Source organism: Falco peregrinus, chromosome 9 (assembly GCF_023634155.1).
Source record: "Falco peregrinus isolate bFalPer1 chromosome 9, bFalPer1.pri, whole genome shotgun sequence".
In the NCBI taxonomy this organism is placed as follows: Eukaryota; Metazoa; Chordata; class Aves; order Falconiformes; family Falconidae; genus Falco; species Falco peregrinus.
The window spans coordinates 13,286,416-13,357,321 of record NC_073729.1 but is presented as its reverse complement, the minus strand read 5'-3'; the positions used below and the strand labels follow the sequence as shown (position 1 = coordinate 13,357,321).

Here is a 70,906-nt window from a genome sequence, read left to right as displayed (position 1 = left end):
CCTTGCTGTGTTCAAAAGTGAGCCAGTAATTAACCAAGTAAAGCCTCAGTTTTACATTCGTTTTCACCTTACTTTACGAAAGCTAAATGGTAATGTCATGTCTTTTGTACATCTCCAGCGTAAAAGATCCTCAGAGGGAGAGCTGAAATATTTTTGTCGTAGCTGAAAAATAAACTCTATTATGCAAGGACTGTGTGCTTGTGGACAACCGTGTAACCTGTGTCTCAGTCTCCTCATCTGTAAACTGGATGTAATGTTCCTAAAACTCACGAGGGGTGGCAAGGTTTAGTTAGCATATATGATTGCCTTATACAAATGCAACTACTATCACTGCGTGTTGTTATTAACTATCAGTAGAATATGAAGAAGAAAAATTGAGCAGAGTAATGCTGCAACCAGGGAGAGCCCACTCCATCTTTTGATCATCACATTTATTTTCAGACTCTGCCACAAAGTATGTGTGTTTGAAATAAACCTATACTGACGTTGTAATGCCATGGAAATCAAAGGATTTGATTTAGGGGCTGACATACAGGCAAAACACTTGTTTTTAAAGGAGAAATGCCCATAGATGTAATTAAATACCTTGTGCAAATTTGGATTTTGTTTAGAAAATTTTCATAAGGAAAAAATCTATTCCAATTTACAGAATCTATTGAAAATATACAAAACTGTTTCCAGGTCAGCCTAAAAGAGTGTCTGGGAAGTGTTTTATTTGTCAGTAAATAAAGTCACTGATCAGTCAGGAAAAAGATGGCATTTGGAAACATGCTATGGAAAATAAATTCTCCTGCAATTATTCTTTCTTTTTCTCCCTGTTTTTTTCCCCTCTCCCTTTCTTCTCTCTCTCTCTCCATCTCTGTCTCCCTCTCCCTCCTGAAAATCTCCTGCCACAGCGACTGCATTTGCCTCCAGACTTGTCAGACACAGTGAGCCGCGCAAGCAAACAGGATCTGGCAGAATCCGCCAAACTGCTGAGCTCAGGATGTGGTGCTATGGCCATCGGCAAGAAGCACCTGGACTTCTAGTGATTTCTACTTAGCAGTTTCACTCAGATTTATATGACACACTAATTATGAGTGTTAATTACTTATATAAATATTTTTCTTAATGATTTGACCCAGCAGTCTTTAAAATACATGTTATCATATGGTGCCTTCTTTTTGTTTTGTTTTGGTTTTGTTCTGGTTTCTTTCTATTAATTTGGGGCTTGTTTGAATTTTGCTTTTTGTTAAAGCTTCTGTTATGTTGGGTCCTGCCATTGTTCTGCTTGACTGGAAACATACAGGATTTTGTTCCTTTCCTTAAAATATGAAAATTACTCTTTCATTTCTAGATGGTTTTTTTTTACAGTAAACAAAAAGGGATATTTTTCCCAATGGAATTTTTATATACTTACATTTAATATTTTGTATGAATAGTAAGTCAAGTTGGATGGTTTATTGAAATAAAGGAATGAAACTAAGCAAATCATTGTCACGTGTTATTCCAAAAGCCAACTAGACAGTTATGGTTTTAAAAACATTATTTGTCGTAATAGAAATACCATTCTTAAATCTGAGCAAATATTTATATTGGTTTATTAAATATGTAATAATACACTTTAAATATATAAGAGAGTTTTTATTCTAATATGCCAGTAATTAATGGTTGTTTTTTACATCAGAATATATTATAGATAATTGCCTTATGGCTTCCTACATACATTAAAATGCACTTGGATGGAGTTTACTAACCATAGAGAAAAGAACTGATTTCCTTATGTAGTTCAAAACAGTAATCCTAAACAATTGAAGTCAGCACTATGAAATTATGTCAACAGATATAATTCTAGATTGAAATTCAAACCGACAGCTACATTAATGCTAGAAAACCAGAAGAGTGCATTTGAGCTCGGGGAAGAGTATCACAGCATGCTGGTCTAAAACAGGGCAGAATATACAAGTAATTCAGGCTTCTGTAGCCTCAGATACACAATTTGTGAACTTCCAGCTATTTTGTATGTAACTGTGTGTATATCTCGTCAAACAAAAGAACAGTAAAACAAAGCTGACCTGTAAATTAAAGTGGTTTGCATTCTTTCTTCTGAGGCTGCCTTCCATTTTGAAAGGTAATATCTTCTTCTCCGCAGAACTTCCAAGCCACCCAGCTGTAAGATTGCATTACAGTTTCAAAATTTAGTCTTTATAATAGTGTATTACATGGCTGGAGTGAAACTGACTCTTCAAAGAACGTGTTAATAGGATGCAATAACGGTAACTTATTTTGATGGGTTTGGAACCAGGAGTTGGTTAAGTGGTTTGCTTTTTTTTCTGCAATCCAGGTTCTACTTTATTTTTTCTTGACAACACTGTGTAAAACAAAGACATAGCTTTTAAAACTGTCTAACTAATATGATGAATGTCAATCACTTAAAAAACTCCACTGTAGCATAAACACATACTGTATACAGCTTTTATTCTGAATTAGAATAATTGAATCAATGACAGTGATTTGCCAGGATGTCAAATCTATCCATCATATCCTGTCACTACCAGTTTATTTTTTGTGATCAAAATCAAAAAGACTACTATTTTGTCATCAGCTATTTCATTAGTAGTAACAATCAGTTTTTCTCTTCTATATTTTTTAGATATGCCTGTTATATTTTTTGTTTCTAAAGACACAAATCCTTTTTAAATCTTTTCAAAATAAAGTTTCAGAACTGAACTGTCAGTTTAATAAAGCAAAAAGACATCTACTTTCTTATGCCAATATATTTAAAATATTATCATTGATGTCTCAAACATTTTTTCTCTTTTTGTATTACGTGTAACATTGAATAGAAGTTTTCATTAGATACTTAATTGTGCCTCTTGAAAGCATTAAATAATTTAAATACTTAGGATAAAGTGATTTTTAACAAAGGTGAAGTTTTACTTAGTACGTCTTTTTAATGTAAATAACACAAAACAGTATTTCTTTGCAAAATACAAAGTCAAGACACATAAATTGGTGCGAACGTACTTAAATAGGTCATTGGCTTAACATACAGGGGAGAAAATATCATGAAAGTCAGTCAATTTCTAGTTAACACATTAACCAAAAATTGTTAGCAAGTAGCGTGTGTATTCCAGATATGTCTGTGTATGTGTGTGACCTATGCATTTATAAGACTTCAATTTCAAAAAATTTTGGTAGGTTAGTGTTAAAGCCAACAAATATTTTGAACAAGAAAGGGAGCTCCTGCAATTCTGGATTATTATTTTTTTTCTGAGTCACTAAACATGCTTTGTAAAATAAGTGTTAGAGTATACAGATGTACAGGGTTGTTCACCTAAGGCAAAAACATGGAGCAAAATTTCTCTTCTTTTCTTCCAAAAGAGCATATCAGTTACAACAACATATGACAGTGACTTGGCTAATCCAGTGAAACAGTAAGTGAAATAATGCTACATACATGCTACCGCATAGTATGTACATACATAGTAGATACAGTGTAGATTCCATTTGTTGCACCGAAAGCGATTTTGACTTGAAAAGCAGGAGGAGCATTTACATGGTGATTTGCTGGGACTTCATAACCACTCTGTGGCTGTCCAGCTCCTGCGCACAAACCATCCTTCGGTTCCTTCTCTTGATTGAAGACAAATGTGTAACTAAGGGGTGCAGACCAGGTGATCAAAGAATGGGTGCAGCCTCTTTTGACGGGCTGCCAGCTTCTTTCTGCATCTTCAGAGCCCCCTTGTTAGCTTGGATGGAAAATCTGTGCGATCCTTACTTGTGCTCAGAGGGCTGTTTTCTGCAGAGACTGTGGTACGAGGGGGGTTTTGTTTGTTGTGATTTTTTAAGCAGAACTTCCTACTTTTTTGCAGGCTACAAACTGAAACCACCAAACTCTGCGGGGAAATAATAGATCTATCCCAGTAAAGATGTTCCCAATTCAGCATGAGAACCTGATCTTGACACACAGTCAAGAAAGCAGTAATGAAATTTAAAACGTTTTGTCTTTAATATGTCAAATAAGAATTCTTTATAGAATTTCTGTTGTGTTGAGGTTTTCAAAATATAAGTATTTGGAACATGAGAAGAATATTATGATAGATTAAAGCTTTTTCTATGTTTGTAAAGAAGTTTCAAAAGCAATTTCAAGAATGCAGCTGAATTCAATTTTCTGTAACAGTAGCTACAAGCATCTGAAAATGGGCATTCAGCTACTTCAGATTTGATACATGTGGTGGTACACCACTGGTTTCATCTTTAAATTTAATATAAAATAGTGATGTTCTACCAAACACAGCTTTCGGAAAAGTGCAAAAGTCTGACTTAGAAAAATCCTTTACTATGCCAATATTGGAAAGCGAGCTATTAATCAAGTTTTTCTGAAACCACAAGGATGTAACACATCCCTTTAAAAATGTATGTGTATTACAAGTATTACACACACACACATGTTAAACCAGTATTTCTCCAGGATCATATATTAGAAATTAATAAAGTGTTCTTTTGCCTGCGCTGGAGAAATGTCATCCGTAAATACAGAGCACAACAGAAATAGGAAAGAAGGTGCTTTTATGCCTTTAAGAGGTGGTGGAAGCAAGTACTATCCCCCCATGACATCTCCTGAGGTTTTTATTTTCTCTTGTGAGCTACCTGAGTGCAAGGCCTACATTTCTTTTTTTAATCGCACCGAGCACATGATGATGCTTATTCAATAATAAATGTACCTGCATAGAAAAAAGAATGAAAGTGAATCCTCTTCATCTTAAGAAAAAAGGCAGCTCTAATGGAGGGAAAAAAAGAAAGCAAAAGCTCCACCACAATTTTTTTTTTTTTTAGTTTCTAGTCTAATATAAGCAAATGTTAGGCTTTTTAAAAAAAAAAAAAAAAACGCAGATCATTAAGGTACTGGATGCCTACATCTGTATTTCAGCAACTGAATAGATAGGCAGATTTTTCAGGAGTGTGGAGCATCAAGCATCCCAGAGCATCTGCTGAAAACTTGGCTGCTCCACCTTTAAACAATTTTGAAAGTTATTAGGCACATCGAATTAATTTACAGAAGCTCTGTTCATGTCAAAATGAAGACATCTTTTGTGCTTTCTACGTTTTATTGCATGTGGATTTTCTGGTGCTGTAGAGCTTAATCTAAAAAAATCTTCCAGAGAAGTCAGTGATGACTCAGACCTGGAGCAAGCTGGGAGGATTAGGTCCAGTGGATCTTTTTTAAAAATATTAGCAGATCCGGAGAATCCTATTCCTCTATTTAAAAAATGTGGTTTAGGAGCTGCCTATTCCTCTATTTTAAAAATGTATTTTAATGTCTTATGGCATTGAAGGTAAATGTTAAATCCAAAATGGAGCAAAAATAAAAATAAAAGTCTTCACTCCATGCTGGCAGAGTTTGAGCCTGAATGTTCGTGCCCTCAGAATGCTCTCAGCACTTACGACATCAAAAGTCTTGAAATGTGTGAATTTGGGTGTACTTTCTGATACTTTTTTTGGAGTCAGGTTGTGGCAAACACACTAAAGAAAGCTCTTGCTGAAATTTCATGGGGCTAGACTCACTGAAGAACAGCAATGAGCTCTGGGTTGGGTTTAGATATGAAATCAAGGAGTTTTCAGTGCCAATATTTTGGAAAAGTATATTGTGTGGAGAAAAAGCTGTAAACTTGCTTAAAATGTTGCTTGAGTGAGACTTTTCTGCATTTCTTAATATTGTCAAAGTACCTCAGAGCTACTACTCATGGAGCAGGACTGCTTTGTGCAGGGCATCGTTCTTGGCCTGGGACTTGCACCACTGCAAAACAAATTTGCCTTCCTGATGTATATTAAATCAATAGGACAGGGATCGTTCTAGAAGGACTTGATGCCAGTTCTAGCCCCATCATCTTCAGCTAGCAGCCGTAGCATGGGAACAGCAGCTCTGGCACTTGATTCCTAACCAGGGAAGTTTTAGTGGGTTCATTTCCTCTCCAGGCACATTCAACATCTGTATGGATCCAGCCGATGAAGTGGTCAGACGACAGATGTGCATCTGCTATCCGTTGTGTGTAACGGAGCTCCTGCCACCAGCGTGGCTTTGCACTTGGGAAAGCTGAACTAATGAATGAAACGGAGCTCAGCCAAGACCAGATAGTGATAGACAGAGGAAAGCATTTGGAAGAATTCTCCAGCATGGTGAAATTTCCATTTATGGTCCTTCCCAGCCTTCTTCCAGCATGGCTCAGCGATTTTGGAAAATTACTTGAGTGAGGAGTTTGCCAGTATGCTCTTGGAGACACTGGAGTAGCAAGTCCATCTGTGTGAGAAACAGAGCCTTCCCAGGAGCCCCCTCAAAACTGGGGGGTTCCTCCCAGCTAGCAAAGGGCGCTAGGTACAGAGCTTCAAACGTACCCCATCAGTGTGCCGGCTTCAGACAAGCAAATAAAACTTCATCAGAACAAAACACTGGGAAGGAGGATGGGAGCACGAGGGCATGGTAGGCAGGCACAACTACTTCACACCTGACGGAGAGTACAGCAGGTAGACACAGTAAAAGAATGTATGCAAGGGAGCAGAACGGGGGGGTCATTTTGCAGTCCGTGCCTATAGAAGGCTAAACAACGTTTTAAATATGCCCCTGCCCAAAGAGCTGTAAATCAGCAACAGTTCATGCAGAGCAACTGACTCAGAAAATCATCAGACCCAACAGAAGTTTAAGAATCGAAGGGTTCGAATGCATATTTTGCAAAGTAACAGTGGTGACTTGAATTCAGAGAAATCAAAGTGGACAACTTGCTTCTTTAAAAGCAAAAAATTATAAAATTTAAATGACCAGATTTTTCTTTAATCCAGGCTGACAGAAGGACTTTTAAAAATAAATCAATCCTCCCCTGCAGTATTTGAAACACAAAGCTGCAGATGCTGAATATGAATCCACCTTTGTAGAGAGAAATGTAAAGGGTAAAACATAAATAGTTACAGGCAGAAATATACTTTTTGTTGTTGTTGTTGTGGTAAATTAACATCTGTATTGCAACAACCTCAAGGTGTTTATCTGCTGTATGCAATTCCATATAAATCAGAGTCCTTTTGTTGCCCTATATGTAACTTCTGTGGAATAACTGTCCATAAACTTCTCAAAATCCATTGGCGTAGGCCTGACCTGAAGGAGGTTATCTGTGAATCTACAAACTCCTCTGGTGCAGCTGGAAAAGCTCGTATGTCCCAGGAGAGGAAGAACTGCAATTCGCAGCCCTCACCGATTTTAGCTGCTGGAGTGTACGTGAGGTCTGTCAGGTGCCTGGAGGCAATTGCAACCTCTGCTGGAGGATTTCATGCAACTTACAGCTCCTGTCAGGCACCTGAAGGTAACAGGGATCCTCCTGGGTCACTCACAAAACCTCTGCTCCCACCTGACCCAGCTGCAATTCGACTTAGGAGGTCAGGCTCCAGCACCCGAGAAACCATAGACCTCTACCAGCCCAGCAAGAACAGTATCGTTGTCCTTTGTGGGGGCAAAGCAGCTCTGGCACACAGCCTGCCAGCATCAGACATGCATTTTCACCCCCTCCAAAAGTACAGTCGTCTCCCCAGGGATGTTACCTGGTGGGATATTACCTAGGGAGAGGGAGGGACCAGTACGGAAGGCCCTGGAATTCTCAGTGCGCTGAAACATGGTCATCGGAGGTTCACAATTAAACTTAAGGGAAAGCAGGTTTCATAGAGACTTTTCTCTAAAGGGCCATCTTCAAAAGAAACAACAGGGATTCTGGCAGCTGGAGGTTTGATGAAACTCTGTCACACGTGTCAGCTGTACATGTTAAGAGACTGATCAAATGGTTTCATTCCTTTGAGGTTTCATTTCTGCAGTCCCTGTGAAAACACCTTCATCTTCCACACGGTAGCTACTGAAAACTATCTTAGGCTAGTGAACTATCCTAAATAACTGTCTGCTGAGACATTAGGTTTTTCTTTCTTTACTTCTAGGAAAATATTAGGGGAGGAATTAATTTAAAATACGTTCTAAAGCAAGGAACCTACCAACCTGGCTGCTATCCAAACTGTACTATCTTTACTACCACACGTCTCATGCAGATTGCTCCATCCTCTGCTATTTCTCTAAGAACTAGTAAACAGATAACATATGCGAGGGACTTGCCTAACGTCATTCTCCAGCAGAAATCCAAAGGGAGCTATATATCATGCTTTGTTTTCTACCTAAAGAGGAGGGACATTTCTTCTGCCTCTGCCACGCTGGGCAGGGCAGGGGCTTCAGGGGTCCCCACACGCTTCAGCCAGAGACGTGCTCCTGCGGCTGCCCCCTCTGCACAGCAAGACACGGAAATATTCACCATCTGAACAAGGCCAACAGCCATCACAGACTCTACTCTCACATCTGTAATACATACGCCTATTTCTAAAGGGGGGAGACACGTATTTCAGTATTTGCAGGTGCCACTCACACTTGTGATTAGAAACAGGGCTGCAGGAACTCGTTAAGCAAGCAGGTGTCTTGTCAAAGAAGAGTTATTTAAAAAGAAGATTCTACACCATTCCCAGAGCAAAGAGCTTGATCAGCTGCACGTGGAGCAGCAATAAGAGCAAATGGAAATGAACTGGGGAAAAAAAAAGAAGAATGATACATTTTCGGTTTTCCTAGTGCTGTTTATACCATGGAAATGCAGAACAAATTTAAACCTAGCATCACTTTAAAACTGCACATATTACCCAGAGGAAAGGAGATAACAGAGAAAATGGGTTAATATATTTTTGTCAGTAGTACCAGAAAAATCAATTAAAAATGCACACACACATGAAAGAAAAAAAAAAAAAAAAGAAAAGAAAAAAAAAGGCCAGACACCTTTGGCCATGGAAAGTGGATGAAACAAAACTACCAATGGCTGGAAATCCTGGGGGAGGTGGTGTGTGTGATCAGTCCCAGGTTGTTCTTTGTAGCAATAATCTTGCCCCCAAAGATAAATTCCACGTTAGGCTGCCTGAAGTAAACCAGCCTACAGGGGCATTTTGCTCACTTTATAAATAAAAACCTAGCTAAAAAGAAGCAGTGAAATCCCCTGCCTAGGTTGCAGCCTGGGTGAGAAAGCAGCTCTGGCTGCCTCCCGGAGCAGGGCACATGCTGCCGCATGCTTACCTTTTGAAAGCAATTAAAACCAGTATCTGCCCAGTGCGAGGCAATTCCAACATGTATGTCACCATATGCATGTCTGCTTCACCATCAGCATGTATGGCTCGTCATCTGTCTGCTCTGAACAATAACTGGTAGGTTAGCAGCCTTTTCACTTGTAAATGTAAATATTGTATGTAGAACACAATATTTGAAATACAAAATACAGTGTTATTAAGACAGCGCTCACACATCAATTCTTGTGTGACTATAATTTGTGAAATGCCTTAGGAGAGGCTTATAAATAAAGTAGAAGGTGTTATTATGAAATACATTTTAACCAAATGCACAGAAATGTCTCATTCCTATTGAAATCAATAGCAAAACTCCCACTAATTTCAGTGGTAAAAGGAGGAGACCCTTGGAAATTGCTGTTATGCTGAGCAATACATGACAACAGATTTCAGTCTTCGTAATACAGCTCGAGAAGTAGAAAGGGGATGAAAATGGGTAACGGAGGCCGCTGAGAGCACGCTGAAGGTTTCCATTTCCCATCTGTGCGGCTGGTAGCGGTGCCTGGCCAGGCGGCACGTCCCCACGCAGCCGCACGCAGCCCATTTGCAGCGGTGCCCCAAGGCGGGCTGAGCACTGGGCTGCTCCAGGGCCTTGCCTGGCCCCCAGCAAGCAACCAGGAGCTGGCACCAGTGCTCAGGCATGGGAGCCCAGCACGCCAGGCCCCGCACCCCAGCCACCCTGGGGAAAAGGCTCTCGACAGGGCTGCAGCCGCACGGCGCAGTGCGAGGCTGCCCGTGGCCCGCAGAGCCCCGGGCACGCACGGCAGCAGCTCTTCCAGGCAAGCAACGCTCTGGGGACCACACGCCCTGACTTCTTCCCGATGTGCAGCCAGCCAGGGACGTCTTCCTGCCGACCTCCTTCCATAGGGCACAGTAATGAGCCAGTGAGCCAGAAATGTCTCCTCTCCACCGCGGCTAGCTAGCCTGTCACCAAAATAAGCTCAAGGTTCATCTGCACATGCAACCGCTCCGTAGCGCGGCTGCGACTGCAGCAGCGTGGGCTGCAGGAGGCTGCAGCCCCACAGAAGGCTTCAGAGGGGCTGGGGATGGCTCGATGGAGGCCACCAGCGGCTGGGCTGCAGGTGGTGGAGCTGCAAGGCTGGGAAAAGCCAGGAAGGGCAGGGAAGAGCCATGGGGAGCTGCCTCTGCTGGCATATCGGCACCTGCAGAAATGGCAACCACGGCACAAAAGCTCTCGGGGGAGGAAGGGATGGGAAGCTCATTTCCATTCCTGGTTGAGCAGAAGTTGGCATTTAGATAACAAACTACATTAGTAGGTATAAACACACTAAGTGGCTGTATAAATGCTGCTTTTGTACCTGTAATTAATTGTTCCCAGAATCGATTTAACTATGCGAGAAGGGACCTGCCTATTGTGGTGTTTAATACGATCTATCTGTATCTTACAAACTTCGAATGTCCCTGTGCATGTCTGATAAAAATATCTATAAATTAAAAAAAAAAAATAATCCATGCTTCATTAACATTTGCTAATCGATGGCTTCCAGGTAATTAAAACTACTTAATGCTGGTATAACAAATATACTTACAACTGACCAGTATCAATTAAAAAGGAAGATTTTAATCTAATCTTTTTTGCACATTTTTGCTTGGTTTGGGCTCTTGATTTTGTTATCTGTTTGTCTCGTGCTTTGAGCAAAGCTGCTCTTTGTCCCTAAAGGATTCAGAGTTTACGTGCATTTAATCTCATCTGCAGCGTTGCAGCTACCTCAGCACCGCAACTCTGCTACTCCAAGTTTACAGTGAAGCGTTATCTGTGGTGACAAATATGCCAAAAGGGAAACATACCCAGCCTAGATAGTATCTTTGCTTTACAAAGGCTGCTTGTGATGCCTGTGCTTTGACTCAAAACTCCCCGTGCATTGGCTTTTTAATCATGAGATCCCTTTTTCAGCACAGCATCACAAGTAACAACTGCACCACAATGAGCCAGCTTCATAGATATGGGAATGTTTAGATTTCCCTGCCAGTGACTAAAGGCCTTTAGCTTTCACTAGCCAGTCCCAGCTCGCATTGTTGTTGCCTGTTGATTTGTCTTCTCTCATTATTCCTTGACATGCAGCTCTCCACCCACGCCCACACTAACAACCCTCACACAAAGCGCATTGAGGTATTAACCAGGTTACAAGTTCAATGGAAAATTACACTAAGATTATGCTGTGTGGCAATATAAAGGGATGGTATTCACTCTCCCCAAAGAGCTTGTTAAAAACACAGCTGGTTTGTGGGGTTTTTTTTTCTTTTTAAGCATCCTAACAAAACAATTTTTAGCAGTCAGACATGTATATTTGTGTGTATATGTGTCTATACCTACTTTATGTATAATTACAACAGATAGACACGGGCATGCATCGCGTCTCCACCACGGACTGGCACTATGCAAACTCCCCGCTGGAAATTCTGCTGGATTCTGGAGTTCATTTAGAGCGTCCCCAGAAACCCAAGCTAAATAAACAACCTCCTCCTGCTCTCAGCTGCAATTAGATACATGAACCTATCTTCTTTTTGTTAGCCCAAATTACAGGCTAGTGGAAGGGCTGAAAGTCTATAAAAACTTAAGAATCCCTCCTGATTGAAAACTCAAAATAAATTCAAAATAAAACTTAATGAGATTAACCTAACACAGTAACAAAATTTGCAACACCACACTATAAGGTTAAAAAGAAAATAGTATAATAAAGGAAATACAAAGGCTTTGGCATGGTTTTTACAATCAACAATGGTTAATTTTGATATGTAGTTGTGAACAACTTCAAAACACTTAAGTTTAAAACTCTTGCAAGCACTTTTAATTGATTAGGAATGAATTCTAGATGCACAAAAATGATTGGACTGTGAACAGTAGTACAACTATATCTAAGAACAATTAACTCTTTCCGACCAAAAAGAAACGTATGATGCATGAAAATGTGTATAAAACATCTATAGAATATTCTTGTCAAATATAAATGAAATTAACTTTATTATAGAAATCATTCTGGGAGATTTCTAGGGAAGACAAATACTTACATTTCGACATAAAACAAATCGGATTATATCGAAGACACAATCTACCTTTTATCTATCAAACTCTTTTCTTCATCGAAGTTCTCTCTTTACCCCTGTTTGCACATAGCTTCAGCCGTTAACAACCTTTGGAAATACCAACAGATATTTTTCTTACATAAATCTAGTGCGTATTGTTCCAGGTTTAATTATATGCAATGGAATGATACAAACTTGGAACAGCAATCCATAATCTATGAACAGATTGGTAGAAGTATTCGATATATCTTGATAAAACTCTTAAATTCGTGGCAAAGCTTGTTGATCATGGCTTCTTTTTTTTTCCTTTTCTTTTTTTTTTTTTTAAACAACTTCATGACCAACACAGATCAAACATCCATCCAGTCTACATTGTTCTTTTTTTTTTTCATTATAACATACAAATGCCCATTTACAAATAATACACCAAAATGAATAAAAGTTTGGATACCAAAATGAAGATTTGTTCCAACTGATATAATGCCTTCAGTGTACAAAGGTCCGTGTGAAAGTCTTTTCCATGTGTTATAGCATAGGGCACAGTTGCAGTACAGAAGTACTCTGAGAGCCATTCTTCCTTTATAAAATACTGCTGAACATCCAACTGTTGTCCATATAGTCATTTACAGAATTAACACATGTTTTACTGTAATCTTGGCCAGTATTGAGACATATCAGGTTCACTGCCAGGAACTTGAACTGGAACTGACACTCCAGGGGAAATGAGACCTGAAAATTGAGGGGGAAAATGGATATTTTAGTTTTTCTATACATAGCACAATTTTTTGCTTTATAGTTTCATATATTTGTGCTTGTGTTCTGGTATTAAAGCTTGCCATCTACCAGCCTGCAGAGTCAGGTGGTGAGGTGGGTATATTTTAAAAAACTGTGCACATCTCACTGATTTGTTGTTATAAATAAACTGTCATGCTTTGAGATAAATGCCAGAGCTTCGGCTCGTTTGTATCAGTTGGGAATTCAGCCCAAAATACACTAAGCATTTCTATTCTTTTAAAATGTGTCTGGCTTGCTCCTGCTTACACTGACACTTACCCTTTTATACGCTGTTTTGCCTTCTTATGCATAGGATAATATTTCTACAGGTTACCTGCCTTCTCAAGAACTTCAAATCGTTAGCAAAAAATAGCCTCTGACAACAGACACGGTAAAAACACCCCCAGTCCTGCAAACACTTTCACGTACACTGAACGTGATGGGTGTGGGTATCGCTGCTGAAATCTGACAGTGAAATAAATGCTGCTTTAGAAATCAAGTATACAGAGAAGATTTAGCAGGATGGGGGCCTCACTGAAGAGCTTTCCACTGTAGCGCTATTCAAGCGACACCTCTGTTAATCAGCTGTCTTTCATCTACCCCTCCAGTGGCAGCTTAAAAATCAGACTTTCTGCTCTAGCCCGCAAGGTTACACATTTTCATCTTCCGCCTGATTCAGCAGCTACTAAACCCGACAGAGACCTCTCCCAGCATTGGGGAGAATTCTCCCGGCAAATACATGGGAAAAACCTGATGGCTGGAGCAAGGAAGCCACGCTGGCAGAAGGGCAGGGGGAGTACGAGGCCACTCACCTGTGGAAGTGGTGCCAGAGGTGCCCATCGGCTGGCTGTTCATGTGTGTCTGCATGTGAGGAGGGGTGTATGTATCATAGCTCCGTCCATTCACCGATGGACTGGTGGGCAGCATGCAAGAGTAGGAGGAGGTCTGGCTGGGTACCGGGGGCTATGGGAGCAGAGGATGAAAGAGCGTTAAGTATCGGCCAAGGTAAACACAGCGTTATGCTCTTCTGGACGGATGTGCCAGCCCTCAGAAGCAGCGTGTGCAAGCCAAAACCAGCTTCGGTTTCAAATTCTGGGACCTAGATGTAAAGCCCTATGTAGGAGCTCAACCAAGAAGCCTCTTCCCAGAGGTTTTTTGGTCCACAGAAACAGCGTGGACAGTCCCCGGCACCTTTTCAAACACACTTGGTGAGCAGATCCCTACATCTAACGATGGTGTTACCTACCTAAGCCAAGGAACCAAAGCCTGAATGCTGCCCTTGTTTGTACCTGGGCAGAAGAAAGATGTCTCATGCCATTTGCAGCCAGAGACAGGGCTGGCATCTCACCTCACATTTGGTGGTGTAACTAAAAACTGTTAGGGGTGTAACTAGAAATTACTCCGCTGAGGCACACGGACTGGTCCTGCATCTGCAGGCATGTTGTACGTGCACATGTAAGTGTGGGTTTGGGGTGACCCAGGTTCTGAAGGGGGACCAACGCGCACATGTGCGCGTTGATCCCCCTTCAGAACCTGGGTCACCCCAACCCCACACATACATGTGTGGCAATCCCCTGTCAGAGCCACAGTCACAGCAAACCCCTGCCAGCAGCATCCCAGGAGATCAGACATTTGCCTAAACTCCAGTCCCTAAAACCCTATCTGCTGGGGGGGAGAGCAGCTGGAGGCAGAGGGTGCCAGGGAGGCACCAAGCAGGAGCATCTCCCACTCCAGGGTGCTGGTGCGGCCCCAACACAGGGAGGCAACAGGGGAGCGGGAACCGGGATGAGTAATTCCCACTCCAAGTGCATGAGCCTCAACGAGTCCACACGTGTTTCCTCTGTCAGCACTTCCCCGACAGACACCGTCTCGAAAAATGCAAACAGCCTCGCTTACTGAGCACACACGCTGTGCTCTAGGAGAACCAGCAACGCGCCGTGCATCCACAGGGAGATGCCAACTGTTCGGCTGCCAGATCTCCCACTCTGACATCGCGTGGCCATCCTCCCGTGGTGGCCACATAGGCAGGACTTTCCAGAGCGGCTCACACATGCCAGGTCCCTGGCCCAGGTGCCCGGCAGCAGTGGATCAGGGGCCTCCTGCTTTCCCAAGGGTCCCCCTCCCACGTCAGCCTTTTGATCTTTTGTCATCTGCTACCGGGAACGGCGCCGCCAGCCTCCAACGTCACGAAATAGCGACCTAGCCACGTCATTTCTTTCTGCGAACTTGCGAGACTCTAACTTTATTTGGTTAATTTTGGTTCAGCAATTAGTAACATCGTAATTGCCACGGCGGAGGAGTCAGGCTCTCTAATCTGCTCGCCTGTCTCTAGCAGTGGTCAATGCTGTGTGCCTCAGACAAAGCTGTAAAACTCCCGTAATTGGCCAGCACCTTCCTAGGCCAACCCCACCATTAAAAAAGGAGGAATTTTGCATCTGAAAGGTCTATAGAAACAGACCCCAAAGGAATAGATTTCTTCCTAACCCAGCTGGTGATCAGCTAATGCTTTCAGGCATGAGGATTGACAGCTCTTGCAATTCTGGCTTAGCTGGCATAACCACTGATGCTAATCACATCCTTCCCTCTCTCAGGTGTTCCTGATGTGCCGCCACCACATTACCTACACGGGGAAGGATGGATCCCTCTGGCAGCTTATTCAGGCAGCAATTTCCACAATACCGCATCAGTGAGTTCCATAGGTTAACCATGGGGTTGGTTGTTTTTTTTCCTGAAAAGAGTTTTTTCATCCCAGAACTGCTGCCTTGTAAATTTGAGGACCTTTGTCTTTTAAAATTCGGAAAAAGCACTTGTTGAGCACCAGGTCTTACAGCACCCTTCCCCTTGTGACCCTCTCACATAGGGCATCTTTTCAGATGCCAGGGAAGCCTTTGGTGCCAGGTTCCCTGCAGCGTGGTGTGGGTCTGTAACCCCCTGTCCCACAGAGAAAGGGCCCCCACCCATGCTGCTGCACCCCCCAGGGGCCACTGGGTCGCGAGAGAGCATCATGCCGTGGTGGCAGCGCCAGACTTACTTGCATAGGCAGGTTGTTGGCCATGGTGAAGCTAGGCATGGGCGGCAGCGCGCTGTACGTGTTTGTGAGCGCTGTGTCCGTTCTGCCCAACATGGAACCTGATGTGAAAGAGGAAACTATAATAGAATAGACAGATAGATGAACACATTAGTTTAACCGCAGTTACAATGGGCGATACAGTCTCAGAGTCTCATTTTTTCCCCAAGAGGATGGATGAATGTGAGTGGGTTGGTGGCATTACCGGGGGTCGTTGGTTGCGGGATCGGCTGGTAAACACTTGTGCTGAAACTACTACTGATGGGAATGTGGCTGGGAGTGTTGCTGGCTTGTCTTCGCTGGTTCCTCAGCTTCTCTTCCCTTCTCCACTTGGCCCTTCTATTAGAAAACCACACCTGGAAACAGAGTGTTTGACAGATGTGAGTGACCCTACAAGGACTAGAGGTGTGGGGCTCCCCCCCGCCACCCCAGGCAGTGCTGATAGAAAGCTGGCTCACAGCACGGCAAAGCAGCATGCAAAAGCAAACCCCAGCTGTTGTAATTTTCCTGAAGGGGGAGATGGACAAATACCCGATCATAAATAGGGGCTGCCCTGTGCTCCAAGAAGCCAGGAATAGTAACCGTAAAAATAAGAACAGTTATAATTGCACAGCAATTCAGTACCTGTATTCTTGCCTCAGGCAGGTCTATTTTAGCAGCTAGTCTCTCTCTCGCAAACACATCGGGATAGTGGGTCCTCTCAAATTCTGCAGAAAGAAATATTGTTGCATTAGTTGCATGGAGTTAATGTGGCTGACCGTAAAATGCAAGTTGCTTCTGCACTGCCTATGCTCTGACTGCTCTTAACAAACATTGCTGTAAAGGCAAAGCTGAGCTGTGTGTGTGTGGTGTGTTGGGAAGGAGGACGCCTTGCCTGCTGGGGAGTATCGCTAAGGGGGCAGGCAGGCTTGGGTGCAACGCTGCATCTTTCAAGCAGCAGTGAGGGCTTCTGCCTCCACTGAGGGGGTCCCCAAGGCAGCTCTGACCCTGTCACCAAGAAGCAAAATGGCACGTCCCTAAATAACAGCAGAAAATAAGAACAAAGATCTGCAGCGGGTCAGAGGCGAGGTGCGCCCAGGCCGGTCAGGGAAAAGGGCACCTGCTCCCAGCCCGGGGCTGCAGCAGCGCTGGGGATGGGCAGTGAGCGTGGGGGCAGGCACGGGGGGCTGTGCCAGCCCCAGCTGCCTGCCCTCGCATGGCGACATGGCACAGGTGGCAGGAGGAGGTTTATCTCCCCGAGAGGAGCCCAGGGTGTAACATTGATGTTTCGGTATGATCTGTGCCTTGAGTATGTTCCCTTTGAAAACCTTTTAACAGCTTCTCGGTGGATGCCACAGCCATCGATGAATATTTGGAGCTCAGTGAATAAAAGAGGACGGAGAGAGCCACGAACTTAAAATAACATACATATATATACAGGGCACATGAATACCGTGCTTCCGCTCAGCTCTTAATATAGCCAGGGCACATTTTGCTTTCCTCTCCTGCTTCACCCGTAGGAAAATGTCATTCACCTTTCTCCAGGGCTTCGATTTGCTCTTGGGTAAAGGATGTCCTATTTCTCTGCAGCTTCCTTTTCAGCTGGAGTCTCATTTGGGCCTCGTCTGAATCTTCTCCATTAGAGCTGATGGAGTTAGTGTTTTCCCCTCCTCCCTCCTGTTGCGGACAGCCATCTGTGGAACCGAGAGTGGAAAAGTGAAACGCAGGTACCCTTGTTTTAAGATCCCTATCAGAGAAATAAGGCAACTAGGGACAAGTTCAGCCATGTTTGCTGATACCCTCCCTTAAAAACCTCTCGGGTATCGAAGCGACACCACGCTAACGACACGGGTATCACAGAAACATTTCGGTTTCCAGTGTTATGATAAACATTGGAGATGAGGAATTCCGATCACCTGGTCTTAATTTCATTTTGTTTTCCCTCTGGAATAAAACCTGCATAAAAATACTTTTCCCCTGAAAGTGATTCTTTCCATGAATCGCTGCTGAAGTGCCATGGCAGTCTCCTCTGCCTGCTGCATTTATTTACCTATTGCTATATTTAAAATAGCAATGTTCAGTATTTCAGATTATCTATAATCATTAATTCCTATCTAATCAATTAGATGTTGATAGGTTTGCAGAAAATGCTATTAAGAAACCAAACCAAGCTTGTAATCTTTTTTAAAAAATATTTATCCAGTTTTTATTTGAATTCTGCACAGTCAATTTCATTTTAAAGGTTGTGAATTTAGAAGTGCCTGCATTGTTCTGCAGTTTTATTCAACTATTGTATGAGTGTGCATTGCCTTGACACCTATTACTGAGCACAGCTGTAATTATATCATCACCAAGAACAGGCTATAATTGCTGAAAATGGAATTTTATATTTAGATAAAAGGACTGTCCATTCTTTGTAATGTGTTGCACCAGAGAAAAGTAAGATTTCTTTTAAAATTTTAACATGTAATTTTAAAAGAAATAGTAGCGAGTTCGCTAACTAGCTAAATATGCTATTCTGCAGCTGAACGTTTGGCATATCATTGAAGTGGTACGTTTTTAATTAGGGCATTTCCACCACTTTTAATGTAATTTCTGTCATTAAACAGGGGAAAGTTTCATTGTGCCCCGCTTGCAGGCGGCGGCGGGGAGGCAGCCCGGGCCCGGCGGGGCTGGACGGGGACCCCCGGGCGCCGCGGCCCGAGGGCACGGGCGCTGCCGCCGAGGCGGAGAAGTCCTTGTCCCCGACATTAGCTCTCCCTCTCCTTTCAAAGCATATTTTTCCAGGCGTTTTGATGTCGCATAAAGGGGGAGACGGGATGGGGGAACGCATGGGCTGCTTATGCTAATTCTCTTGAAAAGTTACGGCAAAAATAAATAGCGACACTCCCGCTACATCCTTTAAATATTGTGGGAAATCAACTTTAAAGTAATATCATTTATAATCGGCGAACAATGGCCCCGGCCTTCAAAGCTCGGGGGGAATTGTGACAGGATCTGGTGGGACCCTTTCAACCACTTTGAAATGTTTTAAAACCCGAACTTTCTCCCCCATTTAAACACGGGGATTCAGCGGCCGCGGTGACCATATGGGCGGCCGCAGCCCCATTGAGGCGGCCGGCGGCGGGTGAATAGCGGGGGGGGCCGCCTTTCAGGGCACACAAAGCCGCCGGGCCCGCCGAGGGCCGCCGCGCCGGGGCAGCCGCCCTGCCAAGCGCCGGTGGCAGCGCCGGGGGCCGCGCCCGCCCGCCGCGGGGCCGCCGTAACCTCCGCCACCGCCCCCATCCATCACTGTCCGCACGGAGCGGCCCGGGGGGCTGCCCCCGCGGGGCCGGGGCTCCCAGCGCCTGCCTCTGCCGGGGAGCCCAGGGCACCCCGGGGCCGCTCCCCGGGCCACCACCCCGATTTCCCAACTGCTGCAGCCGCGGGTGCTCGCAGCCTCCTCGCTGCGCTCCGCGCTTCCCCCCCCCATCCAGCCGAAAGTTTCACCTAAACTCGCCTATCACCATTTAAAACCCCGGCGACGGACAACTGAGATACTTCTTTTTAGAAAACATCCCCCCCCCCCTTTTTTTTTTTTATTTTAAAAGCCCCTAAAAGAAGCGATCTCAATAGGGCTGTTCCACCTTCCAGACCTAATCCGTAAGAAAGCGAGTGAATGTCCGTCCCTATTATCCTATAGCCAGACCATCTGACGCTGGGTATAGGATTTGTTTCCTGGAAAAAAAAAAAAAAAAAAAAAAAAAAAAAAAAGGGGGGGGGGGGAGACGCTGGGAAATAAAATCATTCCTTAGTTTCTTAGTGTCTTAATCAGTGAGGCGGAAAACAAGCAAAAAAAGATAGCAAACCAATTGCGGCACCTCTCAGCTATAGAGCTGGGATCAAAACATTGTAGCATCTGTTGAAAGAGAAAGTGTCTAAATCCTATAGAAGGCTTTAGTCTTATAAGAGAAGGGGGGGGGGGGGGGGGAAGATAAGAAACAGTGTCTCGGTGATCCCTAAAACCACTAAATCACTGGAGAATTTCTCCCGGATAGAGATGTCTCTTTTTGTTCTGTCAGCCCTCATGTATCCATTATTTTATTCACTGCTGCATGGCGTTTATCAGATTGAGACCATATTTGTACCCCTCTGAGACCTAACCTCGCCTTATGCTTTTTGAGTAATGGACTCTTAAAATCCAGTAACATACCCCTGCAAGGGAAAAACATTAGAGGGAGCATGAATATTCCAGAGGAAATCCATTTTATTAATTTTAATTTTGCGATGCGGATGTTCTAAGTGCCTGCCTGCCTCCCCCTCGCCTCTCCTGGCTCCGCACCCCCGCACCTCCGGCCCCGCCGCTCCGCACCGCGCTATCCCGGCTGCGCTGTGGGAGGGGGGCTCCCGGGGTCCTCCCGCCCCTGCGGAAACTGCGCTCACCCCCACGCCACGGGAAGGGGTCACCACAAGCCCCCAGCAGCTCCACCGACACCTCCCCCACCTCCCCCGGGCACAGGCGCCTCCGCCGCAGCGCCGGCCTCCCGGCCCCAGGTGTGCCCGCACCGCACCGCGCGGAGCCGGGCCCGGGGGCAGCGCCCTGCGGCGGGGCGGCCAGGCAGGGGGGCGCCCCACATTTCTCTATTAACGCCTTTTCTGACAGAAGAAAAAAAAAAAAAGCCAAATACAACCGGCGGGAACCGAGAGCGCCCAGGTCGTTTGGAGCCGCACGGGCGGAAAGTGCGCACCGCTCCGCGGTGCGGCCCTCGGGTGCGAGGCGGAGAGGGAAGGACGGGGAGCCCCGGGGCCGCTGGCCCGGGGCAGGGGTGCGGGCAACGGGGCAGGGCAGCCCCCTCCCGGCCCCGAGCGCCGCAGGTAGGGGCGAGCCGGCGGGCGGCTGTCGGCGGGAGCCGTCCCGGCTCCGAGGGGGGACATCGGGCAAAACAAAATTTTAAAAAAACCAAACAACACAACAACAAAAAACACCAAAGTGGGGGTGGGGGGAAGCGAGGGCTCCGCTCTATCTTTCTAGTGTCCTTCATAGATTGTTTTCTTCTCTTAAAACTGACATGTCTAATTGGCAAGCGGTGCCATATCGTGTCCAGAGGTCTCCTGTGGAACATTTCTACAGCTGTCTCCTTCAACTAGACGCTTATTCATGTCGCCTTAATGAGAAACAAAACGATCTCTAATGAGCAATTACATAGCGACAGAATTGTTCCCATAACAAATTCTTGCGTGTGACAGAAACATCCTTTGTACCAGATATTCCGCACAGTTACCGATTTTTTTTTCCTTGCGGGGTGAAAACAAAAAGCAGGTTGTTGTATATAGACACCTCTTCTAAAGGACTGACCACAGCCAGGGAGAGCCGAGCCTCAACAGAGCCCGTATTCAAAAAAAAGCCATTAACCATCTTAAGTATGTAACGTAACATCCCATTATCCTTCATATTATCCCCTTGTCATTCCTACAACAAATACCTATTAATCTTCAGGATAAACAGTTTCCTATATTTACAAAGTTGTTTCGGGTCCATTGAGGAGCAGCTATAATCAGCCCTACGGAGATAGCTACCGATCTCCCCGGCTCCGCGGAGCCCGGCGCGGGCAGGCGGCCCGGGCGGGTGCGGGAGACCCGGTTACCGGGCTGCTGGGCGAGGTTACGGACCAGCCCCGGAGCCCGCCCGGCCGCCGGCACCGCGGCGCAGCGGACGCGGCTTTGACAGCGGCTGCGCCCGAGCTGCCCTGCCCACCGCCGGACCGGGGCCGGGGGCCCGCTGCCCGCAGTCGCCCCGGGAGGCGGCCCGGGGGACGCCCTCCGCCCCGCTGTCCCGAGGAACCTGCCCACCGCCCGTCGGGGAGCGGGCGAGGGTCACCCGCGTCGAGGCCGCCTCCGCCAGGCGAGGCCGAGCCGAGCCGGGCCGCCCCGGGCCGGGGAGCGGCGGCCGGGCTTTCCCTTACCTTGGGCGGGCTGCCCGGGTACCGAGGTGCCGGGGGTACCAGCCGGGCCGGGTGCCCCAGGTCCCCGTCTGCCCGTTCAGCATCCTTAGCTTGTCGTACATCCCGTCGGCACCCATCTGTTGCTTTTCGCTAGCCAGGTTGCGTAGGACTCTGTTTATCGACGACACCTGGAAGGCAAAGGACAGGAAAGGCAATGGTAGTGCGGTAACCCGCTCGCCGCCAGCCACCCGCGCAGCCCCCGCGCCCCTCTGCGCCCCCTGCGCGCTGCGGGCAGCTCGACCTGGGCGCAAGTCAGGGGTTCCCCGAGCGCCGATTGCGCGCTGCGGCCGGCCCGCACCGCCGTGTCCCAGCCGCCCCGACTCGCGTACTGCTGGTGGTGGTGCAAACAAACAAACAAACCACGGGGGGGGGGGGGGGTGGCAGAAAAAAAAAAAAAAAGAAAAAAGAAAAAAAAAGGAAAGAAAGAAAAAAACACCCCAAACCCAACCCTGCAAAACCAGAGTGATGGCTTTGACTGATGCTCGCAGTCCTAAGGCGCCAGGCGCAGGGGTGACCCGCATTTTTTTTTTTTTATTTTTTTTCCCTCCTTAAAGGCATTTGTCAGATTCTGTATGAAAAAATGCGTCTGACCCTGCCACATGCAAATGATGTGAACCTGCTATCCTCTCATCTGATACCAAAACAAAGGAAGCAGAGGCTCGCTAGGGCTACCCAGCATTGTAAACGGCACACAGGAAGGTTTTTTTCATGAACTTACACTGGGTATATTATCGTTGGTACAGACCCCCTCTGATAGTAATCTGTCTCGAATCTCCCACGCAAAGATGGAGGGGCACTCTCGTTTATACTGCGCTATTTTGCTTACAACTTCTGGAGTCGCTACTCTCGGTTTACTACCTCCGATTGCCCTGGGTCTGATGGAGCCAGTTTCGTAATACCTGCCCAAAATTTTACTCACACATCCATTCGACACCTGGATAGGGAAGCGGACAGAAAATCACATTATTAATAATTTCAAGACAAAAATAAAATTGTTTAAGTATGCATTAAACAATGACAAGCTTACGTTTTGATTGTCCAGCACTTGGACTTTTGCATCTGCATGGGTCTATAACACAAAAATATACCTTAAATGGTATGAGAACTTACTTAGAGAGTCTTTTTTTTTTCTTTAAAAAAAAAATTACATTCGTGGCCCTACCCTCTACAAAAGTGATACTTTAAAAACATTTGGAAGAAAAAAAAAAATCTGGTCAAAACGTAATTCTTTCAGTATCAATGTTAATATACGCCTTTAATGCGAACAATAGCTAAGTCAGGCTAGTCTCCATCGTCCTCACTGCTCTCAGAAGAGTATTTTTGGGGGACAGGGTGAGTGAGGGTTATCCAGACCTACACTTACAAAGTACCCCTGAGCTGCGCCAGATCGCGTTAGTGTCCGTAAAGACAGATTCCGGGCTAAAACAGCGTGGCTTTGAGGGGGGGTGGGTTTGTTTTAATTTATTTTCCCCCTTTCTCTCTCTCTCTCTTCCCTCCCCCCCCCTCTTTTTTGTTCCTTTTTGAAGAAAAAAAAAAGTAAAAATAATTAAAAAAAAGGCAGTAAGCCACGCCAAATGCATACAGATCTTACAAAATCATAAGTAAATACGGGAGGGGGGGAGGAGGGAAGGAAAGGAAACTGAAATTATGCCGAGCCGTATAATTCAGTTTATTACAGCGAACTAACTGTAACGACAGTGCAGGTTACCACCGGATGGAAATAAAGGGGAGCGAAAAAAGAAAAAAAAATTTAAAATATTTTTAAAGGTAGATAGATATATACGCGTCGAAAGGTCTATTTGCAGCACCAATCAAGCGGCTGGATGGTTTTATTAGGCTGGAAGGCGGGTGGTGGTGGCGGTGAGGGTGGGAGGGTGGGTGGGTGTGGGGGGGTAGCGCCCGGGCGGCCAGCGGTGGGCACAGCGGCTCTGGAGCGGAGCGAGGACGGGGGCGCCGCCGCCTTCACCTGCAGGATCCGGGAGATGTCGCAGGGCCGGGCGCCGCTGTGAGCGAGTTCCACGATCTTCTGCCGCGTGGAGTCGGGCAGCGGCCTCCCGTTGACGAACACCCCGCCGAGCTGGTTCACGCCGCTGTGACCTGCGGGAAGCACAGCGCCCACCATAGCACCCTCCGCTCCCGCCCCGCGCAGCCACCGAGCGCCGCTCCGCGCCCCGCCGCACAGCACCGCCGCTCCGAGGGCACCGCGCCCGGCCCCGCCGCGCCCCAGCCCGCCGCTCCCCGCCTGCGAGCCCCCAGCCCCAGCAATGTTCCGGGCTGGATCGCCGTGGGTAGCTTCCTTCCCTTTTTTTTTTTTTTTTTTTTTTTTTTTTAAATCCTTCCTCCCCACCAAAAGAAAAAAAAAAAACCAACCGCAACCCCAACCCCACCAAGCCTGCCTGCATCCGCACCGCCGAGCGCGCCTCGCCACAAGCAAGGCGAGGGGCTGCCTCGCCAGTGCCCGACCTGAAGCTCCAGGCTTTGGAGGTCTCCCTGGAGAAGCTCCGCGCTACGCGTCTCCGCTCTCCTCTCTTTGGAGCCTCCTGATAAATTGACTCCAAGAGCCCAGGCTTCTTAGCAATAAATAAGCTCCAAATATAGAAGAGGGGGAAAATATGATGAGCCTCTCTGACATTTGTCTTTAAAATAAAACTAGCTGCACGTCAAGTTTGAGCTTAATTTCTGGAAATAGGCGGAAGTCGCCCCGGATCATGCATGGAAGGCTAATTGAAAAGATCAGTTGGAGCACTTGTGGCAGGCGTGTCACTTTATGACAGTACTCTGCTTTTGAAAATTGCATCGTCACGACAAATAGTAGCATGATAAAACGACCCTTTCTGTCCGCATTTGGATATCACTCAGACTAGATTGAACTCTACTCGCTCTCCCTCCGAGGGAGGCTGCGGTTTGAGGTAGCCGGGGGCTCTGCGCGGACACAACCGAGGGGGCGCGCTCCCCGCGCAATGGATTCAAAGTGACATCGGGGCTGGGGAATTTGCCGCCCCGGCCCAGCAGCGCGGCCGGCGCCGCGACCTGCGCTTCCCACCGCGGGGAGAGGAGCCCCGCGTCCCTCCCCGCCTGCGCCCCGGGGGCGGTGGGCTGCGGCCCGGCTCGGGGCGGCGGGGAGCGGCCGGGGGGCGCAGTGCCTCGGTGCTCCCCCCCCCGCTCCAACTCCCCCGCCCCGTCCCCAGCCCTCGCCCCCCCTTCCCGGCCTCGTGAATGCGTGCGGGGAGCCCATTTCGGGGGCGGGGGGACACACGCTCGCCGACATAAAAAATGGCAGCGGGGAAAGCAGAATCAAAGTTTCACTTAAAAGGTTAAGCCTTAATCATTATATAATTTCCCTGGAGAGCGGTGTAGATCTCGCCCAGTGGCAATGATTATGCGCCTTGTATTCTATTGCTAGTCATCTAATAGGAAAACATATGGTGTCAATTTGGATGCTCTGCACCATATACACCCAGGAGTTATTAACACAAAGCCTGAAGAGCCCGCCGCGACCTTTAAACAAAATAAAGGCTTCACCCGAATGATATCTTTTCTGCGTTTTGCAGTGGCGATCCCAAACGGCCGAGTGCAGGCATCCCCCATTACCATAAACCCCCGGCACGCCACGGCCAAGGGCAGCCGCCGCCGCCCCGCCAGGCGCAGGTGATGCCCTCCCCGGGCTGCTGGGGCTCGGTTTTATCTCGGGATAAATGAAAATACATCGCACGGACACGCACGCAGAGGCCCCGGAAAAAAAAAAAAAAAAAAAAAAAAAGAAGAAGAAAAAAAAAAGAGAAGGGAAAAAAAAACCCCAAACCAGCCAAGACCAACAAAACCACCAACAAAAAGCCAGCTCCACCCGAGGTTTCCTGAGAAACCCCCAAAACCTGTGTTTTTCCAGATGCTTCTCACACGGGGACACAACTTCTTCACCGGTTCAGCGGGGGGATGATAAAGGGGTCCCGGAGCCGTGCATCCCCGGCGACGTCCGGGAGAAGCACGGGGTGGGGGCCCACCGCCTCGCGCAAGGGCCGCACAACTCGGCCTGCGCTCCTCGCAGCTGCTGCCCCGCGCAAGATAAGCGCGCCCGCGGGGCCCCAGCGTGGAGCCCACCCCACGGAAGATCCGCGTCCCGAGGAGATGGGGCCTGCTCATGGCTGGCTGGGACCTCACCCCCGGTCCCTCCCGACCTCCGCGCAGCCCCTTGCGCCGGAGCGCAGGGAGAGGCCGCTCCTCGCCGGCCACCGCGCCCGACCCCGCTCCCCTGCGCTCCCGCGTTGGGCGAGTGCCTTCCCCTCCGAAAGCCGCGCAGGCCCCTCGGCCAGGTCTTAAACGACGTCAGCAATAACAACAACAAAAAGGCCAAAAAATATTAATAATCCACAAAACACATCAGCAGCACCGGGAAGCAAATAAACTCAGGAGGTGGCGGGGAACTGCACCTAGCGCGGAGCGGCTGCTCCCTGCCCAGCTCCCTCTGCGGAGGAGGGAGGACACACGGCAGGGCCTGGGCCACGTACCAGGCGAGCCCCGTCGGCCCCGCAGCCGTGACAGCCCTCCCGGCCCCGTCCACGCCGCCCCCGACGGGACCCGCGCCTCGACGGGGCGGGCGGCGCTCCCGGCCGCGCAGGGGCCACCGCGCCCGGCGGAGCCGCCCCCCCCCCACCCCCCCTCCGCCCCGGAGCGGGCCCTCGGCCCCAGGCTGCCTGCCCGCTCCTGCGCGCCCGCGGCCGCCCCCGCCTGCCCTCCGCGGCCGCGAAGGGGCGCGGAGTCACTTACTGTTCTGCATGTTGGGCTGATAGAGCAGTATCCCACGGGGCTCGCCTATAGCAGTCTATCAGTGATAAAATAGGCGTTAATCAGGGGAGGTAGTGCACACCGTTAAGCTGCAGAGAGGCTAATATCTCACAGGCTTACTTTGTTATCCTTAGGCGTCTTCCCCCGATTAGCTTAAGGATTTGGGGGCTTTAATACCTCAGGGCAAAAAATGTACATATGCATCCCTAACACGCGAAAAAAATTAAGAAAAGCAACCCGCCAAGTGGTTTCTCGTTTTAATTGCATGCAGGTGGCGTATTGCCTCGTCGTTAATGCCCTTCGCTGAGGTGGTGTATTAAGTGGAGTGACAACAATCACAAAGAGAGTCCGAAGTCATGTTTTTAAACTTGCCTGAAAGCGGGGTGGACTGTCCTCTCATACAATTTAGGGACTCGCACATCTGCGTGTCACTAGTTAAAGTCTTCCCTCTAGGACAAAGCAGAAGAAGTACATTAAAAAGTGCGGAGCGACGCCGGGAAGGTGTGTGCTGTGCGGGGCGCGGAGCAGAGCGGGGCGGGCGGCGCTGCGCTGCGCGGGGGCTGCGCGGGCACCGGCGGAGGCGGGGGGGGGGGGGTCTGTGTGTGTGTGCTCGGCCGGCTGTCCTGCCTGCTGGGAGCGGGGCTCCATTTTTACCTCCGGGTATTTTCTCGAGTTATTTTTTTCCCCCCCCCGCCCTTTCCCCGCGGCACTAGCAACTTTTTCTCCCCTAAACTCCCCGTCTTGTGATTAACTTCTTTTTTGGTCTTTAGATCTTCCCCTTTTTCACTGTACTGTGACACACGCTGTCTACCTCGCCTCACTGCTTTAAAAAGTAAGAACAGGAGGGGGTGAGAACTGTTAAACAAAGCCTACAGAAAGCGAACAATGGCCTCCATTCTGCTCCTCTACCCAAACCCCGAGTGCAGAAACCCAGGCTCCTTAACCGGCCGCGCAGCTTCCCAACTCAACGGACCAACAACCCTCCAACTTACAAAGAGCAGAGAAACAAGCCCCTTCTCCCTTCATTAGTGCCTGCCTTGACCCAGCGCCTGGACAGTCCCCAGCGCCTTTTTCTCTTCCCCCCCCCCCCCCCCCCCCCCCCCCGCTCCCGCTCCCTCCCTCCTTCCCCTGCTCCCTCCCTCCTTCCCCTGCTCCCTCTCTCCTCCTCTCGCCACCTTCCCTCCCTCCTCCCCCCCCCGGGCCACTTATTTATTTATTTATGCGTCCCCATGTATTTATTCGAAATCGTCGCGGGTGAAAATGGAAAAGTAATTTCTCGTTATAAATATCTGGCGGTAATTGTGTTACTGGTGCGAGTTGTTAGGGGTTGTAAAAAGATACAACAGCTCAGTGGGGTGCTCAATTGGGGAGGGACAATTACAATAAAGAGCCCATTCAAGGGGGTTGCTAAAAAAAAGGAGGTAAAATAATGAAATAGTCGCAGCCTTCATTTTCTCTCCCTTTTTTTTCGCCTAAAAATACTCATTCTCTTTCTTTTGCGCCTATAATGAATATTAATTTTACTCTTCCTGCATATTATGGAGAATTCAAAGAGGCACGTTTCCCCATTCAGGACTAGCCACGGTATAATTTATTAAGTAGCTTTTAGTAATCTTAAATCCATAAAAATAAACATCAAACAAGTACTTTCTCGCAGCATGAAGACTTTAGCTGGTAAATATTTACTGCTCTTTGGAGAGCTACCTGATTAGCAACAGAGCAAGCTACACTGTACTTCAATGGAGACGTGGCGATATCTCCTTCAGCTGAGCTGAACGTGAAGCCATCCCTTTAATACACCGAACACGTCTGCATAGACACACACCGAAAGGGAAACCCACTTCTCCAGACACAATTTCCTCACATATTTCACGCACAACTCGTAAACGTGGGGCCTACGGGGTTAAAGAAGCCATCCAGCAAGCCACCATTACAATTCCAGCCCTCAGCTCTGCCAACACGGACCTCAGAAATGAGAATGAGTGGATTTAAAAGAAAGGGGGGGATGGAAAAAAAAAAAAAAAAAAAAAAAAAGAGAGGGAGAAAAGGAGCGGGGGGAAAGCCACGAAACAAAAGCAAAGCAAACCCTAAACACAGCCGAAAGCATTTTACAATAGAGGGCGAGGGCAGGCGAGTGCTGCAGCAAGGTGAGGGGAAGCGAGGGGGCTGCTGGGCTGCTCTCCACCACCCCCCAGCCCGGCCCGGCCCGGCCCGGCCCGGCCCGGCCGCCCCCGCCGGCCCCGCAGCCACACGATCGCAAACTCGCCCCTCTCCTGCCGTAACCCGCACCCGCTGCTCCCCGCAGGGACCTGCGGACCCGCACGGCTCCCCAGCCGGGAGGGGAATGTTTGTCCTAATAGGCTCGGCCTAAGCTGCCAGTCGGTTTTTAATCTCGAAATTTTGCTATCATCTGACGGCGGATAGCTTCCCCCCCCTCTCTCCCGGTGAAACCGCAATTAGACATTAAGATGACAAACTTTCGCATTCTCGGGGCAAATGAGAGAAAGATAAAAACGAATCGGTTCACTATTAGGCGTTGGAAAAGGTCAGCAGCTATAAACATTTATTGTCAAGGGCCACTTTTATCATTTTATGTCCCTAAAATGGAGAAGATGCAGTCACTTTTCGTCTCTAGGACGTTGCTGTCTTTTTCCAAAACGGCCTCTGCCAGGTACATTTAATCATTCGAGAAAGTTTGTTTTTAAACTTTCCAGAAATTATTCCTGCCCTGCGCGTCCATGTAACACCTCCGTGCAAAGCGTTACAAGGTTAAATTCAAATCCAGATTTTTTTTTCCAATTGCACTTGCGAGGGAAAAAGGAATCAAGTTTATTGTTGTGCTTCCCAGGAGCAAATGAGTAAATTTTTTTTTCCTTCCCTACAGCGAAGAGTTTGCAACTTCTTAAAAAAAAAAAAAGGCTTTGCTATACTGGGGGCATCGCAGGGCTGGGGGATCAAAGGGGTGATGAAGTGGCTCTTGCAAAAATAAGCGAGGTTAGTTCTTTTTTAAAGAAAAAAAATTTTTTTGCAGCATCTCGATTTAAAAAGGCAGGAAAAGAGCTGCCCGAGCGGGGAGCGGGGCGCGCCCGGCGCGGCGGAGGAACAGGGCGGTGCGGGGCGCCCGGCGGGGCCCGCGCTGCGCGGTGCGGGCGGCTCCGCGCCCCCGGCGCTTCTCCCGCGCCGGAGCTGGGAAAGTTGCCGGCACTAGGGACAAGTTGGGAGGATCCCCGGGTGGCTGATTAAAGCTGACAGCCCTTCAGCTCCGCTCAGCTCCCCGCCTGTACCGCGCCTGGGAGCTGACTTGGCCTAGGATGTGACTGTATTTTTTTAATTCCCACACACACTCCCACACGCAACTCTCTCGGCTACTCGCTCCCTCTTTTTCCCCCACCACCACGGGTGATCCTCGGCTAACCGACACCGCGGGAGCACAAAGCAGAAGCCGCGGACGCCCCCCCCGCCCCCGCCCCGGGGTAGCGAGGCGCCGCTCCCCTCCCTCCCACGCGGCGTGGCGTGGGGCCGGAGCCCGCGTTGGGTCCCGCCGCCCCGGCGAGCTGGGGTACCGGCAGCACCAGCAGCACGGGCACCGGCGCTTGTGGTCTCCCTGCCCAGCCAACGCTGCGTGGGAATTACTGCTGCTGGTGTTGGCAGTGGTTTCCGAGTCAGATGCTTTAGCTTTTCCAGAGGACACGGGCTCATGTGAAAGGCAGAAAGTTTGTGAGCTCCTGGGCTGGAAAGTTCCCTGGGAAGCTCTCCGGAATGCAAATGGGAATATGAGAGAGAGAGAGTGAGAGAGAGAGAGAGGAGGGGAGAGAGCGAGCCCTGCCTAAATATTAAAATGCAAGGAGGGAGAAGTTGGGACAAGAAATGAGCACTCACCTTTATGAGGCATCCTGTCTTGTTGTCAAAGCTCCTGTCAATAGTTTAAGAGCGCACTGATTTGAAATGATGGTGCTTTAAAAAGAGTTGCCAGCAAAATAGTTTTTCTCCACTGAAGCTGCTGGTTGTATGATCTTGAATTCCTGGGAAGGAGACAGAGATTGACAATAAAATGGGCTGTCAGTGACTGGAGAGCGAGAGATAAAAGAGTGTGTGAGTGAAGTGGGGAGAGAGAGACAGAGCACACCTATGCTGATTGGTGATGGTTCAAGTGTATTAATGTATGTGTGCCTTGGTCTCTGCCTCGCCTCCACTGCTCTTCACTGGCCCATTAGCAAAGCCTGACCTCTGTCATCATCTTCCAGCAAAACACTTCCTCCCTGCGCCTGAACCAGAGCGGGAAATGCGGCCGAGCCGGGGCCGCCGTTCAAACCCACTAATCACTCCACAACATGCAAATGCTCCGCTCGCTCCCACACGAAATATTGCCGTATGCAAAGCGCCGCCAGCGCCTCCCCGCCGCCGATTGGCCGCCCGCCGCCCGGCCCGGCTCAATTGGCCCAGCCGTTTGAATATGAATGCGCTGGGCCCGGCTCCCGGCTCCGCGCTCCGGCTCCGCGTCCGCCGCCCGCCCCGGCCCCGCGCTCCGCCGCCGCCGCCACCGCGCCCGGCCTCCCCCCGCGCCGCCGCCGAGCCGGGGACCGGCGCGTTCTCAGGTCGGGACGGGGGAGGGAGCCGGGCGGGGGGGGAGGGGGGGGCTGCGGCGGGGAAAGGGCGGGGGGGGGGGGGGGGGGGGAGGGAGGTCAATTTGCATTTAAACAGTTCGCTCCGGTCCGACAATGGAGATAAGGGGAAAATAACATTCAAATGGTAAAGACATAAATATTTGGGAGACAGGCGCTTTGTGAGGGCCGGGGTCCCCAGGCCGGCAGCCCCCCTTCCCCGCTCCAGCGCCGGGGAGCGGGAGGCGCTGCCCGGCCGGCAAAGAGCAGAGCAAATACACCATTTACTTTGTGCATTGAGGGCTCTTGTGAAAGGCCCTGAAGAGTCCTTTACCAAACACTCACACAAACTTCTCCCACGTGCCATTTGTTGACTAAGGGCTGCAGGGCTGGTTTGGGCTTTTTCTTTTTTTTCGTGTTGTTGTCGGGGTTTTTTTCCTTTTTTTTTTTTTTTTTTTTTTTTTTTAAGACACATGGAGGCGGGGGGGCCCGGCAGGCTGCGGCGGGCGCTGGGCAGCGCCGCTGCTTTGTGCTCGACGGCTGAAGGGGCTTCCCCCCCCCCCCCATCCCCCCCCGCCTTTCGTAAAGGGACCCCCTTCACTGGCTGCCAGAAACTCAAGGGGGAAAGTAAGTAAATGACTTTGCTGCTCTGACCACACACCACAAGTACATTTGTTGAATGCCGGACTATTAAGACACACCTCAGTAAACTCTAAAGCAACCCCTCAGCGCATGCATTTAAGGTTACACTGGGAGCACCAGTCCGAGCTCAGGGTGTCCCAATCGGTTATGGCGAGTGGTCCGGGGGAGAGGGGAGGGGGGGTCTGCACAGGGGAAAGAAAAAAAAAAAAAAAGTCTCGGGGAAAAGAAAGGGAAGAGGGAGAAGAGACAGGAAAAAGAAATTCCAAGAGCCACCGCGGAAAGTGGAGAGTATGAACGCGCAAAGCATAAAATGAAGTCGTAGCCGCATACACTTGACTTCTCTTGACATGTGAAAAGTGCTAAAAGTCAAAGCTCATCAATAAAGTATCTTGAAATTGAATAAGAGCCCTGACAACCATTGCATTCTTAAATAAAGTACAATGAGGAGACAAACGACTCTGCCAAGGAGTTTGCATGTGAGTGAAAGGGCGCCTCAATGGGAGCAGGATAATGGGCTGCCCGGCCGTCATGCACTGTCATCCCCGGTCCCGCCGAGAAGCTGCCGCAGCTCCCCAATGGCACAAAATGGGCTCTCCGGAGGCCGCTGCCTACCCCTCCGCCGCGGCTCCCTTGCCCCGACGCCGGGGTGCGGCGGTGGGCGCCCCGCTCCGGCCCGGTGGGCAGCTCCCGGGGGTCAGGGGCCGTGGCGGGCAGGCTCCCCCCGGCCCTCCCCCGAGGCCGGCACCGGCCGAGCCAGGCCCTTCGGCGGTGGTTGCGGGCGGGGAGAGCCCGGCGCTGCTGCCCCAGGACCGGCGGCCCCACCTGCCGCAGCCCGGGACTGGGGCCGCTCCCCCCGCCCTGGCCAGGCCTGAGCCGACCTGCGGGTTTGGTTTTTTTGGGGTATTTTTTCCTTCCCCGAGTCATGCATATTTACAGAAACGGAGCCGAATATCGCCATGGACGTACGGGAGCATTGGGGTGTGATGGGATCTCCCCGGAAGGTAAGGCAGGGCAGAGGGGGGGCACCCCGGCCGTGGGGCACCCCAAGGGAGCTCTGCCACAGCTGGGGGCTCGGCCAGCAGCCCCCTCCCCCCGGCAGCCCCCCCTTTCCCCGCGCTCCCTCATCTCCTCTCCAAAACTTCCCAAAGTACAGGCAGCCGCCAAGTCACCCTCCCCGCCGCCAAACATCACTTCGGGGGCGCCCAGATCTTTCAGAGCGACAAAAGAGAACCGAAAAGAAGGGCCAAGGGAAAATACGCACCAGTGTCCCGCTGGCCAGCCCCCGCGGCGGGTGGCGACCAGCCGTCCCGCGCCGCAGCCCGCCTGCGCTCCTACTTGCCGCTGGCCAGGGCCGGCCGCCCCGCCGCACGCATCCTGCAGGCGAGAGAGAGAGGCTGCGGTTTGTCAGCTCGCACAATCTCGGAGGCTCCAAAGGGACTTTAAAAGTTGGGATCTAGTCCTTTTGCTGGAGTCAGTCGTGACCGTGGGTTTTAATTTTTTTTTTTCTCCTCCTGATTTTTTTTCCCGTTGCACTCCCTCTCTAGCAAATGAGCGATTTATTTTTTAACTCTCATTCACGGGGCGTTAAAGGGGGAAAAGACAGAAACCACTTTGTCCGAAATTGCAGGCAAATATCATTTTTACAAGCTCTCAATTAGCCACCCCTTGGATTAGCACCTTCTTACGCCTCCTCGCCAGAATAAAGCAGCCGTAATCTTGTTGCTATTTTCCCCTCGGGCGCAGCGGGCTTTGTGTTCCCTCCCCCCCCAAAAAACTTTTCACGCCCCCCCCAGCCGAAAAAAAAAATACCCGGGCAGGGAGGGAAGGGGAGGGCAGGGGTGAAGGCGGTGACGTCACGGGGGGGGGGGGGCGGTGGAGCGGGAGCCCCGAGCGAAAGTTGAGAGGAAGAAAGAGCAGCGGGGCGGGCCGCCGGGGCCGCGCGTGGCGTCGCGCGCGCGTGGGCGCGCGCAGGGTGGGCGCGCGCGCCCGTGCGCGGGGCCGTGCGGGGCCGCCCGCCCCGTCGCGTCCCGCCGAGCCGGGTCCGTCCCGCCGCCGAGCCCCGCGAGGTCCGGCCCGGCTCCGCGCCGCCATTTTACCTCCGCCCGCGGTGGCGGGCGCGGAGGGGCTGTGCGGGACCGGCCCCGGACCGGCCCCACGGCCGCCGCCGCCCCTGGCCCGGTTGCCCCTCGGCCGCCCCGCGGAGGACCGGGCAGCCCGGCCGGCCCTGGCTGCCGCCTCCTGGCCCCCGGCCCCCAGCCCCAGCCTTCCGCGGCGGCGGTGCCCGACGGGGAAGCGGGACCTGCCGGGGCTGCCGTGCCTGGATACCTCCGAGGGAAGCGCTGGCTTTTCTTTTCCTTTTTTTTTTTTTTTTCCTAGCAGCTTTCCAGCCGCCGCTCGCCCTTCCGAGCAGGCTGCCGCCCTCCTGGCCCGCTCGGCCTGTTTTTCCTTTTTCCTCTATTTTTTTTCTGGTGGGTTTTTTTTTGTTTGTTTGACTGTTTGTTGGGGTTTTTTTAGGAAGGTGATTTTTCGACTTTTAAAACTGCTCCGCTCGCCTTTTTAATTAGGCGAGAGGAGCAGCAGCGCCGTGAGGTGCTCGGCGTTCCCCTCTCCCCAAAGCCCTGCCCTCCTGCCCGCGCAGACCGCCCCCCCGACGGCTGAGGGCTGCGCCGGCGGCACCCGCGCCCGCCCAAGCTGAGCCGTGAGACCCCGCGGCCCCGGCCCTGGCTCTCGGCATGGACCTAGGCACCCTTTTGAAGATTGCTACTTTAAAATCCGCACAGGATTATTGTAACTAGCATTTTTCTGCATCTGTTTTTTCTCTTCCCCCCCCCGCCTTTTTTTTTTTTTAACTATTCCAAACAATAAGAAAAAAGAAATGGGCATAATAATAATTAAAAAAAAGTAAAAAAAAAAAAAAAGGTAAGTAACTATTATATATGGCAAGGCTTTTTGTTTGTTTGTTTTTCCTGATTAAAATAATTTTCACTTTTTTACATGATCTCGTGTCTGGGTATTGATTTGTGTTAAACAGCAGCTTTTGCTTCCCTTTCGTATTTTGTTAGGTGCTGAAAGCAGAAAGTGCTGAGTTAGAGACTCCAGTATCGTCTCGTTGTATTAATATCTGGGCTGCAAACTACCTTTTTTAATACCCATAAAAATGCTTAAAGTCCTCTTGTCCAGTTCGGTCTAAAACTGAAGAGATACACAAATCCTGACGTCTTAGACTACAATGCTTTTGCCTTCAGGACACTTAATGCCTATTTGTATATGTAGAGACAGTGTTTGAAACCTATAATGCACAGGACACTGAGTTAAGTGGAGCTTTTCTAGTTTATAAACAATCTGCAGAAAGTTTGGAATCGATTTAACCTCTTTTATGTTGGCCTTTTGCATAAGGCACAGCTTTGTGTGGCAGGATAAAAAAAGGCTTTCTGGACCCTGCCGAAGTCGCTCTGAAACTGGAAGGCGAATATACATCTTTCTGTACGAGAAAGCCTTTGATTTTATATATATGTGTGTGTGTGTGTGTGTGTGAAATGTGTCATGCCACCGGCCCCGCTCGAAAAGCCTTCAGAAAAGAAGGGGGGTGATGGTGGTGGAAGCTTAGCGCATCCTGACGGGCTTTTTAAATGCTATTGATTGGGACAAGCTGTTCAAAACCCCAGTAACAGTTAATCTGCCTGTTAATCAAGCCACTAAGGAGCTCAATGCGAGTTTTATTAGCAACTGGAGAACACAGGCAGCAGAAAGGATCAAAAGCCTACACCCCTGATATTTGTAAAACCAGCCTTTCCCAAAAATATATTTTCAATTACAGAGTAATTCGGGGCTTATCAGGGCTCGCTCACAGCCCCGCGCAGATGGTTCCGCAGGCGCTGCCAGTGCCACAAAACCAAAGGCACCAGCACCGAGGTGCGGGCTCAAAATAACGCAGTTAAAGTGGGGGGGTGGGGGATGGGATGGTGTGGTGTTGGGGGGGTGTTGGGGGTGTGTGTGTCCCGCTCTCGCCTCTGCCCCACCTGGGGCTCTCCTGGCCTCTCGAATTAGCAGCAAAACCTAAATTTGGCAAACCACGAGGAACCGATAGAGAAACTCCTCGGCTTCACGTCAGCTGCATTATTAAGCTGAGGGGTCGAGGGCTCTTTTTCTTTTAGCTGGCATATTTGATTTATCGCGGCAAGTTTGCAGGGTACGTTTCCCGCTGCCCATCCTTTTGGTGGAGCCGCTCATTTAATTCCTAAAAAGAAAAAAGGTTTAAATCGCAGGATTCGTAATTTGGAGAGCCTGAAAGTTGCATTTTAATTAATTTAATGACCAGAAATATTATTATATCGACTAAAATCAACATTTGATCTTGTCATTTTTAATGCAAACCGATTGCTTTATATGTCAGCGAGATATGCATATAAAAGACTATCTGGTCAGAGGTAATTATGTCACAGCTTTTTCTCGGCATGACAGCTGGATAAACACCATCTCCAATAAACATCTCTAATTAGGGAGGAGGATCTGAGATAGATGGTGTTTGATTTATTACTGAAGGAGAATGTCCATTTACCGTTATATTTTAGCGAAGCATCACGGGGAGCGTTCCTGCTAACGCACCGTCAGGAGTATTTGGAGATGCTCGAGGACAGGTGAGCGGTGTTTTAGATTTTACGCTGTTATTTTGTTTCGTGCTATTTCGGAGGAAGAGCGACCTTTCCAGGGGATCCCTCTCTCCCACGGACGCCCCCATTTAGCAGAGGCACCCAGCGCTGGAGGGGCGAGCTTGAGTTTAGGGGCCGAGAGGCAGTGGCTTCTCGGCTACCGGACCTTCCCCAGCCCGAGCGGGGCGACCGAGCCTCCGCGGCGAACGACGAGTCCCCGGCCTTACCAAGAGAAGAGCGGCCGGGACGCGGCCCCCGACGACAACCCGCCTCCCCGCCGCCAGCCCGCCTTTCCGCGCCCCTCCGCGGGGGCGTGCGGGCCTGCCGCGCCCGACCCGCCGTGCCCCGCTCCCGCCCCGTCCAGGCAACCCGCGGGGCCGCGGCCCGAGCCGGCAGCCGGCTGTTCCAGGGCCCGGGGGGGCGGGGAGCGGGCCCCCCCAACGGGCGCGGTAACCTGCGGCTGCCCCCGCCACCTGGGATGGGTACCGGCGCGGGAGGGGGTCCGGGTCACGGGGCGGGGGGTACGGGAGCGGAGGGGGCGGCATCGCCCGCGCAGAGAGGGAAGTTTGGGAAGCGGCTCGCACCACTGGCCGCCCCCGCCGCCCCCTCCGACGGGTGGGCAGCGGCCGGAACTGCTCCCTCCCCCCGCGCCCCCCCCCCCCACCTGTTGTGCGGGGCTGCAGCCCTCTCCCCTCGCCTTGCCCCCACGGGGTGGGGGTGCCCGGGGTCGGGGTGTCCGGCCCCTCCCGTCGGGCGGGCGGCAGGGAGCGGCCCCGCGTCGGGGCGAGCGGTCGGGGGCTCGAGGGGCGTGCGGCGCCGTTACCTGTCAGCGGGCGCGGAGGGCCGGGGCGCGGCGGTCCCGCGGCCGGGAGGAGGCACCTGGCGGCTCCGGTCGCCAATTTCCACGCAAGAACCTGCCACACAGTTTAAATGTCAATGACAGCAAAAGAGGGGTGCTGCCTTTGCACTAACTTTCCCTTAATATCCACGCCAGCGCCTCCCCCATTGGCTGGGCCGCCCTGGTGACGTCACGGCGGACAGTCGTTAGCTAATGAGACATTTTAGGCGACACGAGCGCGGCCGGCGCGAGCCTGGACACCGCCCGCCCCGACGGCGGGCACGGCCCGGCACGGCTCCACCCGGGCTGCGCTCCGGGGCCGGCCCGCGGGTCGGGGCTGCACCGGGGGCTCCTCCCGCTGCTCTGCCGGCAACCGGGGGCTGCGGCCCGACGGCTCGCCCCAGCCGCAGCGGTGCCCGCAGCCGGGCCCGTCCCCGGCCTCCCGGGCCAAGGTGTAGGCTGAGGTTTGGCTTCGTGCCCTGCGGAGCCTCCTCCGAGCGAGGACAGCCGTGCGTGGGTAGACAGAAGCCCCCACAACCCGGCCCAGCCCTGCGGCTCCTCGGAAGCGCTGTGGCCGCCCCAGCCCACCCGCAGCGCTCCTGGCGGAACGGGGTGCTGGCCCTTGCGAGAAGCAGAGAGGGCAGGACGCGGCGTGCCCCGGACACGCGTGGGCTGCCCCGCCACAAGCCCTGCGGGTGCCCCGGCTCCCTGCTCTCCCCATCCGCACCCCCTCCCATTAGAGCGGGCGGGGGGGAGGCCGTTATTTGCACACACTTGTCAGGGTAAATAATTTATCAGCGAAGAGCCCCCTCCCCCCCGCGCCAGCCGATAGTTTTATTGAACTGCACTTAAATGTTTCATGAACCTGCCGCCTGCCTGGGCTGGGGCGGGGGCTGCCAGCAACTTCAGAACAGGCTTTGACGGGGGGCGGAGAGGGCTTTGCGGGGTACTGGGGGAGGCCGCCAGCACGGCCCCTGCTCCGGCTTTGCGGGGCGGGGGGCCTGGAGCTGCCATCCCAGGTGACCCTTTCCCCTCACGCGGCCCCGCGTAAGTCCCGCGCTTTGGCAGGTAGCGACGGCCCCGGGGGGGGCGGCCCCGGCGGCGGGGGCCCGGCGGCGCTGCCAGGAAGGGGTTTCGCGGAGCGTTTGGAGCCGCTGCCATTAAGGGGCTTGCGGCTCCCTGCAACCCGGCAGAGTCCTCCAGGGAAGCGTTGGAAACACCACGGCTCCCGCCTGCTTATCTGGCTGTCAATAAAAGGAGATGGCTCCTAAAGCAGGGCCAGGTGCTGCCTCCCCTGCTCTCCAGCGCGCCGCTCTCCAGAAACTGCTCAGGCGTGAAGCCAAGTCTGCTTGGCCAGGCCTCGGCGGAGGCAGGCAAACAGTCCCCTCGCCAGCGCCAGAGCGCTCTCTGTTTGCCTTTTTATCTCCTAAAAAAAAAAAAAAAGGAGAGAGGGAAGCGAGGCAGGAAGGTGGGGGAGCGCCGGGAGCAGAATCCGTATTTGGCTGTAAGATCGCCGCAGAGGCTTTAAAAAAAAAAAAAAAAGAAAATAAAAATAATAGGAAAGGATGGGGGGTGGGGGGTTGGGGAGGGAGGGCTGCAAAGCACTGCGGGGGCGGCCGGGCCGGGCCGGCTCTGCCCGCCGGGCGCTGGCTCGGGCCGCCCCGCCGCGGGGGCGCCCCCGGAGCGGCCCCGTGTCACCCCCCGGCGCGCGCAGGCGGGGGCGGCGGGGCGCGCAGCGGGCACCCCCCGTCGCGCAGCCGTGCGGACAGCGCCCGCGCCCCGCCGGGGCGGCTCGGGCAGGGAGCGGTCCCGGGGGGAAAGACGCCCCCACTCCCCGATCTGTGTGTGTCCCCGTTATTTTTTCCTTCTGTCACCGTCGGGTCCGCAGCCGTCACCTGGGCCGCAGAGGAGGGAGGCGGCTCCGCGGTGCAGCGCGGAGGGGAGCCGGGCTCGGCGCGGGCGCCGCAGCGCAGGGCAGGGGGTAGGAGTAGGGTCACGGCAACGTGTTACAAATTTATAAGCATTATACATATTTGATTTACACCACGATAGGAAGTTGTGGGGTTGGTGTTGTGTGGTATGATTTTTTTTTTTTCCCGAGGATGCCCCAAACCCCCGTGTTCACATAGATTGAGCAATTCTCAACACACACTGTAATAATGAGCTTTAATTCTCTATCCAAGCAGAACTTGAGCAATAATAATAAGCACATCAGAACAATTTGTTTACTGTGGCATTGCACAGGCTGCAGAGTCCAAGACTGGCTACAATAAACGGTAAAAACCAGAGGAAACTCTCTAGAACAGGAAAAATATTGCGATAGAAACGTGGTTTTGGCTTTCAAGGAAAGAGGCACTTGACTAGCATTTTAGCTGGGATTTTTTGCCCTTGTCCAAGGTACGTGTTTTTAAATACTTTCATTTTATTTCCCCGACACGTTTCTTTGCTTGTCTAACATTTATCTTTTGCCCCCAGGATTGCGTTTAAACCTTGGTGCAGAAATACAATTTTGCTCCTGTTTTGTTTTGGTTTTGTTTGTTGTTATTATTATTTTTTTTTAATCCTCTCGTCCTGTCGGTTCAGCCGCTCTTGCAGTTTGATAGAAACTGAATAGCTCCATCTCTTCGAATAAAAAATACCTGAGTTATTATTGAAATGGCTTTTCGTATGTTGCCATATAAAGTTCTGGGAGCTTGCCGGCTGTTGTGGGGATGGCAGCCTGAGAGGCTCTCCTGCAACTTGGTAAACGGTTGCATCCAGCCTTCTCCTGAGCATCCGCCAAGAGCGGGTTGAGCAGGCTGACAGGGGCACCCCGCTTTGAGGACCCTGGCGAGCCTGAAACTTGTTGTAACAAGAGGGATTAGCGTGCGGGAGTGTGTCTTTTGGGGGGTTGAATTTAAGATGCTGCAAGAAACTTCTGTGAACTGAAGCGTCCTAAAGACAGAAATTTAGCAGAAAGATAACATTTCCCCTTGTGAAGAATCCCGCTGTAGCCGACTGTATAATAAGACTATTATTTTCAATGCCGTCACCTTGTTTTCTCATAAAAAAAAAGCAGGATAAAAAAAAAAAAAGCAACTCAAAGCCAACAAACCTTCTTGCTTAAAAAAGAACCGTATAGCTATAAATCATTTCTTTATACCTTAACTTTGTAGCTGGGCTTTCTCTCTCCATTTTTTTCTCCCGATGACTCCTAATGCTATTAATTTGTCTAAAACTTTATTCTGGGCTGTCTTGAATTATTTTCCTTCTCTATCCTTTAAAACATTTTCATAATAAGCGTGACTCCGGACAATGTTTGATTTGTTTTTCTCCCCTCATCCCGGTTTAGACTGAGACATTAGCTGAATTCCCTGGGGGTGATTGGATGCAATTCGCTGAAAGTCGACAGGCACGTCCTGGATGTTAGAAATTCACTTTTCCTCAACGTGACAAGGCTGAGTTCGATCTACAATTGTATTTGAAAGGGCAATGAGCGGAAAGATCTCCCATCATTAAAGCCTCCCTCTTCTTTAGCAAAATAACAAGATACTTCATTTGCACACAAACACTCAGGGAAAAAAAAAATCCCCAAACCCCAACCGACCTGCGATAACTCTTTAATAAAACGCTATCTCTGCATAATTTGGGAGCGGGGGGATACGACATATCAAAAGGTATCGGAGGTCCCCCAAAGCGCCCATGTGATCAAGTTGACTTTTTACTTTAAATCTTGAATAAGATGTGAGTTGTAACAAGGGGATTTGCACTTACTCCATGACCCTTGTAATTGGATTAAATATAGACTGAGACGTACAAAAACATACCAAGATTGACACCTGCCAACTGGACTTCCTTATGATTGATTGTGATGCTTCGTGCTGGCAACAATAATGAAATAAATTGTATGGATAAAACAGCACATTTGTCATTTCCGTGCCATAAGAGAGGAAGGCAGCGCGTTAGGCAAGCTGTTATCTGACAGGCACGAACAGCAGCCACAACTAAAGAGCTAAACAAGGATTCCAGACATTGACAAGACAAATTATAACTTGTCACAACCTTTTTAAATTCAGAAGTTTTCAATTAACATATATATTGCTGTTACATATAAGATCGGGTGGACTTAAAACATAAACAGGCAGGGACGGAGGGCGTCGGGGGCCGTGGGAGGCTGCGCGCCGGGGTTGCCCCGGCTGCCGAAGCCCACCGGAGCCGCGGCCGCGGGGACGACGCCCCGCAGCCGCCCCGGGAGCCGCTCCGCCGACCCTGCCCGCGGGGCCGGCTCCCCCGGGGCAGCGGGGCCGGCCGGTGGGGCGAGCCGGCGGGGCCGCTCCCGGCCGCCTTTGTCCGCGGCGCCGGGGGGGGCCGGCACAGGTAGCGCATCCCCCCGCGGCGGGCCGGGCTTCCCGGGAACCACCGCCGTCCCCTCGGCCCGGGCTGCGGAACGCGCTCGGCGGCGGCGCGTCCCGTAGGAGATTGATTTGGATTTATGGCTCCCGGCGGCACTTGGCGGCGGGGATGGATGCGGCGCAGCAGGATGCTGCGCTCCTCCGCGCCCGCGCAGCGCTGCCGCCGCCGGGCTCCGCGCTCCCGCCGCCCGCCGGGTTTGCAGGGGCCCCTCCTGGAGCGGGGGGGAGGCAGCCTCCGCGGGACCCCCCTGCAGGGGCCAGGGCCGGGACCGGGACCCACGCCCGGCACCAGCCCCGCTCCCCCGGGGGCGGCGCCGTCCCTCGGCTCCTCACAGCCGCTCGTGGCCCGGGTGTCCCCGCAGGGTAAGGGCGCGGTCCTGCCGGAGAGGGGGACGCGCCCTGCGGGGGGCACACGGTGGTACCGGGCCTCGGGTCTGGGCTGGGGTCTGCAGGTTGCCCAGGCGGGCAGCGCGCCCCGCCAGGTGGGCCAGTGTCCGGGTGCGGGGCGCCTGGTCCCCGCCGGGTCACTGCTGGGTGGCTCTGCCCTTCCCGCTGCGCGGCTTAGGTGGGCGCGGACACGGCCCCCCGTCCAGTCCCGCTCCCGTCGCCACCCCCCAAAATGCCAACGAAAGCGCCGAGCGCTGGCACCCAGGACGTGGTGCGCTGTGCCCGAGGAGATGCTGACCTGGCCCGGCCCGGCGAGCATCCCCCGGGAGCAGAAGGCGACCCCGACTTTCCCTGAGAACTGTCGGGTCCCATTCGAGGGGCAACTCCAGCGCTTACACCAGTATTTTCCATCCCCGTTTCTTTTGCCTGAGCGGGCTTCTGCCGGGTCCGAGGTGGCGAGTGGCAAAAGTGCGGGGCTGCAGCAGCGCGGCTCTCCCGGCCATCGCCGGGGGCAGGGGAAAAGGACCCTCCCCCCCAAAACCCCGAGTCCCAACTTGGGAAAAAATAACTAATATTCCAAGGCGACCTTTCCATTTGCTGTAATTACTGCCGAACTCATTCTTCTAAATTAAATGCTGCAAGTGATTTGAATCCTTGTAAAGCAAAACCCAAGTTCCATCGAATTAGTTGTAGCCTGCCTGCTTTCCCTAGTGACTGCATCTATTAACATTATAATCTCAAACACCATTTTTTATGTAACACTATTGTTAGTAAATCAACTCCTCAGGTCCACAGAGACGCTGACCCCTGGCAATTCAGTGAAAGTGTAATTATCTCCCCGAATCTTGGACAGATTTAAGAGATTACATTTCAACTAAATCTATATCAATGCTAATTTTTTCCAGACTCCAGGTGCTAGGCACTCCGTGATGGTGTTTCTGCCCAGCAGAATGGATTACAAAGAGGAGAAGGCTTGCTGTGTAGAGGGCCAAAAGAAATGAAGCCCCACATAAAATTACACCTATTTTTTGCTACAAAACCTGGTTCTTGTATGGCAAAGTTAAACAAAGCAGCTATGCTAAATTAGCGTTAAATAAAGGCTAGTTTAATGCTCGGTTACAGTCAACTGGTGTATATTTGATGGCTAATTGTCTATCAAAATTAAAAAGAAAAGAACAAATGATTCGTTATAAGAAGGTGTTAAAAGCTTCGACAAAAGGACATTACACAAATATAATATCTGTGGATGGCGAATTGTCCTTTGGAAGCTTTTTTAATGTACTAAAGGCCTGGGACTCCCTAGATATGAATAATGGGGACAAACTCGCTCTTTTATTCGGAGAGAGCCTCTTTTAAACCAGTGGCTCTAATAAATGGGCAGGGACAATATTCCGGGAGGAACGGGGACCCGCGTTGCTGTGATTTCCGACGGCCACTTAAATAAATAATGCCTCGGCAGTAAAAAGGCATTTAAATGTTATTTGGTTTGCGCTTAAAGAGACCTAAGCGCCTTCCCGGTGGAGATCAGCTCTCACTTGCAAATCAGCCGGGATCAGCAGGGAGAAAACAGTGTTTGTAGGGCTGCGGGGCCGGGGCCGCATCCTGCCAGGGTGCCCCGCGGCCAGGCGAGGTGCGGGGCCGCCCGCCCCGCGTTTCTCTGTGTCAGAGCAATAGGCCAGGAAACATCCCGGGGAGGGGGGAGCCGCAAAAATAAGAGGGAAAGAGGGTAAATCCACCCACCCACCCAAACCCTCCCGTGCCAAGTTAATTACGGAGGACGCGATGCGGGCGCTGGGCAGGGTCACCCCGCTGGCTCCGCGGGTGCGGAGCCCTGCGCGGCCCGTCCGCGCCGGGAGGGACCGGGTCCGCGCCCCCGCGGAGGGCGTGTGGGAGAGCCGGAGTATGCAAAAAAGCCCCGGCTAAATCATGCAGCAAGAACGACAAACCGTCTGGAAAATGGACCCATGGAGCAGCAAGAATGTACTTTTTTATATCTTTGACAACTTGTGTCCTAAAGAAACTATCTTGAAGATAATTGAAATGATTACAATTCATTGCTGTCTTACTTTGAGTAGGAACAATCAAATAATGAAATCTTAGTAATACAGCAAAAATTTAATTTACATTACACCACTGCTCGAGGTTTCCTTTTTTTTTTCTTTATCCTTTTTTTATGCCCAACTTCCCCTAGAAATTTTGTGCTCACACATAATTCTGCACTTCGTTGCATTATTCATATTTTCGGGGTTATCTCCCATCCCCTCCCACCCTTTCTCCTTTGAATAATGGTCTTCTCTGAAACTTCCAGGTGTGGGCTGGGGTCTCTTCTGGAAGGAGAGTACACCAAAAGGCAGGGAGGGACCCCAAAACTAACTCCAGTGAGGCAGGGGTGTCTATGGGAGGGGGAGGTTAGCCGAAACCTTTGCTCAGGCTGTGATGAGCAAAGGCTGGGCAGGCATGGTGTGTGTCCCCCGCCACCAGGGTCTGTCCCACCCAGGGCAGCAGCAACAATTCATTTTTGGAAGCTGTTCTGGTGCTCAGCCCCTCCATCCTCATAATTATTATTGTTGTTGTTGTTATTATTATCGTTATCATTGTCATCACTATCACTCTTACTATCAGTATTTATTACTAGCATTATTACTATCACAATTACTATTACTATTAATTACTATTTTCACCAGGAAAATGCCTCCTGGAAGCTGTAGGGTGTCCCCAGTGATGGTGGGGGTCTTGGCTGGGGTGGGTTTGGCCAGAGCTTTGGGCTGGAGGAGGGTGGCAGGGCTCACCTGCCCTGGGAAATGAGATGGAGCCAGGTCGACCCTCTGCCCCAAGGTCCCTGGGGTCCCTCCCCCGGACCCCCCACAACCTTCCTCACAGTTATTGGCCATGGTGCTGCCTGGGATGCCTGAGCCCCTTTTCAGCCTCACGCCTCGCAGATTGTGCAGGAGGCAGCCTGCCTTTTAATCCAAGTCAGAAATGGACCAGGATACATCCTCAATGCAACTAACTGTTTCTAAAAAAAAGACCATCTGGTAATTGTCTTCCTTTAGATCTTCCCTTAATTATGCTTTTAATTAAAGATGGTTCAAGGCATTGGACCACATGAAGGGCAGTAATTACAAATTACATTACAAACCCAACAGATGTAGCTCTATCTGCTGGGAAAAAGGTACCGGAATAAAATTTGACTAAACTTTAGGATAAATTAATCCGCTGCCTTGAGAACAGAAGCACATTTTTTATTATGCAGACTCTAGCCAGGATTTAAGTTCTCTGTCATGATTGTTTTCATATTTCTTTGACATCTATTGATTTGGAGGCAGCTGCAAGGCTTTGTCACAAGAGAGAAGAGCAGTCACAATATATTAGCTTGATGGCATAACTCGAATATGAGTAGGAAGGATAGAAACATGACAGGGAGCCACGTGACCAAGTGATGGGTCTCCAACAAAATAAAGAAATTAATTTTTAATAAAAGCTTTAAAAATACCACAGCTAGTGCAACAGTGAGGGGAACGACAGAACTTGTTAATTATCAAACGTTGGAGCCTCTGAAATTTACGCCTGAAGCTTAGGAGGGGACAGGCTTTCAACTCCCAGTTAGGACTTGTGCACTGGGCAGGAGTCACAAGGAGCAAAGCCCCTGCACTGGGTGCACTCGGCTGCAGCCCCCCCGGCCTGGTCATGCTGGGGTACCCGGGGAACTGCGGCCAGGCTCTCCTTCCTCGCCAGGCGCTGGAAATGAGCATCCTGCTTTGCCCATGATCCGCTCAGAGGCAAAACTCCAAAGCCCCGAGTAGAGTTAATGTAAAGCCCCCTTGGTGAGTGGATGCAAAGCAATGCGGACCCGATAGCTTCTGTAATGAGGGAAGGCAGTGCAGGCTCAAAGATTTCCAGAGGGAATATTGCCCTGCTAATCTGTGGTCACCGATGGTTCCCGATAAGCTACTTATAATGCATATTGCAGGGCATAATACAGGCGTATGAACTCTTGTAAAATGACCTGGTTTGCAGGGGCTGGCTGGCACGTCGGGAGGAGATCAAGAAATTACGGGCGTAAGGCTTTATGAAACCCAGTTCTGGTTCAATGGATAAAGACATCATTGACGATCAAGGGGCTGTTTTTAAGTCTACCCGCAGTTCAAAGTATGCGCCTCTCGCGCTTTTTGCCAAAATCCTGTGCTAGATGTATAACTGGGAGCGCAAAGTATTTGAGCAGGTTTGGGCAAGGTAACAGAAATTCCCTGTCTGGGGGAGGCTGTTTGTTAAAAGCAGTCATTGAAGTCAAGCTGGAGAGCAGGGACAGTGAGGATTCACATGTCAGACGCTCCATCAGACCATTAAAAAGAAATTAAGTTGGGACATTTCGTCTTCCCCTCTCCCAGCTCCACCTCTGTGGGAAAAGCACCATAAAAATCCAGCCAGAACCTTGATGGGAGGGTGTGTGTGAGGCTGTCTCCCCTTCAAGCCGTGACAGTCTGTGATGCCTTTGGTGTTTCTTGGAGGTGAAATCGGATGCAGGAGGCTTTGGGTACAAGGTTGCTCAGAGTTCCCCCATTTTGCCTGCAACCACTTGCACCTGCACCCCCCGTGACTGTACTGGCTGTGGGACCTGGGCTCGGGCACCCCGAGTGCTCAGACCAAATGCGTGCAGGGTCGTATCGTGCTGCTGGCTTCCCTCTCGCACACGTAGGCACAAATGGTGGTGCTGTCCCCGTCCTGGCTCAGGCTTGATTTCCAGTGTGCCTCTGCTCAGCTGAGCACGATGGGACCTGGCCCAGCTGCTCTCAGGCCCAGAAGACGCCGCAGCACAACCCAAAGACAGATTAACACACACGCACACCCCTTGCACCTGACCCCAGCTATACATTCACACTTTCACACACCCTCTGTTAATAGTGGCACGTTTTTTTCCTTCCGAGGAGTGCTAGCCCCTGTAAGCATCTAACCCATTTTCTTACCCATTTCTGGATTTCGTCTTACAGGCGGTGGAGAAACACGAGCAGATCCTCTCGGCTTCTCAGGGCCCTGGTGTCAGGAAGGTAGTTATTTGGCCAGATCTCTTCAAATGCCTTTTAATCAGCTGGCTCTGGGTTTCCAGTAATACTGTAATTTATGATTGCCAAGTGTCAGGAGGTATGGTTACACAGATACAGTGTGCAATACATTACCACTCCTACACTCTCACTTTCTTTTAAAATGAGCACCCACTCCTCTATTTGTTCAAATTTTAGGCCTGTATATTGCTATCATTTTGCACTTTCTACAAGTGACCTTGATGACAAAATTCCAGATCAGAAATGCAGAATAATTTCAGGTTTAAAAATAGTGTTCCTGTGAAAATTGCATATGCTACCCAGGAAAACCTAACGCAACTAGTCAATATAAGATTACAGATCCTCCTGGAAAGTTCATGCTGCTTATTTATAGAAATGTTTTTTATGTCTTTGTGTATCAGCAAACAAGAGCTTTTGCCCCAAATTGCAATAATGCTTTTAAATCAAATTTGATGTAGAATAGAGATTTACTTAAATAGATTAATATCTATATGTATACCCTATATTTATATTCTGTGTAGAATATAAATATATATTAACAAAACTAGATATAAAATGGATTTATGTCATATACAGAACATACAGTAATATAATATCGATTTCTACAATACTTAATTTCTTTGTGATTTGATTGCTCTGCCTATGGCTCCATGTGTCACTGTTCAGAAACAATGAAACGTGCTACCAGGCAAATGTTTCTTTGTGAAATATATGGAAGACTACAGATGTTTCACTGCTCTGCTGGGTAAATCTCAGACCCTTTTTGGTGACGTGGTCTGTACTTGTTTACATAGCAAGTAAGCGAGGCGTGCTTTTCTTTGAGTTGCAAGACTCACCAGACACAAATTTAACGCCATATATACAGCTCTGGCTTTCACAACTCTGATCCAAAGCTCGCTGGCGTGATGGACAGATTCCCAGGTCCATGTGATGTGGTCACTAGGCTGAAATCACAGCTCGCATAGCACGTGATGGTGTTTATATCAATAACTGAAGACTGCAGGTTTTATTTCTATTCTTCCTTCATGATCAATACTAAGCACATAGTTTTTTTCTATTGTTGTCTAAAATTGAGCTTTCTCTTGAAAACTGAGTGCTCTTATAGCTATTTAGTGTGGAGAATGTACAGTCTTATGTATGAATTCCCTGGTTCTGGGGGTCTGCCTAGTGGGTTGGGTAGGGGTTGAAAGCAGGCAGCAGCCGAAGCATGTGGAAGAGTCTGCGTCTTTAACAGTGTATCTCACAGCCGCGATCGCTATTCACGTGTGAATCGTATTTCATGCAGTAATGATGTTGCATAAACTAGCAGTTTCAGAGGTGTAGAGTAGATGCAATAATGTCAGCCTTTTTCGGCACCGAGAGCACGTTCTTTGGAGTTTCTCTGAGCTGACATTGCCTGTGGAGGCTTGTGAGTTGGGAACGTCTCCGCACAATTCACAGTGGCAAACCCAGCTCTGCAGGTTTGTCCAAGTGATCAGAAAATCCTTCTGCCAGGCTGTCATGCACTGTGTGAAGCCATGTTTTTAAACATGCATATAGATAGATTATTGCAGCTTTTATCCAGTTTTAAAGACAGATTGTCTCAACCATCCTAGCAAACAAAGAGTGAGAAACTAAGAGAAGCAAATTTAACACTTTCAGAAAGTGCTGGCAATTACTTTCCTGGGCATAGGGTTGTCATGTTTTTAAGGTGTAATATCTTGGAGTTCAGTCCCTGTTAGACGTTTATGTTAGGCACTGTATTCTGGGTATACCTTGCCCAGTGGTACCAGCTTCATCCATAGCGTGCTGGATATTGCAGGCTTTACGTGGAGACTGGAAAACTGCCCGTTCTGTGCCTCTGCCGGAGCGTTCATTCCAGTTTAGCCTGGGAACAGGTTACAATTTGGGTAAAGAAATAATAGATATTGATATAATCATCTTGGAGTAAGTGGGGAAAACCTGAAGCTGCTGTGGTGTTTGGAATGATAGGAACAGTGCCTGGGGACAATATCCAGGGTGCTGGTGGGAATTCCTCCTCATTCCAGCATGTATCTGTTACCTGGCTTTTCTCCTCCTCGGTGTGTGTATTTGATCTCAAAGATTAGCTGAAATCTGAACATTTCTTCACACATTTTTACTTTTCCTGATTAATTTAAAATGGAAAAGTTTGTGAAAGCAGTTTCCCTGCTTTCTGTAGCAAATTATTCATTTGTCCTTAGCCAAAGAGTTGCAAACCATTTCTTGTAAACATTTGCATTGCATTGAAGTTCAGTTACATAAAACATTGTGTAAGCGTGTATGTCGGCAGGACTCTGTGTGTGCATTCACAAACCTATAGACATGGCCCCTCACTTTTCTGGGTATTTCAGAAAGAGAGTATTTCTTTTTGTTACAAGGACACATTTATCTGTGTAGGATCTGTTACAGGGCGAGTATGTCAAAGGGATAACACTATACATGCAAGCTCCAGATAAAGGTGCAGCAAGACAATTTTTTTTCTGTATGACCATTAGGATTTACTGATTTCCACTGAGACCCAAATGCTTCCCCCGCACCACCACCTCACCAAATCCCATCAGGAATGCTACGTACACTTGCACAGTACAAGTGGATTCCAAAACAAGGTAAAACAGGAACTTTCACAAATATTGCAACAGTTCTCCTTTGCTTGTCTTAAACAAGAAAACGTTGCTGGTCTGCCTGTACTTAATTTGTGGGCAGTACACCTACCTGGCTATTGATAGTGGTGTGCACCACAGCCGGGGTTGGAAGGACCCAGCTGTGGTCCTGAGCCGCCCCAGCTGGGCAGCAGCAGAGCACTCTCTGCTGACATTAGCTTTTACACGGTTTCCCCAATGAAATCAGAAATCCCAAAGCAAACCCCATCACTCAGGGACAATGCATAGATTTGTCACAGTCCTTGGAGGGCTGAGAATCCTAAAATCAATGACTGGATTACACTGATCCGTATTTGTAGATGTCTCATCTGCAACAGATACAGTATTGATAGTTTGCTTCATTTTAGCCAGGCGTTTCAGAACACCATGTGGAAAGGCACAATGGAACGGTAATTACTTTTTCTGGTGTGTGAAATACTTCTTAAGGAAGCCAAAGCCATGGCATTTGATGTGGCTGTAAATTGCTGCTACCTCCTGCGACATGTCTGAGCATACATTTGGTTGCGACATCTCTGTGCTACGTAAGTTTTTACAATAACAACCATACATTTCTGATCCAAGCACTGGGATGGAGAGACACACTAAGCATATCTGCATGTGGACAGGGAGACAGAGCCTTTCCTGGAGGTGTTCATCTCCAATATGTGATGCTGCTGTTTCATTGCTGATTTCTCCAGCTACACATGTCCAGTTAATACTAAATGGTGTGATGTGAAAAATCCCATGAACAGGGAAATCAGTTGGACTATTAGGACATTAAAAGAAAAATCAGGACTGTAATATTTTTTATTTTATGAGCAGTAGGACTTTGCATTACCAGTAACAGTGGAGTTTTGGGGAGTAAAGGGGTTTGTGACCTGGGTATAAATTGCTTTTTATAACCGATATTGTTAAATACAAAGAGTTAGAGAATACAGAGCAGTGAGCAATTGCTACATGCATCAAACAGAGATCCATATTGATCTAAATAATATGTGATTAACACTAACCACATCTGGCAGAAGTGTGCATCATAGCCCAAAGCCAGATTTACAGCTAGATGTGAAAACCAGAGACTAAAGCTGCACGGGGGAAAGCTTAGTTTCTCTGAGGCCGATGGAAGTTTAGGCATTGCCCTCCCCTTTCCCTGTCTGCTGCTCAGTGCTTCACTGCAGTGTTTTACCCAACCCACGATACTGCAGGTAAAAGGAAGGAGATATGACTCAGATATTGAAAATTTTGCAGATTTTGCATGCGGATGTCCAGGTTTTCCAGACAACAATGCGTTTTTTCTAAGGGTTTTTCATGAAGTCTCAGTATCCTGCATGATTTCTCTCTGAGTCACATTCTGAATCCCCCTATTTAAACAAAAATCTCCCCTTTGCTCTCAGATTTTGACTAAGCCATAACACCCTCAGATGGTTGTTTCAAAAATCTGCTGTACAGTTTGTGCACAAACACACAGCTCGCGTTCATGAATAATTGTACGTCCCAGGCTCTTAAATTCATGACTGCGTGTGGAGGCTCAGGCACATCAGTAGGTGTTGAAATTCTTCGATTAATAAGGAATTTGCAGCAGCTTTACCATTGATTTTTTTTTCTTGTCTTCAGCCATGCCCTTAGCAATGTTTATTGCACATAGCTGTGTTCTTTGCATATTTGGAGGAGTAAATGAAGCATCTATGTTACATGCACATCTCTTGGAGCCTATGCCTGAAGCAAGATAGAAAAATGATCTAAAATTAAAGGAGTGTTACATTTTCCCTAAAAATATTATCCAATGAGCAAAGCTAATAGAAATAGTGTGCTTTATAGTAAATAGGTATAAACAAATTCATTGCTTCTACATGCCACCCTAGGAGTTCCAGTTTGAATCAAACCAAACCACTGAAAAAAGCAGTGGTAAGGAAATATCTATGAGGAAGAATGGATGTTAAGAGAGAAGAAACTTTAATGAAAGGAAACCCGATACTGACAGATTCTGCAGGGCAGAAGGAGATGGGGTAGAAAAACGCAGTCAAATACAGACAGAAATATGCTGTTTAGCAGGAGGGGGCAGCTACATAAGCCAGCTCCAATTTGTGCGATTTGTGCTTCCCCTAAAACGCAGAAAACTTTCCCGAGCTCCAAATCCTTGCAGGGAGAATGGATTCAAAAGGAACAAATGCAGAGACTTCAGTGAGCTCTAAGCCACGTACAGCCCACCCGCCCACACCCCAGGCTGGCACTTCTTCACGCGTCCCGCAGATGCAGTAGGTTTGGTTTGGAGATGAGGTGCTGCCCACCCATCTCAGCCTGAGACTCTGGGATGAATCCTGAGTTTCTTGCTGTACGCAGGGTTAAGGCTCCGCCTGAATCCTTGCAGGCTCAGGGACCTGCACCTTAATTATAAAGTGGCATCCATGGTTGTGACTGATTTTTGGTTAAAAAAATCTTTGTGTATCGCATTTAATGAAGGTGTGATTATAGTAACAACAGGGCAAAGCCGCCCTTGTATTACAGAACTTAGAAGTAAATTGGACTCAGGTTTGATATGCTGTTTTGCAAATGACTTTTGTCTCATGTTACATGAAACAATTTTATTTTACTGATATGAGATACTCCAAAGTAATAAAGACTCTCCCAGTATCTGGCTTTTGCTTAATACTAGTAATTTATGTTGATTGTGTGTACTCTGCTTTTAACCACTATTCAGCCACCTAGAAATCAATCACCTGCGGAAATTCATTGATAAAACTGCAGAAATGCATTTTTGAGCACAAATCTCAGTAGGAGTTTTACTAAGTGGATTTTACCTTTAGGAATAAAACACTGCATGCAATAATTTTGCACGTTTTAAATTATATTTTATCACCCAGCAAAATGTATCTGCAAATGTCCTCATGTAAACAGAGAGCTGGTATTGTGGCAGAGCAGGTCTGCGCCTGTGTCTGAAGGGGTCATGGAAACTAGACGTGCAAGTTCCCACACGGCAGCATAAACCCGCTGAGTATTAACAGCAGTTTATACAGGGTGCTTCAGTGCAGAGCAGATGTAGCAAAAAATATCTTGCAGCTTGCACATAAGCAGTAAAAATACAGAAAAATATTACACAGACAGCAACTGCTTTGCAAACATTAGTGCCATGGTCATGGTCATGTAATAATTTTGGAAGTCTCATTGGTGATAGGTTCATAATACGGATTAAAAGCCAGAAAAACGTGGTGTTAAATGCCATACTCTCCCAAGCACAAACCAAAGCATCAAATACCAGGAAAACACACTGCTACACCCCAGGCATTTTTTTGTCAAGGCAAGAAGTTGTTCGTAGATGTTCAGTGCCCAGGACGTGCTTGAAACTCTTGTGCCTGATTTTCAGAAGCGTTGTGCCCCTACCCCTGGATGGGTAGCTTGACATATACACACACACACACACACACACACACACACACACATACATATATATATATATATATAGTAATAGAATAGAAGGAAAAGCCCAGATGCTGTCACAAAATTGTAAAGTGATTTCCTATTTTCACTTGTATCTGCAAAATATTACCAGAATATTAGCTGCACAGTGCAATAGGAAAGGGAGGCACTCTTGGAAGGTCTTAGGCTCATGAATGATTTCCTCTGGCAACAAGAAAACCTACCCACACCTCCAACTTTATGAAGAGCAAATGTACTCACAGAAATCCCCACTAGTCTCTGCCCTGAAGCCAGCTTCTTAACTTTAGGATCACTTTTATTTAAATTTCTTACACTTCAGCAAAATGCAGCAGAGCTTAAAAAATTCATTTTGCAAGAGAAAGTCTGCTACAACTTGTTTGCTTTCTGGGTTTGAAATGGGGACACAGTGGAAAGCATTCCTGAAAAAAAAAAAAAAAAGACTATTTCACCACAGTTAAGCTAAATTTTACCGGGACTGTACAGCATCATGGTCTACACCGGCAGGTATTAGCATTGGTTAATAAGCTAATAAGGTTAATAATTGTTAAAAATCCTTGTACACATTTCATGTGCAGCTCTGTTATTTGGGCTTATAAATTTTACCCTCTCAGGCAAACACATGATTTTGTTTTGCAAATCAGATTTTTTTTTTTTTAATGCAAAGTTACAATTAGTCTTTGAATAGCAAGAAATGACTACTAGACACTAAAAAAATCTCTCAGGACCTTGAAATTATAAGTATGCACTGAACTGGATCACTCTGTTTAATCTCCAGTGTCTTTGACTTCACTAAGTAGGTCAGACCAGCAGCGAGTACAGATGTCGTAAGATAAGGTTAAAAATCCCAGCAAAATTACAGAAAATGTGTGATCCCCAAACTCTGCAAGTAAATGAATGCTTAAACCCCCTCAAACCTGTTCTCAGGTAAGAAGTGATATCTGCAGAGGATCTAACTACAATTTTCTTCTAAAGACACAGTTCAGAGACAGCTGTTGGTGGCAGAGGCCATCTAAGGAGAGATGAGATTATGTATAGGTTCGTTAGGACTCTGCCCTTATTTTGCACAGGGGGTTGTCTGCAGACAGGGGGTGGGTCAGGCAGGACAGACGCGTGTCCTTGTGATCCCCATCCTGAATGGCAGAACTGTGCTTGGACAGCCAGAGCCGCCTCAGCCATCCCCAGAAAAAGGTGCCTGGGGCTTGTTGCCCATCCAGGCTACCAAATGCTATGGGGAGGCTCACAGAAATGGCCTTACTGCGCGGGTGCTGCACACAATTACCCCAACAATGTACCGTGCCCACCTGCAGGGGTTGGGGATTGTGATAGCTTCCACGGGGTCCGGGGTGCCAGGTGGCACTGGGAGCTTGCCCAGCCTGGGAGGGTGTGGGGACCACAGCCCAGCCTCGCGGTGCTGCCTGCTGCAGGGACAGGGTGTGACTGGGGAGGGCATGTCCTGAGATGTGACCAGGTGTGGCATCTGCTGTGATGTGACCCAAATTGGCATGTCCTGAGATGTGACCAGGTGTGGCATCTGCTGTGATGTGACCCAAGCTGGCATGTCCCGAGATGTGACCTAGGCTGGCGTGTGCTGTGAAGTGGTGGAGAGCAGCAAGTGCCCAGTAGCAGGGCTGGGGCTGCGGGGGGCAAGGGCGATACCTGAGTCACAGGGCTGTCACCGGGTCGCCTGGGTCTGCCGGCCCTGGCAGGCACCAGGGAGCAGCCTGGGAGCTCCTGGGAACCGCAGGGCACCGTGGCAAGGTGGCATCCAGGCAGGTGGCACTGGCACCAGCTATCTGGAGGTGTCCCCAGCTGCAGCACAAGTGCATGGCTCCTGGAATTAATAGGGACAAATAATTCATAAGGAGATTTAGGCCATGAGGTGCTGGTTCCAATGGGCAGAGGGTCTGGGCAGGGGGCAACAGGCGCAGGTGAGTGCTGGCCCATGGACATGACGCTGTCTAGACCAGCCACGGTGCTGCTGCCCTGTCTTGCCTTCTGAAATGGTTCGTTGGTGCCCTTTCTTAAAATCATGGAAAGACTATAAAAATAGCACATTTAGGGGTTCCCCCTGTCGCCTACTTCTTGAGGTTTCCTCCCCAGTCAGATGCATTGGAAATGTATCTCTGAAGGAAAATTGAGCTGCTCACAGAAAAGCCTGGCCCTGGGAGCCCCCAGACAGCAGCAAGTGCCACCTGGCTCCTGGGAACCCACCAGAGCCAGGGGCACCGGCAGCTGGGCAGGAAGCTGGCGCTTGTGCTGGAGCAGTGCCCTGTGCTGGGAGCATCCCAGTGCCTCGGGGCAGGAGGGGCATCCTCAAACTTCCACCTTCCCTCGATAGAGGTGGGGGAGACATGGGAGATGCTGACATGGGATGCTGATGTGGGATGTTGATGTGTAGCAAGGGAGCTGGGACACATCCTGCCCATGTAGTGCCACCGGCTGAGGCCGGCTGTCGCTCCCTCAGGCCAGAGGAGGCCTTTGGGGACAATGCTCCAGTCTGGGACCCTGGGACTGCAATACAGCCCTGCAATGTCACGGCTGCAGATGAGGGCTGGGTGCCGGGTGCTGGCACCAGTGAGGCTTTCCTGGGGGCTGGCTGTGCCCGATCCCATGCCATGAGCCCAGCTCGGGCTGTGGCTGTGGCAGGAGCCGGCAGGAGCCCAGCACGCCCGGGATGTCACCCTGGTTCTCTCCCACTGCAGCCCTTGCCGCCGCCTACCAAACGAGCGGCACAGGGGAGATGACGGATAATGCACTGTATTGTGCTCCCCAGCACCTTGTTCTCTTCCACAGTCTAACCATTGTGTGCATTTTATCACGTTTAAACTCCAGATGAACATCAAAGGGAAAGAAGTTCATCAAACCGGGAGAGAAACACACGGGTTTAAAGTGCGGGGCTTGCACACCAAGCCATGAAGGTTCACATTAAATCCAGACTACCTTATGGCACCGTGCTGACGGCGAGGGCACGCAGCAGCCCTCAGCACCATCCAGCAGCTATGCTTGTTGCTGGAGCTGTTACAGCAAATCCCTCTCTGTTTTCGGGGCTCTGCCATGCGTGGGTGCCGGAGCTGGCTGAGGCCGCTGGTGTGCAGGGGACAGCCAGCAGCAGCCTGGGAAAGCACATGCTTTATTCATACAAGTGAGTGGCACTTTTCAGCTCAAAATATAAATAGTGAATGTTTTTTTTTCTAATGAAGTGCTCTCTAATGACGGTTGGGAGGCTTTGCTTTTCCCCAGGAATAAATGCTGGGAACTCAAATAACCAGGAATAATTTTGCAATTCACAATCAAGTTTACAAGCTATAAACTGCGTAAAATGTACTGGCCGCTAGAGAATTTTAAAATCCGATTGCAGCTCATGCACAAGCTCATTTTTTTTTACTAAAAAGCGAAAAAGGACCTAGTGGGAGATGGGGTGAGGGAAGGGCTGGGTAAACGATTAGCACTTCTTGCCCAGGGAAGGCAGAGTGGGTCTCCTTAGGAAGACGTCCATTATCTAAGGTCACATCCCAAGAACAAGCCCGAGGGCTGCTCCAAAGTCCCTGACATCCAGGACAAAAAACAGTTTGTGATTTTAATGGGATTTTAAACTCACAAATAAATATTTATTACGTACTTGTTTACTTGCTTATTTCCCCTAAATGAGAAGATTTTTTTGTTAGACAAGTTGACATCTTCCCATTTCCCATTCAATAATCATTCCAGGGAGAGAAAACACAGCAAAGTGGAGCAGAAGGTGAGAAATGCTTCAACCCTCAATGAAGAGCATGAATAAAACTCGTAGTTTTGAAGACAAGAAAGGACTTTTTTTGAGTATCTGTGGAGAAATACATTGTTTATGGGTTGGGAGAGCTAGAAGATGGAAAAAAAGGAAAACATCCCCTATTTACCAGCCTTGCAATCACCGAGCGTGCCAAACCCCCCTTGAGGTGATGCTCAATTTGTGCCAGAGACAGACCATATGGCACAAAGCAATTTTCATTCTCAACTCTAGGTAAAAAGTTTGTTACCCCGGGCTTACAAGGATACCAATTTATTCAACCCAAAAGTGGAAGCCTGTGAATGATAGGCTGTAAGGTCTGTTTTGGGGAGTAGCACAAGCCACTTCGTTAAACCTATGACATGAAAGGTTTTGTAGGCAGAGGGAATACGTTTATCTAAAACAACCACCCTGCTATTAGTAGGCAGAAAAACTGAAAGCAGCAAATACAAATAAAAACCAGAGAGGGAAAAACCCCTCTTAAAATCTTCTAATATCAAAGCCAGCCATGCCCTCCCCACGAGCTTGTTTTTAAAAGTGACCCATACAGGGAATATATGTGCCAAAGAAATCCACGGGCGGGAGGTATTACATGGTGTGATTCAGACAAAGAGGATTTTTTTTGTAAGTCCATATAAAGCTGAAGGCAAAGATAATCTACAGCTACAGAAAGCCTGCAGGTCGCTACGAAAACCCCAAGAAAGCCTCTGCAAGAAGGGGTAAACAATTAACACAAATTTTAAATCAATGCGCTGTCACCTTAATAGCCAGTGAAGTCAGCTAAGACGGGTGTAATATGATGAGACAGTTTAATTCTTGTTATGACATTAGCTGCAGACTTTTACAACAGCTGAAAATGCTGGAGTGAGAAGAGTTTCCAATTATCACTGAGCTACGCTACACAACTCTGGATTAGACTGAGGCATGAACAAGGGCTCCTCAGCCTGACAAGCAACATGGAGCAAAACCTGCAGAAGTTTCTGAAATCCGATGAAGACATTCTCCCTTCTCTCCTTTTGCTGCTACGCTTCTGAAAAGGTTTATTTCAGATCAAGTCAGGCCATTTTTAAGAGCTTAGCAGTGAAATCAGCTCGTGAGCTGTCTGTGATATGGTATTCTACATCATAAATCCGTACATCCAGGAGGTGAACTGAACCAATCTGAAGTGATTCTGTTTTCCCAGCATTAAGCTTCAAAAAATTAAAAGTCACCCAGGCTTGAAGGCAGATAGACAGGTAATAAGCCATGACAGCACTTCACGGGAATCCGCAGGAATAGGCAAGTAGGTCTGGGTGTCAGCCATATAAATATGATCATCAGACCCAAAGCTCCGAATAATACCGCCAAGTGTGAGCATGTCAATATTAAAGGCAAGCGGGCTGTGAAGAGGAGCCCGAGGCAGTGGCGAGTTCAGCTGATGGCCCGGCCGGCCGGGAGGCTGTGCCCCTTCCCCACGGGGGCTCAGCCAGCCGGGGAGGGCAGATCCCTGAGCTGGGAATGGGATGTAATTCACACGCCACTGGGAAGGCTCTCCTTCTGGCTAACATGGAGCTGGGCTCACTGGCAGGGGATTTCCGCCCCCCCCCCCCCCCCCCCCCCCCCCATGTTCTGGGATATGCTTGCCCCAGTTTTATTTCACAGCTTGTTTTTTAATGCCTTTTTTTTTTTAATATTAATTTTGGAAAGATGGGTCACGCTTTCCTTTTCCCATAAAGAGAAAATTTTGTCAGGCCTCCTCCCGGACAGTGCTTCTGGGTTTCCTCCTTGTTATTTCTTGTAGCTGAGAATGTAGGATCTAGAAAGGAGAAAATAACAGCTTGGTAAGAAGATAACTGAAGAAAGGCCCACCCTGAGCTGGAAAAGCTCTTTGCTGAAAAATAAGTTGTAATTCACTAAAATGCCTTTTCCATTCTCATGAAAGTCCTGTGAGTGTTCCACTTCCACTGAGTACATCTCAGAAGTTGTCCCCCATCTCAGCTGGGTAAGGCTTTTGCTGAAAAAGAACTCATCTCTCTCTAAAGTGCCTTTCCGCACTCTTTTAAAAGCCTCACGAGCGTTTGCAGAAGTCACCCCAGGGGGCTTGGACGGCAGAGAGCAGCAAGGGTCCTGCTGCTCCAGGCACTGTCTGATAGCAGACAAGGGAGAAGAGGAGGTCACAGAAGGAGAAAAGCTGAAACTCCACTCAAACCACCCAAATCCTAGCAGGGGAGACCTGAATAAAGTCAGTTCTTGTTTTTTTTCTTTTTCAGCAGTCTTTATTCGGCAACTCAGTTTTAAATAGCTTGGCCCAAAAAGTCGCTGTGTCATGCAGTACCTTATTCTGCATGGGAAGGTAAGATAATTTCTCATTAAAATGGTTAGCTTTCCACCTCCTCCCCTCCCTGATGAATGAATAAATAAATAAATACGCTTGACTATGTCCAGGTTATGCTCTCTTTGCTATGTGCAAAGCAGAAAGGAAAGCTTTGGGTCTGGCATGCGCTGCCCTCTCCCAGCTGCTCCAGGGACCAAGGGGCAGTGGAGGAGTGGCTGAGGGGTGGTCGAGGGGTAGTCAAGGGGCATCTGAGGGGCACCCATCCCCTTGCAGATGTCCATTGTCCTGCAAAACGCTCCTTACCTGCTTGGCTCTGCGCTCAGCCCCTTCGCACACCGGTTTCCCTACCCCAGTGCAGCCTGCAAAACTCTCAGTTCAGGATGTCACTTGCTGTCTGCTCCTCTCCCAGAAAATCACCTCCAGCTTTTTTATTTCATGATTCCAAATCCCTGGAGTGAAAAGGGGCTTTCATGACTTTATATGGAATTGCAAACCTGTATTAAGCCTCAAAAGTTGTTTTTATCAAAAAATCTTGACAGCTGCCAACTTCCCTAAATCCCAAACTATCATTACGTATTTAGTCTTAGACAGGGGATTTTTCTGGATCTTCCCTCCTGACCCAATGATAAAGCCAAGTTGGTTTGAGATTGAAGATTCATTTATCTCTCCTTGGCAATTATCTCTATTACTGCCCACAATCCTTCCCAATCTTTTTAAACAACATCCTGCTATTAAAGCCACTTGGCAAGCATTTAAAGCCCTGGGATAAGTTAACCATGCACAAAATATCCCACTTGGGGAAGGATCCAGCTATAAAAATAAATGGTTTAGGTTCCGAAGGCCATGGTTCAGGATGGGTATTCTTCATTTGTGAAGAGAGGTCATCATTGCTGACAATAAAATTATGTAGGACCTGATCCTCCCCCACTGAGCTCAATAGCAAAATCCCTCCTGATTTCAATGGTGTTTTCCGGGGTCAGTCGCCAGGAAAGCCGACATTCCACAAAGTTGCTGAAAATCTATAATTGGATATATTAAGAGGGCTTTCAAAGAGATGTCAGATTTGGAGGCTTAGTGTAAAACGTGCTGCAGAGGGGATCATTTCGTATACCCGAATCAATAAAGCTTCTTTTTTTTTCTTTTTTTTTTTTTTTTAATGTTACTTTTCTACTTGATCTCTGGTGGTGGAAAAGCTAAGCCCTGGAGACTCACCATCAGCACGGAGGAGGTGCCAGGAGCCTGGCCGGAGGGTGAGCCACTGCCTGGTGGGAAAGATCCTGCCGAGTGACCTGGTGTAAGCTGCCAGCGCGAGGGGTGTAATCCCGCAAGTGTTTGATCCAGTGGCTGTGCTTACACTACGGAGGTAACTCGTGCGTGTAAGTACTGGAATACTGAGCCTTTTTTTTCATGGGGTTACTGGTCTCCTGTCACAACACATGTCTTTGGGAGATATGATTGAGAGTTTTGATTAATTTTGCTGTGCCTTACATGTCTATATTTAGTAAAATGAAACTTAGTTTGTATCTTTGGAACAAGATATGGATTTATCCCCCAAATGCATTTTTTGAACTCACGGGCTGTACTTCAAAGTGTTCTTTAATGCCGCTTTGAAAATGCTCACTGGTAGCTCTTTATGAACTGGAAATCTTCCATTTCTACTTACATGGTGCTTTTCTGGCTGACGAGCATTGTTTTCCTTTTGGTTCTCACGCAGAGAAAGGGCTGCTTGGCGCGGAGCGGCTGTGCCGGGCAGGGCAGGCACAGGGACAGCAGCCTCACGGAGACAGGCACTGATGTGCCCGAGGGGCTCCCCCTCCCGTGGGACCCCAGGGCAGGGGCATGGTGTGGGGTTTGCACCAGGTTGCTTCACTCTTGCAGCAGCCTGATTCGTAACTGTGTGCGGGTCATCTCCCCTCCAGCATCCCCATGCCACATGCCCCAGGGGTGCGGGTGGCAATGAAGCAGGCACCAGCAGCTCCCATGGGTGACGCTGCCATCGGGACCTGCCACAGGTCCCCTCTGTGGGTCAGTCACGCTTTCCCGTTGTTTTTCTTTCCCTGCCATGCCGGTGAAGTGGCCCTCCATGGGGCCACAGCCACAAAGCTTGCTCCTCATTCCTAGAGTGCTTGATTTGTTTTTCCCTTTCCTTTCAGTGAAAGCTGAAATTCAGCAGAAGTTGATGAGACCACCACAGAGAAACGCTGGTTCACCATACTGGCTAGTACCAGCTTGATCTGGCTCCGGCTCTGGGATGTGCAGCCTACAGACACAGTAATGAAAAGAAATATTCTGAAAAGGATGAGTCAGCTGGAGGCCAGTGGGGAGAGCGTGCGGGATCTGACTGGAATTTAAAAGTTATGAGGCTACATGTTGTTTTGAGCCCTGCCAGCGGAGAAACTCACACACGCTAAATGTTTTGTCATCTGGCATAATTATGTTACTTTGCTGATTAGCTGGTAAGCTCTTTTCAAAATGTTTTTAGACAATAGCAAGTTTATGAAAGATAAAAAACTTCCTGATGCACCACCAACAGGCGCCTGCTTTACGCACTGTTGTGAACTGTCTTCCCCAGAACCCCACCGCACTGTTGAACAGCTGCAAAACTGTGCTGTTACTACGTATTGGATGATTTATCCATTAAAACAGTTGGGATAGCTTCACGCCTTCACTTCTGTGCTGTAAGTACATCTGTGCTGACGTGAGCTGTGCATACACCCACACTTGTAGCGCAGACTGTATTTCTGCCCTTGATTTTTGTACGTTTGCATGCGTCAGGACAACAGCAGTTGGGTGTGAAGCTTCTTTGCTCACTTCTCCAGCCAGGTACCAGTGCATCCTTCCTGCCCTCGCTGGAAAGTGGTGCTCAGCATTTGGATAATTTGCAAGACAGATTTGAGGGTTTGGCTGTAAGGTTCTTTAAATAAATGACACCAGAATTATACCTATTCGTTGTGTGAAAAGATATGCTTTCCATACCCTCTTTATAGAGAGCTGATCCACCCAGTCCCACTTCCCAAACCTGGACAGACTAGTGGGGAGAGTCCGTGCTTGTTGCTGGAACATCTCCTGAGAGGGGGCTGGGACGGAAACACCCCTGACACCAGCTGTGACTGGCCACCCTTTGCAGTTGCACTATGTCTGCCTTCCCTGCATTCCTTCATCTTTCCTTATCGTTTACAGAGATGCTGACATAAACTGCGTAACTGGCCATGAGAAAGGTGGGTACCCACCAGTGGGTGTAAGCCACAACCAATTGCTCCCCCTTTCAGGGAGGTAGGTCCCTTTCTCAAGTGTGGATGAATAAGACATCAGTTCTGTCAGACTAAACCAGAACAGGTAAATTCTCAAAGTTATTTCCTGTAATCTTTTGTGGGAAACAGGAAAATATCAACAGTGTTTTATCACTCTCATTGACACACGTGTGAGGTTATTCCCCAGCTGCCTGGGATGGTTAGCAAAGGGCCTGAAGCGGGTTCAGAGCCATTAGTGGTTTTCACCGAGGGCTTGTAGGGGACCTTTAGGCTGCAAAAAGGGGCACCGGTGAGTTTTAGACAAGGCAACCCAATTTCAACCCCAGGAAAGTGCTGCAGCAAATAATCATAAAGCTATTTGTAAACACCCAGGGGGGTAGTGACCAACGGGAATTTGTAGGGAACAGACCATGTTAAATCACTCCAGTTATGACAGGGGAAATCCTGTCATGTAGAGAGAAGAGGCGGATGTACCCCTGCCTCCAGTTTTTATTCAGTTCAAGAAGGTTGGGCGACATGGTTGGGCTGAAGCTAGTGCAAGAGATGCTGCAAAATCACAGCGGCAGCAAGGCAGTCACAGCTGATTCAGTGCTGTTTCAAACTGGCAGTGAGGTGGACTTGAGGATGTCATCTTGCGACCAGCCAGGGTTAAATTGTCATTCCTCCCTGGAGAGTGGAACTGATAATACCCAATTACAGTCTCCGATGACCCAAGGTAAAGAGGACCAGTGGATGCAGGGAGGTGGGATGGCATTCAGGAGGACCATGTGGGGCTGGAAGAAGCAAGGTGCAATGCAGGAGGGACCAAGGTGTTGCATCCTGGGATGGGGTGAAGCCCCAGCACAGCCAGGCAAATGCCACGCTCCCAGTTGGATGCTGCACTTCAGGAGCAACAGAGATGCCCGGAGAGGCTTCAGAGGTGAGCAGTGGAAATGATGAAAGACCTGGAAAATACAGCTTATGAGGAACAGAGGAATGACCTGGGGTTGCTGGGCTTAAAAAAGGAGGAGGTGCTTGTAGAGGAATTGCAGAGGAATGAAGGCAGGTTAATTAGCATTGATAATATACAGCTGTGGGCTGGCTTCAGGGGTGGTGGGTTGGCTGACGTGGGTAATGTGCAGCTGTGGCTGGTTCCTGCTAGTAGTTAAATAGCTCTAAGGGGTATGGAAGAGGAGCACTGGATGAAGAGAGACCCGGAAGAAGCAGAGGGAGGAGAGAGAGTGCCCTGGATGTGGGAGAGACAAGGAGAGGCCCTGGGAGAAGCAGAGAGAAGGGGGCTGGATGAGGAGAGGCTGGCTGGATGAGGAGAGGCTGGCTGGATGAGGAGAGGCTGGCTGGATGAGGAGAGGCTGGCTGGATGAGGAGCCTGAAGAAGGAAGAATCCAGACACAGCAGTGGCAAGGATAGGGTGGACTGGCCTGAAGAGGATGAAGCAACAGCATGGACAGTAGATGAACTTCTGAAACCTTGTGGGGGATTGGTGGCTGTGCTGGGGCAAGGTGTGGGAACTACTTATTGAAGTTAACCTGGTATGGGGTGGTAAAAGCCAGCTAGTTTTGCTAGTGCTGCAACAGGTGCTGGGGAGGAAGAGATTATAACCACTTTCAAGTATGTTAAAGGTGGTCACAAAAGGGAAGAGGACTTGCTCTCTGTATTCATCCTGCATAGGACAGAAGCAAATGGGTTTAGTGTGCAGCAAAGAGCTTCAGTTCAAACCTGAAGCAAGCCTTCCTTGATGGTAAGGCCCAGGAGACATGAGGACAGGCTGCTGGGATGAGCCACAGGAGCTGCAGGGACCCAGGGGATCTTCTCTAGGGGCAGAGGGATGGTCCACATGACCCACTGAAATCTGTTCCTGCTTTTTTTATATATATTGCCATGAAAGAATCCTATGCATTTCATTAGGATACCTCCTGGAATAAAGCTTCCTCTGTGGGCTTGTTTCTCTGCCACAGCTCACCTGTGTGATCCTTTGCTCCGGTGTGAAGTGGGTGTGAAATGCTGCTGCTGGGATGTGTTGCTGTCGTACACCTCTGCTCCAAAGTGAAAATAACTCCCCGGGCTGTGAGCCGGGGGGGACGGGCCCATGGTAAGCGATGGGCTCTGATTGATGAATTTTCACAGCAGGTGAGAGCAGCAGGAGGTACGCACATTGCAGACTTCATGTGCAGATAGCAGCACTCAGGAAGACAAATTGAGTCAATACCCCAAGATGTGGCTGCTGGGTCTGACACCAGCCCCCGTCATTACCCAGTGGCGGACAAATCCCTGCCCTCATCCCGGGAGTGGGGCTCAGGGACAGTGCTCGCCCTGGCTATCCCTGCCAGGATGGAGGGGGTGACACTGCTTTCGTGGCTGGCTCCCAATTTTCCTTATTACCTGCTCTAAGCTCCTTTCAAAGATAAGTGGTTCTTGTGCAAAGCTGCTAATTTAGTCCCAGCAAACAAGAAAATAAGTCTGGATGCAAAAGGCTGGTGGGATTTTGACAAGATGCATGTAGAGGTTGGGTGACTAGTCTTAATTAGGCCATCTTTGTTTACATTTGATGTTTATCAGCTAATTGGCATGGCAAGGTGTGAGTCACACAGCTTCCCTCTGGCATGAAATCAGTTTGCAGGAGAAAAACTGGGAGAACAAATGATCCCAATTATAAGAAAACCCACTGTGCTAATTACCATCCCATGGAGGACAGAGCCTCCCACCCGTGTCCTTGTGCAGCCGCCTGCCCCGCTGCCTCCCGTGCACAGCCCTGGTGCTGGCATGCTCCTCCTGCCTGTGCACCCAGCCCCTTGCTCTGCCTGGGGACCCACCATGTCCCTGCACTGTCACCACAGGAGCAAAGGTGATGCTTTGCCAGCTGCTCATTTGGTGCCCCGCAGCACTTCTCAGGGGCTGAGGCTGCTGCCTATGCTGCTGCCCTTTTTGTTTTCCTTCCTTTTTTTAAGCTTGGTGAGGACCATGGCGCAGTGGCAGCTTGTAGGGAGAGTCTTGTGCTCCCAGCATCGCAATGCCCATCAGATGAAAGCCTGGATGTTTGCTACAGTGGAGCTGGACAGGAACCTCACTCTTTAGGCTAATTAAAACCAACATTCACACCTTGCCTTGACTCTTTCCTCCCTTCCACCTTCTAAAAATACTTTTAGACCATCAGTAAGCTGGCTGGTTTCCTGCTCTATCCTCCTTCTACTGCCCTGGCACTTGACTTTGATGCATGTGCTCACACATACTTCATCTATGTATGTACGTACGTAGGTATGTACCGTAAATCTCCATCTTTCTCCTGCTGTCACCCTCTCTCAATCCTTTGGGGAGGTGTGTTGCCCCTATACCCTTTCAGGCCTTTCCTCCATACACTAAGGGTCCAGTGCGCAGGAATGTTTCTTGGCTGCCCTTGAGTTGAATGATGATGCTGGAGGTTTGGAAAAGCCACAAAGCTCAATGCTCTCTGTCTCCCTGTGTCTCTCTTGTCTTCCCTTCTTAGTAGGGGTAACAGATGGCTGAGGCTTTCACCAACAGTCCCGAACACATTGTCACTCCCAACTGAAAGTGAAATATTCAGTGGCATTTAAATTAAATAGACTCTAATGCTTCAGTAATATTAATTACGGTTTCATTCATCCCTGGCCTAATAAATCAACACATAAAGATAGGATGATCCTGTGGCTGGCAGCAAAGCAGGGCTATTCTGCCCTTTGTAAGGTTATGCACACAAAGCCCCCATTCTTACAGGGACATGATGGCCCCTGCAAACATCTGTGCTCAGCACCACTTGAGGAGAAGCCAAAGTGGTAACATTTAAACTTTTCTTGTCCAATTTGTCCACGCAACAGGGCTCAATTCAACAAGAACTTGCAAGTTAAAATTATAAAACCCATGTTAAGTGGGTGAAAACTTTTCAGAAGTTTGGCTGGGGGGCCCAGATTTATTCTGGCAGTGCCGGCTGAAGCCAAGGGCAGGGCGTCCATTCTCGCCGCTGAATTTGTTACCCCAGCTTCAACCTTTAAAAGAGGGGGCTGGGGGCGGAGAAGGCTTGAAGGGTTTGAAAACCTCATGGCACTAAGCTAAATTTCAGGATTTGGGGAGGCCCTGGGCAACAATTTTTCACACAATTTTTTTGTGTGAATACCACAGGGGAAATAGGCTCTGTACTTCACCAACAACAGGTTTTTTTCCCCTCACCGCTATACATATGTAAAAGGAGGCTAATAAAACGGTTGAAGAAAAGATCGCTGCTAGTAAATCTTCTGGAGACAAAACCCTCCACTTGTGATGCTTCAAAGCTGCCCAGAGCTACCAGTTTACCCCAAAAGTCCCAACTCAGGGCTGCTGATTGGAAAATAAAAAGCCCTGTGCATAAAAACTTCACTCCAATTGTTACGCAGTGAATGAGACGTTTACATACAGCAGCTTTACTTGACCAAATGACTCACAAGTATACAAATGAAAAGCTTGTTGCCTATACAGTTTAGCTCCTTTGGAAAGGTCCAGCTAGAGTGGGTTTATAATGAAAATAAATATATTATAATGACAGAGCAGCGCCATAGCTTGTAAGTGCATCGCAGAAAGCTGGACCGATTGAAAGCACTAAAATGAAATGGGGAAAAAAAAGCCACTGGAGCTGCTTGATGAAGCATTGGGAAGGTTTAATTCGGCAGTGGTCCTTCTGGGAGGCAGTGGAGAGGAGCAGCCTGCCCTGCGGCAGCACAGCTCCTCTCTGGCTGTGTTTTGGCTCAGTGGCCCAGCGGTGATGCCTGTGCTGCAGACGGCAGCTCGGTGCAGCGGGTCCCCAGCTTGCTACAAAGAAGGCAGCGTGGCAACCGGCAGTGATCTTGAAGCAGCCCGAAAGGAGTGGTGCCGAGCCTGTTTCTGCAGGTAGCACGCATGGGAGTGCAGCGGCTCCCAGCCCTCTGCGGAGCCATCGCCTTTGGGAACTCGCAACCTGAGTGAGGCCGGTCTGTGCCAACAAGTTGCCCTGTAGATAAGTGCTTAAGAAAGGGATTTTCAGAGCCAATCCCTTAAGCAGAAAACTATTTAAACTACCCTGGGAGTAAATGCTTAGGAGCTTACCCTAAATTCAGCCAGGTGGAAGCCTCCACTAATCCTGCTACACTGCATCGTGCCTCTTCTAGTTCGTGCCGAGCCAGTAACACCCACGCCATGCGGTACAGGTGTTCCTGGCCAGGTGCCTCACTGATGATGTCTGCCACTATCAGTCTGGGGTTATCCCACTTAAACCCCATTAACTGCTCGGATAACTCATTTGCCTTCCCTGTCACTAATGCCTATCAGTTTGAGACCATTTCTTTTTTTTTATGCTTTCTTTAGCTGTCCCAGGAATCACAGTATCTTATGAAGGCACTTTCTGACAACACTGCTTAGCTGTAGCCTATGCCCAGCCCATCTGCTGGGGGACCCACAGAGTCAGACTCATCTAGTTTAGGACTATGCGCCCAGGTCGCTGAGGAGCTGACACCAGGCTGCCCATCGGCTGGGCTGTGCCTGCAGTGCTCTGGCAGCCCTCCTTGCAATTTTGACACGTCAGTGATGCCCACCTGGAAGATGGAGACACTGATGTGCTTGCTCAGGGATGTTTTCTCCCTATTTTTTAACATAACAAAAAACTCAGTGTCTCCTGGCTGGGATTTGGAGTAGGCACTGGCCCCTTGCCACTCTCCATTTGTGTTACTGAGCGCAGGTTATGAAGCACATGACAGGGATTGATATGTAGCGGTCTCCAGGGGTGGGTTTTGGCAGAAGCTATCTGTGGGACGGTGTGGGGCTCACAGGGGCTGAGCATGGTGATGGGATGTGCCAGCCACCCCATGTTCACCTTCCCAAAGCAGTGCCCACAGAGCCCAGCCTGACTGCCCAAGCAGGGATGAGTTCTCACCAGTGAACACTCTCCCCATGCAAGAGCAAGTGTAGAGCCCCTGAAAGGACCTCTTGAAACAGGAAGGAGAGCCCAGCCTTCCTCCCCACCGCTTTTGCTCTCCCTCTGGATTTAGGCCTGGCATCTAATGCAGCATAGCCAGGTGTCCCCTGGGTTTGAGGCACAGGTCTGGGTGGGATGCAGAAGGCTCTTTTCCATGAGGAGGAAGCTTGCCATCAAAGAGTTGACTGTGGACCACTGATGGTCCCTTCTGTCCCTGCCGTGGCTCCAGGGGAGAGCATTCCCAGTGGTGAGGCCAGCCCAGAGTGAGAGGCAGCACGGGGCAAGGCAGAGCAAGGGCAGGGCTGCAGGCAAGCAGCCAGAGCCCCCGTAACTGGGCAGAAAGATGGGAAGGGGCTGTGCCGCAGGGGACTGGGGGGTCCAGGGAAGCTTGCTGGGGAGCAGCAGCTGCTGCTACACCCCAGGGCACGGCTTATCCTCTGCTGGCTGTGATTTCTGCAGCCTCCACCAGACTGCCTCTCCAGGAAACTGCCCGTGTTGTCTGTGCCTGAAGCTGGCCCTGGGAGCTGGGCTGGCGGGGAGCTGCTCATCCTGCACACTCCAGCTGGCTCCGAGGCCACCGCAGCAGCTGAATGAGGAGGACGCACTCCTCTGCATGTCCTAGTTCCCATCAGCTGGCCGGGGCAGACCGTACGCCCGTTAAAAACAGACAAGGAGAGCACGTGTTGCTCCAGCCTGTCCTTACCCAAGCTTTTGATTCAGGATCATGAGGAAAAAAACTGGGCCAGGAGCTGCACGAGACCCATGGCGTACTCTTGGGGTGGCGATGGCTGAGTGCCCGTCCCTGTGCTGGCACCACAGAGGAGCTGGTGCCAGCCTCGGCCAGGCAACATGTGCAGCCAGGGGCTGGCAGGCTGCAAAGGTGAACACAAGACACTGTATAGGTTCTGAAGGCAAAAATGCATCCAAGGGGAACTTCTTTTGGCTTGTAGATTCAAAACACTCCACAGAAATCTTAAATGAGACTCCTTTGACTCCTAGTTTGGAAAAAATATTTAAAGTATCAGGACTCAAAAATTAGTGTGTGTTCATGCAAATCAACATTTTGTCCTGTTCCTTTCTGGAAGAGGGTTCACCTTGGGTTTGAGGGACTTGAAACTGCTCTTTACCACTGCACTACTGTCCCAGTGAAGGGGCTCCTGTCTTCAAGGCAAGACCACTCTCATGCACTGGTAGCTGTACCAGTAACCAGCGGATGGGTCTTCTGCCTAGGTCACGTATAAATACTTAACAAAACCATAATTCCTTCATTTAGGCTACATTTCATTCTGAAATACATCTCCGTGGCCTGGTCTGCAGAGAAGGAATTAGTCTTTGAGGAGACTGGCCTGGAAGGTACCTCCTCCTCCATGTATTTATGAACTACAGGAAACATTTGAATGAATCAAGTTGCTAAATCTTAGACCAAAGTTAGTGAAGTCCCCTGGTTTCAATCAAGGAAACATTGCTCACTGTGGACGAGAAGGAAAACAGAAAGGCAGATGTGTTCCAGTAATACAGAAAGCATACACACCAGCCTGCATTTTGGGGGCACAAGCAATTGACAACTATACCCAAAAGTACAACATACCGTGTTGAACCATGACTGTTTCCGTGCTCAGACATAAACCTTTTGCAACCTGTTATGGGCTAACAAAAGAATAAGTTGAAAAGCAGTTTTTATATGGCAGAGATTAGCAGAGAACATTTAGCTGAATTTATCTCGAGATATAATTTGCTAACATCTTTTTCTTCCTTGCTCAAATCATTCTCTGGTAGTTATTTTTAGTAATGACATATATGTTTCCTAGTAAGGCACTTTGCATTTAATAGTAATAAGAAATAACATTATCTACTTTTTATGATTGAAGATTATGGAGTCTATTCTAATAGCTTCAGTTGTCAACACAAGGTCCTCTGGTACTATGTTTCTTAGCTTCCCTGTTGTAAAAGAACATGTCTATGTAGATATTATTAATTTATCATTGCACAAAACAAAGTTTATGAACACTTAATATTTAATGTGCTGTGAATTTAATAATAAAAAATTAAGACTCTACCTTACATAATTTTTTAACTACCTGATTTTTATTCTTCTCATTAGCTCTTTATGGCTCTATTCTGAGATTTTAAACCCCTGACTTGGGTTTAAGCATTTAATTGTGTATACTGAAATGTAAATACTTAATATCTAGCCCAGCTGAATACAAGGACAACACC

At 49.2% G+C, this 70,906-nt stretch overlaps 2 protein-coding genes and 1 long non-coding RNA gene across 5 annotated transcripts in view; 2 read left to right on the top strand and 1 right to left on the bottom strand.

Moving 5' to 3' along the window:
• The window catches only part of ELP4 (elongator acetyltransferase complex subunit 4), a 149,916-nt gene extending 148,446 nt beyond the window's left edge, over window positions 1–1,470 (top strand). Inside the window, exon 10 of the mRNA XM_055814759.1 lies at window positions 897–1,470. Coding sequence (XP_055670734.1) covers window positions 897–1,028 — 132 coding nt within the window. The 3' untranslated portion in view covers window positions 1,029–1,470. The remainder of the gene's footprint in view (window positions 1–896) is intronic.
• Window positions 1,471–11,834: 10,364 nt separating this feature from the next.
• On the bottom strand, window positions 11,835–37,639 carry PAX6 (paired box 6). The gene is given in 16 exon segments (XM_055814608.1): window positions 11,835–12,936; window positions 13,794–13,944; window positions 16,013–16,110; window positions 16,254–16,404; window positions 16,673–16,755; window positions 17,563–17,721; window positions 21,970–22,003; window positions 22,005–22,136; window positions 22,727–22,942; window positions 23,036–23,077; window positions 23,975–24,105; window positions 26,773–26,827; window positions 27,163–27,239; window positions 30,670–30,812; window positions 33,295–33,407; window positions 37,506–37,639. Coding segments are annotated over 12 exon segments (1,293 nt in total). The 5' UTR covers window positions 26,783–26,827; window positions 27,163–27,239; window positions 30,670–30,812; window positions 33,295–33,407; window positions 37,506–37,639; the 3' UTR covers window positions 11,835–12,850.
• A 2,089-nt stretch (window positions 37,640–39,728) lies between these two features.
• Window positions 39,729–64,024, top strand: LOC114011316 (uncharacterized). Of its 3 annotated transcripts, none has more exons than XR_003553167.2 (4): window positions 39,729–39,917; window positions 59,445–59,524; window positions 60,700–60,882; window positions 61,660–64,024. It is a non-coding gene; the product is annotated as an uncharacterized LOC114011316 (long non-coding RNA). The 3 variants fall into 3 exon arrangements; XR_003553166.2 differs by having other exon boundaries at window positions 39,730–39,917; window positions 59,442–59,524; XR_008748877.1 differs by lacking the exon at window positions 59,445–59,524 and having other exon boundaries at window positions 39,731–39,917.
• Window positions 64,025–70,906: the final 6,882 nt, after the last annotated feature.